The 60,948-nt window shown below is 44.1% G+C and overlaps 1 protein-coding gene across 1 annotated transcript; it reads right to left on the bottom strand.

Annotated features, from left to right (window-relative positions):
• Positions 1 to 240: 240 nt before the first annotated feature.
• On the bottom strand, positions 241 to 32,260 carry F9 (coagulation factor IX). Its single transcript, XM_043569933.1, has 8 exons — positions 32,013 to 32,260; positions 25,497 to 25,660; positions 25,271 to 25,295; positions 20,632 to 20,745; positions 13,528 to 13,656; positions 10,748 to 10,965; positions 1,744 to 1,858; positions 241 to 1,087 (listed from the first exon to the last, which is right to left on the bottom strand). Exons 1-8 carry the CDS (start codon positions 32,098 to 32,100, stop codon positions 540 to 542), a joined length of 1,401 nt encoding a protein of 466 aa, XP_043425868.1. The 5' UTR covers positions 32,101 to 32,260; the 3' UTR covers positions 241 to 539.
• Positions 32,261 to 60,948: the final 28,688 nt, after the last annotated feature.

The raw sequence follows: 60,948 nt of genomic DNA, 5'->3' as shown, positions 1-60,948 counted from the left end.
TAACTTTACAATGTTGTCAAGGGTTGGACCTGTAGAGATGGTCACAATTTCCTATCAAAGTATATTTCTGTAGTGATTACATTTTCTTTTTAAAAAAATTTTTTTAATGTTTATTTTTGAGAGAGAGAGAGAGAGAAACACTTTTTTAATGTTTATTTTTGAGAGAGAGAAAGAGAGAGCATGAGCAGCAGAGGGGCAGAGAAAGAGGGAGACACAGAACTCAAAGCAGGCTCCAGGCTCTGAGCTGTCAGCGTGCAGCCCAACACAGGTCTTGAACTTGTGAACCATGAGATCATGACCTGAGCCGGAGTCAGAGGCTTAACCGACTGAGCCGCCCAGGTCCCCCTAGTGATTACATTTTCTAATTGACTTACTCCAGTAAAATAGGAATTCTAGATAGATTTCTCCCCATAAAGAGAGAGAGCAGTAGTCATAGAATGTATATAGTCAAATCTAAAGAGATAGGAAAGTGATTCGTTAGTAAAGGACCCTGACCATTTTCAACCCCCAATATGTCAACCTTGGAAATACATTTTACTTTAAGTGAGTTTTGTCTTTTCTTTAATCCAGTTGACATACCGGGACACCTTGGTATATATTCCATATTTTCCTTTCATTGCACACTCTTCACCCCAGCTAATAATTCCAGTTAAGAAATTAATGCCTTCCACTTCGGTAACATGGGGTCCCCCGCTATCTCCCTGGCACGAATCTTTACCTCCCTCATGGAAGCCAGCACAGAACATGTTATTATAGATGGTGAACTTGGTGGACCTAAGGCATGTGGCTCGGTCAACAAGGGGGACTTTAAGGTACTGAAGAATTGTAGCCGGTCGCCCTCTGTTGAAGACTTTCCCCCAGCCACTCACGTAGCCATAGCCAAATTTGAGGAAGGTGTTCGTGTATTCCCTGTCAGCAACGCAAATAGGTGTTACGTAGCTGTTTAGCGTTAAGGGCTCGTCCAGTTCCAGAAGGGCAATGTCATGGCTGTACTTATTAACAGATGCATTGTAGCTGTGGTGAAGAATAGTGCGAATCACGTTTCGCTTTTGCTCTGTATGTTCCGTCTCCTCGGTGTTATGTTCACCTAAGGAAAAGAAATTTCTCTTCAGTCACAAATAGTCTCTCCCGTAAAGAAGCAGATTTTCCAAGATTTTCGGCCTCACTGAATTCACTAGTAGCCAAGTGTCAAAGATCCCAATCTTACATCGTTAGGATTTTGGTAACACGTGACGAGGGCCGATGCATACTTTCCAGACCCAGAACCCATTCAGGACCATCGTGGGGCTGGTTAGTTGACCCAGGCTGATACAACTCTTACATCGTTCACGGATGATCAGGAATCTGCGTGTCACGAATGATCCTAGACTCTCCTACTTTCAAGTATTTTGACCCCCTGTTTGAGCACAGATAATACATTCATTTGCTCATTCGTTCAGATGTTAGCCGAAGGCTCGCTACATACAGGCTCAAAGATGAGTGATGTGACGTGACTTTTGGGGAGGCTCAGTGCGCTGGAGAAATGCGCACCTCAATAAATAATTCTACCCCTGTGAGGCGGGCGCTAACATAGGCACACCCAAGGAACAGTGGCGGGGCTTGGTGGATGCAACAAGTTGGGTTCTGGAAATGTGTCTCCTCTAGCACTAGCCCAACTTATTTAGGAAAGCTCTTCTTAGACCTTAGGAAAGTACACACAGCATACAGTGATACCACAGATGCTATCCTGTTTTGTTTATTTACCTGCAACAACAGTAATTTCAACATCCGGATTAATACAGTGGGCTGCCGTTACCACCCATTTTTCATTGATGATGGAGCCTCCACAGAACGCATCAATTTTCCCTTTCAAAAGGACCTGTGGAAACAAAATTGTGAAACTCACTACATCATGTGCTTGATCTAGAACAAAATAAATTCAGGTGCTGTTGATAGGAGTGGGCAAAACGTTGGATTCTAGGTGCTGGCAGAACTGGAGCGTTTCTGGAAAGTGTCAGCTTTGCAGATGAGTTAGTGTTTCCGGAGCACGATCAAAAAAGCCATTTCTGCAACGGTCTCAAAGAGAATGTACAATGAGAGCCAGGCGGAGCTCTAGACGAGGCAAATATGAGGGAACAGCTTCGGTGATTTGTGGCCCTTGGATGCCTTTTCCAGGTGAGTCAGATTCTCTGATGGCACACACATCGTTTCATGGGGATATGGCAGGTAAATTCAGAGATGCGCTGACTTGACTCCTCCAGATCCATTGTTGTTATTGGGTCTTCTGTCCCTGCGTGAGGAACTCTTGCTAGAGGGTGATTTGCAAGAGAAAAACTACTGATTTTTCCATGAGGTCCTTTTTTTTTTTTAATGTTTATTTTTGAGACAGAGAGAGACAGAACAGAGTGTGAGCAGGGGAGGGGCAGAGAGGAGGAGACACAGAATCCGAAGCAGGCTCCAGGCTGCGAGCTGTCTGCACAGAGCCCAACGTGGGGCTCGAACGCACCGACCGCGAGATCATGACCTGAGATGAAGTCGGACGCTTAACCGACTGAGCCACCCGGGCGCCCCTCTGTGAGGTCTCTTTAAGTATGAATTGAGACCACTGGGCTCCCTAAAGGCGGTGCTTACAGCCATCCAGGCAGTGAGACACAGCAGGACACATGCACTCCTTCCCTTGTCCCCCTAGCCATATTCCACACCCCTTGGCTAGATATGCAAGCTGCCTCTGTCCTGAAAAGGTCTACTTAGCTGTGCTTGGGCAAAGTGGACAGTGTTTGGGTGCCTGGTTTGAGCCTGGGTGTTATTAGACAAGAGGCCGATCCATTCTTTCATCTGTAAATTTATTGTATAATCAGAGTGGACAATGAATGTTTTTACCACCTCAATATCTAGATCAACTTGAAAAATTTCACTTCCATTGCACCCTGAGCCACCTGCTCAGGAAAAAAAAAAAAGCTGAGAAGTACAGACACTAGAGGGCGCACTGAACATTTGGAAAACCTTGTGCAAGTTGCTGAGTAACTCCTATGAACTCCTGCCCTTTTCCTAAAGCACACCTTGTCCCAGGCATAAATCTGTTTCTAGACTAGAGAAAGAGAGTGGTCAGTCCCCTTAAGTGGGAGTCAGTCTGAGAAGGTCCTTGGCGCATATTCTAGTGAAGATTCTTTTTGTCCTGAATTCAATTTACTGAACACCTACTAAGTCCTAGACACTGAAGCATTGGCCTCCCCCCCCCACCCCGAGACCTATGGGGCTGACCCACTGTAAGCCTCTGACCCCTTTTACCATATTTTAGCTTTCTCTCTCATTCTAGCTGTTGCTTTTTAAAAATTTATTTTATTTTAAATTTATTCATTTTGAGAGAGAGAAAGCGCATGTAAGAGTGGAAGAGGGGCAGAGAGAGAGGAAATGAGAGAGAATCCCAAGCAGGCTCCACACTGTGGGCCTGGAGCCCAACACAGGGCTTGGCGGGGCTCAACGCAGGACTCAAACTCACGAACCATGAGATCATGACCTGAGCCGAAATCAAGAGTTGGTGGATCAACTGACTGAGCCACCCGGGTGCTCAGTGAGGGGAGACGGACAGAGGGAGAGAGAGAATCTTAAACAGGTTCCACACTCAGCGTGGAGCCTGATGTGGGGCTGGATCCATGACCTGAGCTGAAATCGAGGGTGGGACGCTCAACAGACCGAGCCACCCAGGCAGCCCTAGCTGTTGCTTTTTATTTTGAAAAGTTGTAAAATATAGGAAAACTCACGGAATAATATAATAAACACCAGTGTAGCCACCACTCAGACTTAACCGTCTTCTTAATTTTTTTGAACATTTATCGATCGCTTCCTATGGACTAATCATTGTGCTAAGTGTTTTACGTATGTTTAAAACAACACTTTATGGAGAGATATTAACATATCCATTTACAGATGACCTCACTCCCCTAAGGTTACTTAGGTTAGTTAGTGGTGAAGCTAGGACATAAACCCTAGTCTGCCTGGCTTCGTAATCGATGCTCCTAAGCACACAGTATGTATCCAAGTGGGGTTATTGAGCCAGTTGCAGTAGAATCATCTGGGATGCTTGTAAAATGCAGATTTGGGGGCTCACCCGGACTTAACTAGAATATTTGGTGGGTGTGAGCAGCGAAGATGAAGATCTCCAGAATATCCTTATATGCATAATTAAGTTGGGGAAATTCTGTTTTAGAATTTCCAAGGCTTGGTGACCTTTATTTTAAAAGTGCTCAGGGGCCCCTGGGTGGCTCAGTCGGTTGAGCGTCCGACTTCGGTTCAGGTCATGATCTCGCAGTTTGTGAGTTCGAGCCCCGCGTTGGGCTCTGTGCTGACAGCTCAGAGCCTGGAGCCTGCTTCGGAATCTGCCTCCCTCTCTCTCTGCCCCTCTCCTGCTCACACTCTCTCACTCTCTCTCTCTCTCTCAAAAATAAATAAACATTAAAAACATTTTTTTAAGTGCTCAGTTCACCCCAGAGCTGACTACATAATTTGTGGAGCTCAATGCAAAATGAAAATGTGGGGCCCCTTGTTCAAAGACCAGGAAAAAACATGCCATTGAAAACACTAACATACAAAACTCTTCTCTTTCTTCTGTGGTCTCTTGAGAGCTATCATGGTGTTTTTAGTTTATTACTTAATGTCATGCTTTCTCAGGTGTGGGGGATATTTGTTGGGAGAGTGCAGACACTAATGGGTGCCCAGGAGCCGCACCCTGTGATTTAGCATGCAAGCACAAATGCCCCTGGCCGTCAGGTCCCCTCTCCCACCAGCCCCAAGGGAAGATAAGTCAATCTTCCCTTCTCACTGGCCCACTGCAGCGACCAGCAGCGGAGAGGGGATTCCCAAGGGATTACAGCTTCCATGCCAGGATGTGCTCGGTACCTGGAATGGAGGTGGGCAAGAAGCTTGCTCCCACCATTCACCCTCCAAATGTGCTGTGACAAACATCTGGTCCTCAGATGCGCTGTGGCCCTGACCCGTCCCCAAATGGCATAGAATGCGTGCACCCAGCCTCAAGCCTCCCTGCACCTGTGCAAGAGGAGGGTGACAATGGTAGCTGTTGGAGACGAGGACGGAAGTATGCCAGCGTGCCACGGGTTGAGGGGTGGCAGTGGTCATTGGGCAGGGGGGACAGGGAGTGGGAGGGTCAAGAATCCATCCCCGGGAGGTGGGGAGAGGTTCCAAGTTCTCAGCGCAGGGCTGCTCCACTGTCTCATCAGACTTAAGTTACAAAATACAAAGCATTAAACTCCAAATTCGGGACCTTTCCAAAAGCAAGGCCCCACGCAAGTACACTGGTCACAAGCTCCTGACCCCAAGGGATATTTTATCACTAAGCAAATTTGGGCAACACTGTCCTACACGGATCTGAATGGTCACATCTGAAGACACCTGTTCTAGTAACTGGAGTTCTTTTTCTTTTTCTTTCTTTCTTCTTCTTCTTCTTCTTTTTTTTTTTTTTTTTTTTTGCCAATCTCTGATTGGTATTAGAAATTTTAGCAAATATCTTTGCCAAGAAAAAGCCCTAAAATATATTTGCATTTAAAGATATTACATTGGTTTTGGAATGTTTGCTTGGCTACCTGAGGATCACAGCTATCTAAATACGAGCTATCTGGGGATGAGCTGTCTGCTTGGCCAAGGACAAGTTCTAGTAAGACATCCCTTTGGCAAATGAAGGGGAAAATGGGAGGGCATGTGCTCGGAGCAAAGCATCCAAGTTCTGATCTGTCAAACATTTTCATGTTTGTACAATCCTAAGAGGAGCCTGTTTTCTCTCTTTGTGACACATGCACAGAGGCAGGCCCAACACACCCACCTCCAGCCACAAAATACACATACACAGAATAATAGTCTAAATGTTCTAAAATAGTTTTGTGGGGCCAGGCGAGATTACATATGTCATCGTCTTATTTCTCTTAATTGACACTTGAGCTAGGAAAACTAGAGGGTTACTTTTTCCAGGTGAAGATATGTCTATAGTCTTAGGACCTTCTTCTAAAACCTTTTCCCCAAACCTCCCCTCTTCCAATAAAAAAAAAAAAAAGGAAGAAAGAGAAAGTTCTGATTCATGTATATGGTAACTGCATGCTGTCACGGGCGTGTGTCCTAATCAAATGGAAAGCATTGGGTGCGTGTAGGTAGCTGCACAGGTCAAGAGTTCAGGTATCTTTAAGGACAGCTTCAGGTTAAGCTGAGGAAAGCCAAGACTGGGGAAAATGTGAAGACAGTTTAAAGATCGTTTAGGCCAAGAGCAGAAGAAAGAATAGACAGTGTTTCTAAGACATTTTGCTGGTTGAAATGGTTGAATATTGGCAATTGCATATGAGACAACCTAATACAAAGGTCACTTGGTGCCCACTGTATTCCATTTTTTTTCAGTTTGGTAGAAAGATTTCCCAATTATTAAATGTAGAATAAATATGGCTCGGGTGCCTGGGTGGCTCAGTTGGTTGGGCCACAGACTCTTGGTTTCGGCTCAGGTCATCATCTCAGTTCATGAGTTGGAGCCCTCCGGGGCTCTGAGCACTGACAGCACAGAGCCTGCTCGGGATTCTCTCTCTCCCTGTCTCTCTCTCTTCCCCTCCCTGTCTTGCTCTCTCTCTCAAAATAAATAAATGATCTTTAAAAAAGGGAATAAATATGACTACTACAGAGCTGAGGCCCATGATAAAACAGAAAATAGACCAGGTACTTCACATTCAAGGCCCAAAGCGGAAGAGGTGGGAGGGGCTCTTGGGGCAATTTTGCTCGGGCTCAGACTTGGCTGACAGGGTCAAGGGCGTGGGACCCAAACCAAAGTAAAACTTTAGAAAGCAGAAACGTAGTGTTGCTTTCTCTCAAATCTCTCTTTTAAGCTGTTGATGAAGGTGATCTCGTAGTATTTCCCCTTTTTTCTCTAACATTCAAAGGTTTTCATGGCTTCCCTCTGCAGCTGTAGGAAATTGGAGTCTTGTTTTAGTTCTCCACTCTAAGGATACAGTGACGCTAGGAAACATCCTTTCTGTTCCCATATAGTGCCCTTGGCCCTCTAGCTTCCTCTCCGAGCTCACGGCCTCGCGTCTCCCACCGCAGCGAGTTTAGAGGTCCCGCACTCAGTCTGCGCCATTGGCCTTGGGTGGGGGCGGGGCTGGCTGCGCCTCCGGAGCCGGAGGGGCTTCTGGGAAGCGCCAGGCGCAAAGGGCACGTTCCGTGCAGCTTCGCCTCTCGCTCGGAAGCTGAAGTGAAAGCCCTCGAATAAAGGTAAGAACCCGACGCGGCCCCGCACGAGCTACGGGGAAGGTGAAGCTCACCTCTTAGGGTCTCAAGCCTGGATGGGGTGGCAGCGGTCCCCTGTCCTGCTCTAATCCCCCCACCGGGCGAGCCAAGGCCCCCAACGCTCTCCCCGCCGGTTTAGCAGGCCGGGGGCCGTCCCCAGCGACGGAACAGCTCTTCCAGTTCACAATTCAACAAACATTTGTTCAACCGACGTTTCCTCCCAGAGCTGCTCAGCCCACGGCACCGACACCGGTTGGAAAGGGCTTTCTTAACCCAGCGTCAGAATCCGCCTGCCTGCCTGCCTGGGAGATTCACCCGTAAGCCCTCAAAGAAAAAGCCGTCTTCCCCTTTCCTCTGTGGCCCCTTAGCTCTTGCAGACCGCCAACTTAAACCTTTTCCTTAGCCAACGAAACCTTTCCAGCTTGTTCCCGCCATTCATTACTCCAGATGAAAGTGACCTCCCTACGTTCTTTGCGCGATGCGTTCACCCAAGTGGTCGTTTTTATCTCCCCCAGCCCCCTTTTCTGAAGCATGGGAATGTTGAATCCTGTCTAGGTGAGATCGCGAAACTGTTTCGTATCTCAGAGCCCTAGATCTACTGTTGTGGCCCCTGAAACCCCAGCTGTTGCTTGCTTTCTCCTGAGGCCTCGGCGGCGGCAGGTGTGTTTGCGGTCTTGCGTGCAAGCAAGTCAAGCCTTTCCAGCTTGCAGATTAGCCGCGCCGTGGAGCTGGCGCGTCCACACACGAGAGAGTCCGATTCGTTGCATTTCCTGCTTGGTCTTTGTCTGCAAGTGACTTTTGGACCCTCAGTTTACCTCCTGGTTTTGAAAACCGGTAGCCTTTTGTGAGAAACTGGGTGGAGGTGGGTGTGGCGAGAGTGCTCTCGGGTGAAAAGGAACCAACGCGGGGGGGGGGGGGGGGGGGTTGGGGTCTTGTTCGGCTATGCTGCAGAGTAGCTCAGTTTTTCACCTTTGGAAAAGGCTGAAACTTAGTGCTTTGTGCCTCTCCGGTCTGCAGTCCTACTTCATATGGATGACACAGGGAGTGACCATGTGCATGAGTGATCTTGAACTTTCCAGATGAGCTTAGCTAGGCTTGATAGGAAAGAGTCAACAGGTATACTAACTATGTAAGTGTGCAGTGAGGAGGATATGAAAAGATTTGAGATGATGTGTATCATACCTTGTTCCTCACAGCCATCATCTAATAGTTTGTTCTGCTTAAAAGAAAAAAAAATAGCTAGCGAGAGCAACTAAAATTTCTATTAGGAAAGACTTGCATTGATAAAATCTTGGCAAGCATAAGGGGGGTGGGTGGAGAATGGAGAGATTATGTGACTAAATTGACACTATGTTACACCCCCCCCCCCCCCTTAGCTCTTATTTAAACGTGTTTGGCAATTTCACTTCTGGGTTGACAAGGGGACAATGCTAAGCTCACTCACAATGTGTGCATCCTGAGACATACTTTTTTAACCTTTTTTTTAAAATCTTTTTTTTTTTTTTAAGAATAGTCATCTTGGGGGGCACCTGGGTGGCTCAGCCGGTTAAGTGTCTAACTTCAGCTCAGGTCATGATGTCACAGTTCGTGGGTTTGAGCCCCGTGTTGGGCTCTTTGCTGATAGCTCAGAGCCTGGAGCCTGCTTTGGATTCTGTGTCTCCCTCTCTCTCTCTGCCTCTCCCCCACTCACTCTCTGTCTCTGTCTCTCTCAAAAATAAGCAATCATTAAAAAAATTGGAAAAAAAAAAAAGAATAGTCATCTTGGCGCTAATAAAACACCCCTGGGTTTGTGGATCCTCCAGCCTAGGGACTGCCTTATGTCCCACCACCCCAAGGAAGATCATTATTATAAAGTAGGGTCTTTTGTTCCAACCACCTATCCATGGAAGTTGGATACATATTGAGAAAGAGAATGCACAAGAACACAAATAGTAAAATTAGATAGATTTAGATCCATGGACATTAAATAGAATGAAAGCATGATTAGAGTTGCTGGATCCAATAGGGGTTGTTCAAGGAAAGGTCAATGTAGAAGGTCAGTCTTATGAAGCGTCATGAAGGACGGTAAAGAAGTGGATGAGGGAAGAGATGGTGGTAGGAGGCCTAAATTGGGGGTAGAGGGGGCGTAAAGGAACATGCAGTGTATTTTATTGACTGTAAGATCAAGTCCAACAGATATTCTTAAAAGCAAAGCCAAGGTAAAAGAACAGAAAATATAGTCTTGGTCGTGATGGTCTACCACCCTTCAGTACCATCGTCTGCAATGTCTGTCCAATACCTGCCTCCCAGGTATATGTTCAATATATTACACCCATCATATTGGAAAATGCTGAAGAATCCTGAATAGGTACATAGTCTTAGAAAACTCCAGTGGTGTTAAACCTGGGATGATTACGTGATCGTGGCTTAAACTGTTAACCGGTTTGATGATTGAAAAGTCTTTGAAGCTACTGGTTCCTGATGGCAAAAGTTCCAACCTCAGCAGAGAAAATATTTTGGAGTGAAGCATCCTGGAAATAGCCACAGAAGCATATAATTGTGGCTACTAGGGAGTTTTTAGACTAAACTATTATAAGCCATGTCCGATAGAACTTTCCATAATGATGGAAATGGTCTGTATCTGTGCTGTCCAGTACAGGCCAGCCACGTGTGGCTACAGTGCACTTGAAATGTGGCAGTTGTGACTGAGATGAATTTTTAATTTTACTTAATGGTGTTTAGTATACGTGCTGCCGAAGCGAGCACATTACTTAGTGGTGTTTAGAGTTCAATAGCTACATGTGGTTAGTAGTTATGTTATTGGACAGCACAACTTTATATAAGGGCCAGCCTGGCTCCTTGCTTCTGGGGTGGGGTGGAGGGGGTGGGGGGGGGGGCTACTTCTTCTCTCAGATGGAATCACTTAGGCTTTAGCTGTAGGGTCAATTGCAAGTTTTGCTACAAATCTAGCTGTTGGACGTTGCCCCGGAAATGTGCACAGGTGATTCTGTGCTGACACAGAAAACTGCTAACAAGTTTTCATGTGATTCTGATGCTGGCACACTTTGAGGCTTCGACCAAGCCCCTGTCACATACCCTAGTTCCAGTAACTCAGTTCTTGCCTTACTCCTTCCTACGTGAGTCCTTTTAAAAATGCCTTCGAAATCAGTGTCTCTAGACCTAGAGACTTTCTCTCGCCACTTCTCCCACGAGCGGAAGTAGCACCCTGAACCCCAAGGCGCACGACCTCACTCCCAGACCTTGTTGCACGTCTGGAATGCTGCTAGGCTATTTCCATGATGTCAGACTCTCCTTGACCTTGTGTGGTAGCTGTCCCTGGACTTCGCATTCACTAGCTCCCCACCAGTGAGGGCTTCTTCATATTGCTTAGCGCTGAAACTTGCCCAAACGCTTCCCTCACCCCAGTAGACCTGTCTGGTGTCCTAACGTGAGCCCCCACCTGGCCTGTCCCTTGCCCTCTGGGCTCCAGTTGTGACACACCATTAATATAGAGTACCTGCCAAGGGAATTGACCTGGTTTGGCGGTTTTTCCACCAACAATTCGAGTCAAGTCGTTCAATGGTTGGGTGACGTTATCCACATTTTTTTCAGCTTCAGCGGAGTTTTCATAGTCCGTAGTGGAATTTCCATAGTCCGTATTGAGAAAAAGAGTTTCAGCGCGGGTGTGCGTCGTAGAAATGTGTGGGACAGAAACTCTTCCGCATGGAAATGGCACTAGAAAAATGGAAAAAAAAAAATTAGTGTTCTGATATTCCTCATTGGCAAGCAGAGCGTGTATTACAGAAATCGAGAATGAGGCCCATCCTTGTCACTTCTGAGAAGAAGGCCCATCAATATTAAAAAAAAATCTAATCAATGAATATAGTCTCAAACTAAAAGGTTAATTGCATTATTTTCATGGAAAGTTTTCAAACCCTTCATGAAAAGAACATTTGGCTCAGGAATCCATCATCTTTACGGAAATAGAATAGGTGTTCCAGAATCCAATTTTGTGAGAGTTTTATAAAGTCTCATGACTTTCTGTTGTGTTTCTTTTCTAAAAAGTCTTAGTCCCAAGGCCTGTCCCTAAATCGAATTCTGAGCGGTGCCATGGAACTTTAACTTTAGAATTAGGTACTTGGGACCTCCGCTGCTTTTTGTGAACCAGGATTTCTTTTGTAGACTAGGATGCCTTCTAGACTCCAAGGTGGATTTAAGGATCTGCTGGGAAGAAATCATGATTTAATTATCTGGCTTGGTTAAGCATTAACCAAATAAATTGCTGGGGCACCTGCCTGGCTCAGTCGGAAGGGCATGCGACCCTTGATCTCGGGGTCATGAGCTTGAGCCCACAATGGGTGTAGAGATGACTTAAACTGAAAAAAAAAAAAAAACTTTAACCAAATAAATTGCTAATATGACTATCGCAGCCACATCCACCTGGGACCTAGCCACCCTTTTACCTTGGGTCAGTTTATTTCCTAAAGACAGGAAATCATGTACTGATACATTGGGGACAACCAGAATGGAAATCTGTAGTCAAGCAAAGTGACCTCACATTTGATTTTCACTTCTCACGTTCCTTCTAGCCACATTCCTTATAACAGACATTTCTATAGCAACCAGCTGTAGCAAAGTATCATGAAGACAGCATGTGGTTGGGAAAACAGGAAATTAGTTCAAAATACTTATGTATAAATATAAATCAACAATGGCTGGAGAAAAAGGACCATTACTATTGAAAGGCAGAAAAGCTCATTTTAGGTTTGGCCTACTTTGCTAAAGATAAGGCTATAATCAAATATAACACTGAATAGTAAGAGGTGGTTCTCAATTCTTTTTTTCCTTCTAACGTGGAAGGGCTTATAAGGGTTTAGCTACTATGCCATCTGTCTACACTGGAAGTTAGATTTTGAAGGCTTTTTTTTCCCCCCGAATCTAAATCATTTTATTTTTAAAACGACTTCAGATCTGAAGGTTAAAACATAGAGATACTCTCCTCTGGAGGTGAGCTAGCTGTGAAGCACTGTATGTGAAGAACCAGGCAGAAGACAGGTGGGTAGGTCCCTGAAGCATTAGAGACTGCCCTTCGTTTTAGTTGCAACAGCATGTATACCCTTGGCTTCTGGTCGTTTCTTTAATTTCCTCTGCCGGGTGCTTTGGTGAGATAGGTATCGAACCCAGTTACAGAGGATTGGTGCATGATTTAATGTACCAATTTAATATCAGGCTTTGAAAATGCAAAAGAAATTATATCTAGTTTGCTTCAAAAAGGCCCCTCATTTATCAACTATAATTGATCCTGCGGAGCCTACTTTTTTTTTTTTATTTTTTCTTTAATCAAAGTTCCTCTTGCTTTCATTTTCAGAGGATAGCAATATGAGCGTGGAGTGGAGATGTTCTGAGTACCACCAGTCAGCTGTCAGCGTGGTGGCCCGGTCGACATGACTGGGAAACATTGTTTTGTTCACTGCTGTGGAGATGGACCGTGTGAGTCAGCCTGGCACAACTTGAAACAGATGGTCGTCAGAACCATTCTCATGTCAAGCGCGTAAACTCCGCTCGAGACCCGAGGATGGGAAATGACTTTCTCAGAGTAAGCCAGCCACACCCTGGCAGAGTCCTGCGTTGCATTCCCCATTCCCTGTGCTAGAAGCCTATCGGCCCATCATTTGTGTACCTTTTTGTGGTCTGGGATTACTATATTAATTTGACTTGGTTAATTACAGATCTATAGAAATCATATAAATTGATTGCTTCATGACATAAAAGTCAGGAAAAAAGTGGGCACAGTGAAGAATTCAGACTGAATACAGTCATAGAATTTCTATTTAAAATGACTATGCAATTTGGAAAATTGTCCCAGCTACTAATCTCTTCTGTGATCTCAAAGGAGAGGGGAGCCTGGGTGGCTCAGTCGGTTGAGCGTCGGACCTCGGCTCAGGTCATGATCTCACGGTTTGTGAGTTCAGGCCCCACATCGGGCTCTCTGCTGTCAGCGTGGAGCCAGGTTCAGATCTCTCGGTCCCCACTTCTCTCTGCACCTCCCCCCCCCCCCGCTCATGCGTGTGCGCGTGCTCTCTCTCTCCCTCTCCCACAGATAAAAATGAACATTAAAAAATATATCAGGAAAAGAGTCCACCTATATTAACAAAACACCAGAATTATTTAAAAAAAGAAACAAGTAGAGATTATGAAAGTACATAGGCCAGTTAAAATGCTGAAGGTTTAAATAGAGATTTGGAGAATGCATCCCCCTAGCTTGCAGACAACAACAACGCTTATTTAGATTTTGACCTGCTGGTTCACAGGACTTTTGGTCCTCCGCAAGTTGATATCCGGTAGTACAGGAACAAACCACCTTGTTATCAGCATCCAATTTACAAAACTGCTTGCACCTGCCATTCTTAATGTTGCACGTTACATCTGAAAGAAAGCCACATCAAAAGTAATAGCGTCAGTTCACATGCATTTCTAAAAAGTACATGAAACTACTCACTCCTGTGAAGGTCAGATCTAAGCAGGGGGCGTTCATGGAGAGAAGCTTGGGAGCCTCGAGCTAAGCGTAGAAAGCAAGATACAATTCTTAATAAGGCATCAAAAGGGCAGCAGTATATTTGATTTGGCATAAAACTGAAGGTTTGGATATTCTGCTTTCACTAAATCTTGGACTGCAATTAAAGAAAAAACCTGTTTATTAGAGTATAGTCTACATTCAGAGAAATCCCCAAAACCTCGCGGTGAATTTTCACAAAGCGTGTCCACCGGTTTAAACACCCAACGGACCGATGCGTAGGACGCGATCCACGTCTCAGAAGCTCTCCTAATGCCGCCTTCTGCTGCACCATTCCTCCTTTCCAAAGGCGCCATCCCCCCCAAATTCTAACAGTGAATTTTGCCTGTTCATGAACTTCATATCAGTAGAAGCTCGCAGTGTGCCCTCCTCTGTGTCTTTTCATTTAATACTTTGTCAGATTCATCCGTGTTCTTTGTACAGCAGTTCGTCGACATGCTGTGTCGTATTCCATCGCGCGAATATTACTATCTTCATCTGTTTTACTGTTGATGAATATTCGAGTCGAGTTTCCAGTTTTTGCCTCTTATGTATAACACTGTAATGAATGTGCTTATACATATCTTTTGGTAATATGCGCACGAACACTGGATGTATACCTATGAGCGCAGTTATTGGATCATCTGTTCAGGTTTAGTAGACACTGCCAAGTGCGTTTTCTAAAATGTGCAAATTTAAATTCCCACCGTCGGTGTGTGAGAGTTCCAGTTCTTAGACGTACGTAATGCAGGTTTCTTCTCCCACTCTGACTTGCGTTTTTGTCTCAGTGTGTTTTGCTGAATAGAAGTTCATGGTTTTAATAGAATCCAATTTATCTGAGCACACTTGAAGCTGGCCAAGGTGGGCATATATTAACACAGGAGAATGAAATTGGGTCCCTTAAGGTGGCTCCATGCCAAAGACATTATGTGTTGGCAAGCCTGAGCGTTCTGGTGGCCCGCATTCTCTTGACTTTCCTATACAGTCTCCCTTATTCATAGGAAGTGTTGTTCTCTGTTTCTTACAATGCTTTTTGTCTTGGATTCTATTTTGTGTGAGATTAAGATTGCTTCACCAGCTTCTTTTTGTTAGCGTTTACCTAAAAATCTTTTTATATCCCTGTATTTTAGCCTCCTGGTGTAATTTTATTTTAGGTACCTCTCTTGTCAACAGCATACAATTCTATTTTTCACTCCAGCCTGAAAGTCTGCCATTAACCCCACTTCACATTCACGCTGATTTCGGGTATCTTTGGCTTATTCCTGCCATCTTAGTCGGTATTTTTTAACTGCTGCGCTTTCCCTTGGTTTCTTTTATGCGATCTCGACCACCGGAAGTAGCATGGTTCAGGGCTGGCTAGCCGAGACCCGCTGAGTTCAGAGATGCGGGCTCTGCCCTTGGGCCTATTTCTGTCTCTAGAGCAGCCCAGGAACATGCTGACTAGGAGATCCCTTCCCCCTTCCCTACCTGCTCAGCCACGTACAACAGAAACGCTCACTTGTGGGTACAGTTAGACCCTGGAAAGTTTGAAGGCGAGGGACTATACTAGACGCCTCCTGTGTGCCACCTTCCTTCCTCTCAGCCTCATGGGTTCCCTTCCCAGCACTGAGGCCGTCAGCTCTGCCTTGACTTCCCCTGACCTCACACGGGTGCAGCCTTGAATTGCCTGGGCTCATATCTGCACCAGGGGCCTCTCCCTCTTACCTCGGCTCTTCCCTGTTGAGGCCGAGGCACAGGATGCTGTACGACCTCTCCAGGTGCCCCAGCACGTACAGCCTGGAGATGTGGGGGGAGTTAACACCCCCTCGACTAAACTTTTGACCACTGGGAGACAGGTGCTGATGGGCAAACTCCCATCTTCTCCCCTCTCAGATGGACTAGGCTGAGGCCAGTTCTGTGGCTCCTTGGAAAACAGTCCCAAGAGATCCAGTAATCAGTTGAAGATGAGGAGGGATGACCCTTTCTATTATTGGTTCTCCTTTCCTCTGTGCCTCACCCCCCACCCCCCATCCCTTACTCTTGTTCTCTAGGATTGCACACCCTAATAAGTAAGCTTGAGTCACAGACTCTTTTTTTTTTTTTTTTCTGGAAGAATCCAGTCTAATAGAGTGACTATATGGTTTTGGAGAATATTATGGATTCTTGAGTGACAGATCTAAATTTTTAAATTTATTTTACATGGCTAGCATAGGTTCACGTAATAATTTGCTTGTGTTCCTTCCTGACACTTAAGGAATTAAGGGGAGGCAGGGGCGCCTGGGTGGCTCAGTCGGTTGAGTGTCTGACTCTCGATCTCAGCTCGGGTCTTGATTTCAGGGTCATGAGTTCAAGCCCTGTGTTGGGCTCCACATTGGGTGTGGAGCCTAAACAGGAATTAAGGGGAGGCAAATCAGCTGTTGCCAGGGAGGCAAAGGAACCAGCTTGAGCTTTAACCTTTGCTGCCAATAATCCACTAAGTGCATGATCCAAAAAGATGGCACTTGGTCCTTTGTATTTAGTTTTCAAAGACCTTTCTCCTCACTCGTGGTGATTACATCCCTGGCCCTTTTCATGTTATTGGCTATCATTTTGTTGCTACAAAGCAATGCTAAAGTGTTCGGCCAAGTCAAATACCACCTGTAGAAAGTGTTCAGTCAATATGACATTGGGGTAAGTCAACAGAGGTAGGTGGTAGGTGCTGTGGCCTAGTTTGGTTTGGGCCCTGCACAACGGGAATGAATGAACTCTGTGTGGTTTTCCCAATTCTGCTTCTGTGTCCTTGGCTAAGTGATTAGACCTGTCTACCGTTTTCCTCATCTGCCATTTTTCTCCATGGCTTGGGTTGTATGTGCAGTGGGAAATAGTGCTGTCCAATTGGCAGTCTTTTGCTCTCAGCTAAAGGACTCAAGATTCTGGAAGTAGAATAATAGCTCAAGGAATTCCAGTGGAGACGCCCCTAGTCCAGGATCTAAGGAACCGTTACTATGGGGCTCACTCATCAGTGCTTCATTGAGCATTTAGATGTCAGGCACTGTGTTGGGTATGGGTTCTCCCTGGTCCCGAGGCTGCTCTCTGTGCCTCTAGACTATCTGTTGAGCCCCTCAACGCATCTGTTCTTTTCACTTCGTGGTAGCACGAAGGCCTCTTTCTAATTTTCCTCACGCCTACTGCCAAAGTTATCCTGTCCGGCTTTCTTTTACTCTGCCGCCATCCCCCCTCATATATTCACTCCTGTGAAACCAAAGCTTGGACAGAAGATGTTCTATTTCGCAAGGTTACCATAGCATGTGCTCTTATTCAGCTAAACTCAAGGTGTTTTCTCCATCCCACAGAAATACTCAGTAAATGAGAGTGTGGTGTCTATGATGTGTTCCCAGAGTGAAAAAAGTGTTTATGTTGCTTGTGATTTTGTTTTCCTCTCCATCCTTGCTTACTGTAGGCGGATGCCTCTTACACTCTTTAGAGGGGACAGGAGTGACCCACGTTCTTACCTTGATCTGTCTGGAAAGGCCTCAGATATAACGTGTAAATGGGGACATACGGTGGTCATTATTCTAACCAAAGGGACACAACAGCCAATTAATTGTTATTCTTTTAACTAGAAAGCGTGCCCTAAATGTTTGTACTTCTTTCTCTGGAGAGGAGCCTGATGAACAAGGGACAAAGCAAGTAACATGATCTTGACAATGGAAATCTCCCTTTTCCCCCCTCTGGAGACAAGGGTGAGGCAAGAAACTCGGGGCCTCGGTTCTCTTATAAACCGTGCCACTTAGCAGCCTTTGAGGTCAGTCTGTGGATCAGTTTGAAGTGACAGCTTAAATGGGAGTTTGTAAATGCTTTTGCTTGCCTCCGGTGTCTGAGATAAAGAGATTTTTGAGAGGATCCCCACTTTGTTTCTGAACCGACTGCGCCGAGAGGATTTTTCTAGACCTTGATCAGGCAGGCTGGGGGAGATCGAGGCTCCCTAGGGGCCAGAGGTGGTGCAGCTGCAGAGCTGTGACCAAAGCAGAATGGGGGGGACCTGAGGCCTGAGACGGTGGCAGCTGTGGACTTAGCACTTCTGCTGTGTGGCCCGTTAGCTTCACGCAGGCGATGGAACGTGTGACAGAAGTTTTGTGCTTACGTTTACATTCCTCGGGGTGATTCTCCTCCACTAAACTGTCTTTGTTTTGTTTTATTTTATTTTTAAGTTTATTATTTATTTTGAGTGAGAGAGAGAGAGTGAGCGAGTGAGCTTGGGAAAGGGGGAGAGAGAATCCCAAGCAGGCTTTGCACCATCAGCGCAGAGTCCGATATGGGGCTCGGACTCACGAACTGTGAGATCATGACCGGAGCCGAAACCAAGAGTCGGATGCTCAACCGACTAAGCCACCCAGGCGCCCCTAAAGTGTCTTTATTTTAAACTAAAGACATTTAGGAACACTTACCGCTAGATGCTGTTTTTTTCAAATTGCTCCTTATTTAATTTAATTTAATTTAATTTAATTTAATTTTACTTTCTAAAGTAAGTTCTTGGCCCAACTTGGGGTTGGAACTCAGGACTGCGAGATCAAAAGTTGCACGCTCTACTGACGGGGCCAGCCAGGCACCTCACCAACCACTATTTTCAATTATACTTTACTACAGTGTGCCCTTCATTTTTAACAGAGACTAATTGAGTCATTCATTCCCTCAGCTCCAATGGTTATATTATTTAAGCTGATAATGAGTAACTACTGCAAAGATTTCCGTATGTTTCCATAATAGCAGGATCAGATTTATCTAGGTAAGTCTGAATTTGAAATTAGAACCTTCCCAATGAAAGCGCTGCGGAGATCGTGAACCACACCCACAGGGATCGGGAGGCTTTGCCCCCACGCTGGGAAATCCGAGGGGTGGGGGTCCAAGCCAGGGCTATCCGCCTGCATCCACTCTTTTCTTGTCACATGTTTTTGCCCAGCCACCTTTTCCTTTTCTTATCTTCTATTCTTTTTTATCTTCTAGCTCTCAAAGGAAGATGATCACTGGAGTTCTCTGTAGTGCTGAAAAGATTCCTAAACGACATTACAGGCGACTTTTTTTTTCTTTCCTTTCTCTGCAGGACAATTGCAGCTGGTGACTTTCATTTTGTTTTATACCTTTTTCATCTGTCTGGCAGGTGGATGGCTAGAAAGTCTTAATAGACTCCTGCTAATTTTCTGCTCTTTGCCCCTAGTCACGTAGGCTGTGCTGTGAAATTCTTTCCCTAGGATTGCATCTCCATTCTTCCAGAGTTTCAGAGTAGAAAGAGGCTCTGTCATTAGCGTGGTCTGTCTTTCACAACCATAATACCAGTAATCTTGCACCCAGAGATAATAAGCAAGTAGGAGAGGACTTTGGGATTTAATGCTCCAATTGCCAAAACCTCAGCAAAAAAAAAAAAAAAAAAAAAAAAAAAAAATTCTAGACTACAAGGAGGAAAGATGCGCAGTGCTCATAGGTTTGCCATGTAACTCTTTCAGTGTGATCCATGTGGTCAGATTCGGGAGCGAGCTCTGATTTTTGTCAACAAATGTAACATGCGAAGCGGTTCGTATGTGCCAAAAAGCGCCTGTTTTAGGGAGAATTGGCCTCCCCGTATCTCAGTTCTGTACTTAATCGACTGCCGCGGCCTATGTTGATAACAGTTTAGTCACGAGCACAAACAATTTTATGGGTTCGGTTTTCTTTGCCTTTTGTGGCCAGTAGTTAGAAGCATGGGTTTTGGTCAAACTGAAGTTCAAGTTCTGGCTCAACAACCATTTATTGCCTCTATGATTTTGAGCCGTTTGAGCCGTAGTTTCCTCATCTTCATAGAATGGGGATAATAATGGGACTGACCACATACAGTTGCATCGAGGGATAATACCAAGTGGGGAGCATCATGACCACATAAGATTAGCTACCAAGGGGCGCCTGGGTGGCGCAGTCGGTTAAGCGTCCGACTTCAGCCAGGTCACGATCTCGCGGCCCGTGAGTTCGAGCCCCGCGTCAGGCTCTGGGCTGATGGCTCGGAGCCTGGAGCCTGTTTCCGATTCTGTGTCTCCCTCTCTCTCTGCCCCTCCCCCGTTCATGCTCTGTCTCTCTCTGTCCCCAAAATAAATAAAAACGTTGAAAAAAAATTAAAAAAAAAAAGATTAGCTACCAAATAGTATTGCTCTTGCCGTAGTTTCTTGAGCTCGTCCAAGAAACTGTGACTACAGACAAACTGAATGTTTATAAGGTTTGGAAGTATATGACTCATACCCTGGAATATTATTCGGCCTTTTTAAAAAAGGAAACCCTGTCCTATGCGACAGCATGGATGAACCCGGAGGACGTTATGTCACAAAAGGACAAATACTGCCTGATTCTACTTATCTGAGGTGTCTAAAAACAGTCAAACACAGAAACAGAGACTACAGTTGTGCCTTCCAGGGGCTGAGGGAAGGGGAAAATGGGGAGCTGCTGTCCAGTGGGTATAAAGTTTGAGTTCCGCAAGCTGAGTGAGTTCTAGAGATGTGCTTGCAGTACAGCACGGTGTCTAGTTCTTTACTGCAATAAGAGCACGTTTTTCAGAGAAACTTCTACATAAATATTACATTTTCCAGTTTCATCTGGTTCCACAGGCAAACATGGAACCATGAGTAATCAAAAAAGAGTTACTTACCGGGGCGCCTGGGTGGCTCAGTCAGTTAAGCGTGTGACTTCGGCTCGGGTCGTGATCTCCTAGCTCGTGCGTGGGTTCGAGCCCCGCGCCGGGCTCCGTGCTGCCAGCTCAGAGCCCGGATCCCGCTTCGGATTCTGTGTCTCCCTCTCTCTCTGCCCCTCCCTGCTCGCGTTCTGTCTGTCTCTCTCAAAAATAAATAAACGTTAAGAAAAAAGTTACTTACCTAACTCACAGTTCTTCCCTTCAAATCCAGTCTGACACCAGCATTCATAGGAATTAATGTCATCCTTGCATATGCCGCCATTCAAACAGGGATTGGACTCACATTGATCTCCATCTTTGAGATAGGTTAAGATAAAGTTGAGTTAGCACATAAACCGCTTAGAATGCCTCCTTGCACCGACTCGTGGGGAGGGGAGCCTGATTTTAGGGTCAGGACTGCTGATCCTGCTCCTTGTGGGATGACCCTGTCTTCCTGAGTTCCTAAAAACAACCCAAACAGAGGTTCCCCGGCTAATACCGTCCTAGGAAATGGCTCTGGGGCAGCCATGCTCGTAGTTGATGCAACCCAAGGGACGAGGAAGAGGGGGAAGGTCTGAGGTTAGAAGTGGACTGTGCGAGCATAGAGAGAGAAGGGTTTTCATTCCTTTCTTGTAGAACGATGGCAAGTGAATTCTAAATCAAGTGACATCACTTCAACCATTATTATCTCTGTGTCATTCAGGGCCCACTATCAAAGGTCTTGCCGAACACACCGAGCATGGTAGCATATGGTATTTGCAACTCAAGGAACCGGCAGCCTAAGCTTGGAGCAAATGCATCTACTTCCTTGTGTTATCCTTTCACTTTTTGTAAAACATTGTAGCAGGCAGTAGTGGTTCAAAACCTTGGAAGAGATGCCGGGAGCATCTCTTGCTGCTTAAAGATATTCTGCTGTCTGTGAAGTGGTCCCAAACGGTCTAGCTCAAGTGAGAAGCAGCTTTTATTTGTTTATCTATTTTTAAGTTTTTTAAAGTGGTAATTCTTTACATTTAAAAACAAATTAAAAAAAATTTTATTATGTTTATTTATTTTTGATAGAGACAGAGCACAAGTTAGGGGAGGGGCAGAGAGGGAGACACAGAACCCGAAGCAGGCTCCAGGCTCCGAGCTGTCAGCACAGAGCCCGACACGGGGCTCGAACCCACGAGCTGCGAGATCATGACCTGAGCCGAAGTCGGACGCTCAACCGAATGAGCCACCCAGGCGCCCCTAAAACCAAATTTTTAAGTTTCTATTTTAATTTCAGTCAGTCGACATAGAGCGTCCTATCGGTTTCAGGTGAGAAACAACTTTTAATACAAAGAATTAAAAACGAAAAGGTCGGAAAGAGCTGAAGATCTGCTTTATTAATGTAGCGATGGGCTGTGTGTCCTGTCCGCCCTTCCTGAAGTTTGTACCTTCCCAGAGTCCTCGAGAGCCTTTGAAGACACCGGTGGAAAGAAAACAGGAGGAAAGAATCGGCAAGAGGGGAAGGGTCAGGATGAGAAGGGAGCCTTTCAGTCTGGTTTCTGAATGCTCCGGCTCCATCCACACTTCTAAGGAAGCTTCGGGAGAAAGGGATGAATAGAACCAGAGGGGAGACGGGTACACGCTTTGAGCTAAGAGAAACAGCCCGGAAGAAAACAATAGGAGCTAGATCTGCAAGAGGAAGAGGTAAAAGCTGACATCAGAATGAAAGAAAGAAGAAGAGGGCAGCAAAAGAGGCATTTCTCGTTGTCAGTCATACTCAAGAGCCAAACTCCCTGCCACCTAGCCTGTCCGTGTGCCTGCCCTAGGGAGGACGGCGGCGCATCTGTCCTGCTCCCAGTCACTGTGTATCCGGGTCCCGTCGACCCGGGGTTCCTCTCCCTTTCTCAGAAATAGTCCCTTCTCTGGGAAGGCTGCTTGCCGTAAAGATTAGACCTTGTCCCCTCTGCCCCTTGATCCAATGTGCTTTTGCACAGCTAGTTCAGTTTGTTCCAATGCTCTGAAAACAAAATACGTTATCTCTGGTTTATTATTATTGATGTTCGAACTGGTCTAAAAAACGAGCTACATTTGCGCTTTATATTATAGACCAACGGGTCTGAATTATTTAGGATGTTTCACTGAAAGGGTCTGGGCTTGCAGCCAGCGACGCAGCAACTCATTTGCTGAGACATATCTTTAAACCGAGTGTCATTTTATCCTGCATTTAGTCCTCCTTCGGGTGCTTGCCTGCGTGTACCCGGGGCTCGGGCAAAGCCACGGACGGCAGGGGTCAAAGACAACAAGGCACAAGATCTTGCCAAGCGAGAGATTCCCGTTTAAGGCTACTAGGTGGTGGTTTAATGAATAACTGCATTCAGATTTCAAGGCCGGGAGGGGTGATTGTGAAAGAGAAAGGCTTGCACGTTAGGGAATTTGGGTTCTTTTCCGGGCTCTGTGCCCACCCCCACCCCAGCTGGGTGACCTTTAGGCAAGTCTCTTAGCCTCCCTAAGCCTCAGCATCCTCCATAAAATGAGGCGAATAATGCTTTGCTCACAGAGTCGGTGTGAGGATTAAATAGGACAGGCACGCTGTAGACTGTAAGGTGCTTGACCCATGCTAGCTAATGTGCTCAGACATCTCTCTGCTCCAACTGGGCCCTGTCCGGGGTGAGTTGATAGCAGAGAATAAAGCAGGCGAGTGAGGGCCCTGCGCCCCGCAGTCTGTAAAAGCCCGCCCGGTGAGAAATAGCATCGGCTGTTTCCTGCTGCAAGCGAAAGACGGCATGGCGTTTTGGTTTTCTCTTTGCTTTTTTGTTCTTGTTTTTGGCGGACGAAGCGGTAGGGACAGAGTCGCGCCTCTGATGTTTCCGAGATAATCTTGGCCCCAGATACAGTAAACAGTGCGGCCTGTGACCTAGAAGGCAGGGGCCCGGCTTCAAAATGCAGTGCGGTGCTTGCGAGGTTTGGGCCAACCCTGCTGGGGGGTGGGGTGAGCGAAGAAGCGGTCGTGGGGGTTTAAGTACAGCCAGGGGTTTGGGGGGGGGGGGGAAGGGAAGTAGAAATTGATTTGCTTTAAAAATTTCTCACAGGGCACCTGGGTGGCTAAGTCGGTGAAGTGTCTGACTCTTGGTTTCGACTCAGATCTCATGGCGTGTGCGTCCAAGCCCCACGTCAGGCTCTGTGCTGACAGTGCAGAGCCTGCTCGGGATTCCCTCTTTCTCCCCCTCTCTCTCTGCCCCTTCAGCGCTCACTCTGTCTCTCTCAAAATAAATAAATAAACTTAAAAAACTACATGTCCCAAGGGGCACTTGGCTGGCTCAAGTCAGTGGAGCATGCGACTCTTGATCTCCGGGTTGTGGGTTCGAGCCTCACGTTGGGTTGTAGAGATTACTTAAGAATAGAATCTTGAAAAAAATAAAAATGTATCACAAGATTTAAAGTTGTAAATATAATAGAAACGGAGAATAAAAAGACTTCTTTGCGCTAACTGCAGGGGAATTACCTGAGGAGAGAATTGCCACGGTCGCATTCATTACTAACAAGGAAAGGCAAAGTGAACGTAATAGAGTGCACCTCGTCCTTCCTCACGATTTAAAAAAAAAGTGGACGGGGCACCTGGCTGGCTCAGCCGGTTAGATCACATGTCTCTTGATCTCAGGGTTGTGGGTTCAAGCCCCATGTCGGGTGTAGAGACTACTTAGAAAATCATCTTAAAAAAATAAAAACAAAAGCGGAGACATTATGAGTTACGAGCCTATGAATAAGTCTAATAGTGTCCCCAGAATAGCAACTGGAAAATAGAACTAGATCTCAAAGTGTTGGAAACTCCGTGAATTTGCTCTCTAGGTTTTATCCGTGCAGACAGATACGTCAACCTGTGGGGCTCACGCTGCCTCAGAATCCTGCTGCTGGATTCTACGTGAGTTTGCGAAGCTCAGTTGTCATGAAAGTTTGGCTTTTCCTCTTTTTGGTCGACCCATTCAACAAATATTTACTCAGCGCTTCTGTACCGGGAGTACGTCAGTAAACAAAACACTTGGACGCCCCCGCCAACGGGAAGCTTACATTCTCACGAGGTGGGGAAAATAGATAATAAGTGGCACAAATAAGAACATTATATGTTACCTCAGATGGTGAAAAGTGCTACGAAAAATAATACAGCAGGATGCGGTTGCTAGGTGGTGGGGTTATGGGGAGGCGGCTGAAGTACTAATAGATGATCAAGGTGGGCTTCATGGAGATGGTGACGCTCGGGTGAAGAGCTGAAAGAGGGGAGGGAGCGCGCCTAGGGGAACCTGGCGGAAGAGAAGCTGGCACCGCAAAGGAACAGCTGGATCAAAGGCCAAAGCCAAAGCATTCCCGCGGCATTTCCGGGGTGTGCAGGGAGCCGCAGGGAGGCCAGGATGGCTGGGGAACACCCCCCTCTCCCCCCTACTTCCCACTGTGTGTGAGGAGGTGAGCAGGAGGAGAGGGTCCCAGGGCCAGTGGAAAGGGAGGGCCGGGACCATCACGGGGAGCCTTGGGGGCCATCACAAGGAGGAGGACTTGTACTAGACAATACACATCTCAGTCCGTCAGCATTCTCACGTTCTCTGCTGAAGACTGCGAACTCTGATTCAGTCCCCAGACACAGGAACCTGAGTTTCCTCCTTCCGGCCGCCATGTTTTGAAAGCCCTGGGGAGGAGTGAGCTTATCTGCCCGCTGATCCCTCCCATGCTGGCATAAACCTGTCACGTATCACCGTTGGGTCTTGAGCAAAAGAGTTGAACCCTTTGGACGGAGTCTAATATACTGTCTGTTTACACAGAGAAAAGAAACGTAATTCTCAAATGTTTCGTGTCCCAGCCAGAGGAAAAAAGTAATTGCTTACCAACATACTGCTTCCAAAATTCAGTCTATAAAGAAAAAGAGGACAAGTTAATGGCAGTACTTAAAATGTTTTGGATTTGATTGCTTCCCTTCTGTAACATTTGTCATACATCTATGTGTGTAGCTATTTAAAAATTTCCGAGAGAGGGTTCTTTTTTTTCTTCTTCTTTTTCTTTTTAGGTTTTCTGTTCTTAGCATCTGAAGTATGTTACGTGGAAAATACTCACGGTTTTTTCAGTGTTTTCAAAAACTTCTCGTGCTTCTTCAAAGCTACACTTTTCTTCCATACATTCTCTCTCAAGGTTCCCTTGAACAAACTCTTCCAGTTTGCCTGAATTATACCTCTTGGGCCGGCTCAGAACTTTCGTGGCATCTTCATGATCAAGAAAAACTGCAATTTAAAAGAACTGTCCTTTAGCTTTAGGAAAAAGAAAGCATCGTGAAAATTAAATACATCTCTTAAGAAGGGCTTTGTTTTTAATCCAAGGAATCCCAAAGCCAATTTATCTTTGGGGCCTAGAGCCAAAAATCTATGATGTCCTCACAGCACTGTATACACACGGAGCTTTAGGAATTAAAATTCAATTTGGCTTTTAGTCAAGAGAGCTCCAGTAATGAACGGTCAGATTTTCAATTGTATTTGGATTTACTTTGGATGAAAAAAGAAAGTTCTCAAATAAGCAGTTAACTTCACACTTTGTCATCATTTGAAAATAGCTAATTGCAGATCCGTGCAAGGTGATCCATCACCCTGGCCGGGCTGTGTTTTCAGGATGCGGTTGCCCAAATGACTTTGCAGCAAATTTCTCTGGGAAAAACAGAAGCCTGATTGTGGGCCCGCTGCACATGCAACCCCAGTGTCTCTCACTAGATGTTAAAGAAAAACCATCGCGCTAATTTGTTTATTTCCAGACTCACAACACCATCGATTGGCACGTGTTACGGGAATTACAGTGACAAGTCTGTCTCTGGGATTCAGGATGTGCCTGAACTGTGGAGGATTGAGGTCTCTAACCTATTTGTCTCCTTCCGTCCCTCCCCACACTCACTCACTCACTCACTCACTCACTCTCTCTGTCTCTCTGTCTCTTTGTCTCTGTCTCTCTAGATATAGAAAACATATCCATCTCTATCATTTTTTTTAAAGTTTATTTATTTATTTTGAGAGTGAGATAAAGTGCGAGCAGGGGAGGGGCAGGGAGGGAAGGAGAGACAGCATCCCAAGCAGGCTCTGTGCTGTGAGCACGGATCCCGATGCCGGGCTCCGACTCCCAATCTGTGCCATCACGACTGGAGCCGGAATCGGATGCTTAACCGACTGAGCCACCCAGGTGCCCCTCCACGTCTATTATTAATAACAGGAACTCGAGAAGTTGCCGGAGTTGTTCCTTTCTTCGAGGGACTGATCCCATGTCAACAGGACCAAGTGCTTACAAGATGAACTTTCCAGGCATTTTGGGACTGCTTGCTCATGAATTCAAAGAAAAGAAAGAAAGAAAGAAAGAAAGAAAGAAAGAAAGAGCGAGAGAGAGTGAGAGAGAGAGAGAGAGAGAGAAAGAAAGAAAGAAAGAAAGAAAGAAAGAAAGAAAGAAAAAGAAAGAGAAAGAAAGACCAACTAAACCATATTCCCTTAGTTTCCCTGCAGCTGGTCACTTTACGGACACTTCTAGTCCCTCGGCAACCTCGCTTTTTCTGTGGCTCTGCGAGTCCTCTGGGGCGTCGCTTGTTTCCCTGGATGCAGCAGACTCTTCCTCTCCAACCCTTGCCAACTTTCTCGGTTCCCTTCGCTCCCTCTTCCGTGCCGCGGGATCCTGTGGTTCCCCGCCGCCAGATCAGTGCGGCCACCTGCCCGTCTTGCCTTCCGAGGCAGCCCGGGCGCCGTGGGAGAAAGCCACCCACTGCTGCCACCCAGCCTTGCCCAGCGGGCCCTCCTCTCTGCCTGGCGATCCGTTTGCTTGGCCCCGGGCGCCCCTACCATGGCCTCTGGGTCTGCGTCCGATTTCAGCGTGGGCCGGGCGGAGAAACGGGTTTGCAGCCAGGTCCGACCCACCCGGATGTGAGTCCCGTGTCGACCACCCGTCGGCCGGGGGGACGCCAGGCGAGTGACGTGAGCGCCGAAGCTTTACCTCGGCCAAGTGCAAAACGGGTACGGCAGTCGTACGATAGGAACATTGAGCTCATGGTGTTGCGGGACGGGGATCGGTGAGCGGATACGTGTGCGCAGCACGTGGCGGACGCGGGCTCTGCCCTCTTTCTCCCCGCTCCTCTCGTGCTGGCCTGCCTTCCTGTTGCTCAATTCCCTCTGTAGCTCCTTGGTGCCCTTTTCTGGGGCTCTTTCCCTTCTTTGCTCCCATGCGTATCCTGAAATGACTTCTGTCGGGATCGGCAGTGACCTCCTGAAGGGTAACTTTGAGTCCATGCATTTCTTGACCGCCCCATAACATTTCTAATGCTTCGCGGGTCTCTTTCCACGAGGCCACCCCATTCTGGTTCTTCTCTTTGCTGTAACTCCTGTTACTCATCCACCACTCGAATCAATTCACTCCCCTTTGCCTGCCTGCCCCTTAAATGTCCAGAGTTCTCCCAGGTTCCTGCCTCAGGCTTTTCATGCCATTCGACTCTACCAGGGCTGGGACTCGGGCAAGGTACCCGAGGCATCTGGGGCACAGAACTTAAGGAGACACTCTCTCTCGGTGTGTGCAAGTACGTTTATGCTCTGTGTGCCTTGATTGCCTCACCCTAGTCCAGCCCTGACTCTTTCAACACTATTTTCTTTTTCTTTTTTTAAAGTTTATTTATTTTGAGAGAGAGAGAGAGAGAGAGAGAGAGAGAGAGACTCCCAAGTAGGTCCCGTGCTTTTAGCATGGAGCCTGACGTGGGGCTCGAACCTATGGACTATGAGATCATGACCTGAGCTGAAACCGAGAGCCGGCTACTTAACCGACTGAGCCCCCCAGGCGACCCTCAACACCATTTTCTTTTTTAATTTTTTTTTAACGTTTATTTATTTTTGAGACAGAGAGAGACAGAGCATGAGCAGGGGAGGGGCAGAGAGAGGAGACACAGAATCTGAAACAGGCTCCAGGCTCCGAGCCGTCAGCACAGAGCCTGACACGGGGCTTGAACTCACGAACTGTGAGATCATGACCTGAGCCGAAGTCAGACGCTTAACAGACGGAGCCACCCAGGCGCCCCGCTCAACACCATTTTCTGAGCGCTCACTGCAGTCAGGCGCTGTGCTCGATACCACATTATCCGTGCTCCCTCCCTGGATCCTCACACACGGTTGTAAGTGCGGTTTCTACAACAGTGGGCTCCGGTTTTTTTTTTTTTTTTTTTTGCATTTTAATTCTTTTTGATGTTTATTTATTATTGAGAAACAGAGCATGAGGCAGAGAGAAGGGGAGACAGAGAATCCGAAGCAGGTTCCAGGCCCTGAGCTGTCAGCACAGAGCCCAATGCGGGGGCTCGAACTCACGAACCGCAAGATCATGACCTGAGCTGAAGTTGGATGCTTAACCCCGTGAGCCACCCGGGCGCCCCGACAACGGCGGGCTCCAAATAGCCATCTCTAGTCAGATATATCTTCTGAATTCCGGATCATCTTCCCAGCTCCCTAACTGTACATTGTCATGCGACGAATCAGAGCTGATGATTATCTAATGCTTCTGCAGTGCTGGACGTGATGCTCTGTGCTTTGCAGCCATCATTTCATTCCATCCTCACAGCAGCCCCATGAGATTGATCCCGACATCTCATTTTTGTAAAGGAGGAAAATGGAGGTTCACAGAGGTTTAAGTAATTGGCCCTGGGTAACACACTGAAGTGTCAGAACCAGGGTTTAGACTTTGGCAGTCAGACTGCCCAGTCCACGCTTGGAGGTACCACTCCGTGTCCTGGAATCGCATCAGACGCCCCAGACGTGTACTCCACACTTGTCTGAACCTGTTCCCCTTCCACAGCCAGAGGGGTAAAAGCCCCGTCCTTTCTACGTCCTGGATGTCACCTGATTTCCTTTCCTTCTTCTCTGCACAACTAATGTCCAGGCTCCGGCCCCTCATGCCTTCCCAGGATGATTGCAGTGGCCTCAAGACGGTCACCCCATGTCTCGCCACCCCTTCCTCCAACAGTTCACTGGAATGTTGCCAGACTCATGATAGGTGATGGCGCCTAAGGAGTGCACTTGTCGCGGTGAGCACCAAGTAATGTAGAGAATTGCTGAATCACTATATTGTACACCTGAAACTAATGTAACACTCTATGTTAACTACACCGGAATGAAAATGAAAAATGCCATAAGAAAAAAAATGATAAAAATGTTGCCAGACCGAGCATTCTAGATCAGCCATCATCAGCGCCATTCACGTTTCCACGTCCGTTGACCCGACAGTTGGGCTCTGTTGTCCAAACTCCTTAGTTTCAGGCCTTTGTTATCTGGTGACCTGACCCTGTCTAGCTATCCTACCTCGCTTGTCATATTTAATATTCAAAACACCCTGAGTTCCTGAAAGACCTCACATTCTTTGTGGATCTGGATCTTTGCACGGGAGTGAGTCTCTTTGCGTAGGATGCCCTAGATCAGACATTAAAGGACAGTGAACCTACTCCTCTTTTAAGACCCAGCCCCAAATACTGTCTCTGTGCCGAGTGTTTCCCCAGTTAATGTACCCTTTGTGCTCCTGGTACACATGTTGTCCCGTTACATTGAAATCTCTCACCTGACCTCACGATACTTTAGGTCAAAGAGGGAGTCCAGATGATCCCTGCGCCCCTAATACCTCACCCCAGTACCTGGCACCGTGGTCACTGAGTCTTGTGAAGTTCTGCAAAGCATACGGACCGAGGCTGTCTTTCTTTCATTCATTCATTTCATGCATTCGTTCTCAATGAAAGACCCCTTCAGTCCATACATGTTACAAAATCGAATTAGTTCTGCAGAACGGGTTTGATTTCAAAATTCTAAACTGATGCAAATAATGCCTGATGGCAGCAGTCATGAAAATGTAACATCTCCGTAAGTCATTCATAGAAACAGCTCTTAGAAGCCAGTGACCGCTTAACAGCAGAAGAGAGCGCTGCATTAGAACTGTCCATCCTTTGGGAAATTCCCTCGGCTCTCTCCTCCAGGGCCTGTTATCTCTGACTGCAGTGACTCCAGAATCACACTGCCTTTCTACACAATTGTTTGACGGTCATATATTTAGCCTCTCTTCAGGTTTATCTCTTCTAGCCATTATTTCCCCAGCTCTGAAATCCTATTCCCCGTCCCCGCTCCATACCTATCCTTTTTTCTCCCCCAACATCTGAGGTCTTCAAGGGAGCAGTAGGCTTCCAGAAACCTCCGTTATCTCACCACTTATCTTGAAGGAAGGGCTTGGATCTTTTGTGGCCCTAGATCTCACACTGATGAGCTACGTGTAAAGACTTAGCCTTAGGTCCCACTTGGTGAATTTTCCAGCTAAATTTCTTCACCGTACCCACTTGGCTAGTTTGATTTAACCTTTGCCTTCTCGTACCATCATTTCTGCATTTCAGTGTGCCATCATGTCTGGAGTGGGAAGCACGGGGCCAGTCTGCTTTCCGGGGACCCTTGGGGTTGGCACCCTGATCCCGGCACTGTCAGCTGCTAGATTTGATTATAGTGGGTTGACAAGTAAGGGCGACAAATGCTTCCCGTGAGAACACGCCGTTTGCCTAAATGGGGTAATTCCTCCCCTGCGTGCCTGCCTTTGGGAAGTGCATAAAGTCACTGAAGTTGAGGGGCGCCTGGGTGGCTCAGTCTGGGTGACTTCAGCTCAGGTCATGATCTCACGGTCCATGAGTTCGGGTCCCACGTCAGGTTCTGTGCTGACAGCTCAGAGCCTGGAGCCTGCTTCCGATTCTGGGCTCCCTCTCTCTCTGTCCCTCCCCTGCTTGCGCGCAATCTCTGTCTGTCTCTCTCTCAAAAGTAAATAGACATTTAAAAAAATTTAAAAAGTCACTGAAGTTGTGGAAAAACCAAGCGATATGCATCGCATTCACTCTGTTCCCACTCCTTATGTCAGCCTCGGACTCGTTTTGCTCAAGTGAGTATTGGGTTTCCCCTGTATTAACTCCGAGATGTTTAGAAGCAGAGACAAAAGAATTTCTCCTAATCCATGAAAAAGTTTAGGGATAAATAACAACTTAGTAACGAAGACTTCGTTTTGAGTAACACTTCAAATTGAAAGCGTATGCGTTTATGGATATTTAAAGCCACAAGCCTGCTGCATTTTATAGTTCTAACATTTTGAAGTGTACCAGATATCTTAAAAATCAAGCTCTTTCTGTAAATAAAACCATTGTGGCTTTCATGTGTCCCGTTTTGATCTCAAAGTGGTGAGTAAAAAAAAAAAAAAAAACAAACCCACATGACAGAGTTAATGTGTTTCATATTCTGCTGTTTCCTGGTTAAAACGTTTTCCCACTTGTATTTTTCTTTAACCCAGGAGATGACTGTTTTCAAAGCAAGTTTACCTGGTCAGATCATAAGGCTAACAGTGTCCGTTAAAAGAAAAAAGTACCATAGGCATTGTAAATCTAGTTTTCGCAATTAAGAAGACACAGATACTAGAGAACCGGTACTGACCAACTCACATGCTGATGACTGGGATCTTAAACGTTGCTGTCAGATCCTGTAATCACCGTTTAGTGGAAAAGATAGCACCAGACATTTCTATATCTAAAAGACAAGCATACAGTGTATCTTGAAAAAGGAAACCAACCTGTACAGTCAGCACCGAGTAGATATCCTAAAAGGCAGATGGTGATGAGGCCCGGTGGTTCTGCCATGATCATGTTCAGGCACCGCATAACCTTTGCCGACAGATTGTGCAAGTGGCAAGGTTGACCAATTGTTCCAAAGTACAAGCTGAGCTGTATTTACTTCTGGGAAACAGTGTCCATCTCCCCCAGTGGGTCTTTGGGCGATTTCCAGTGGCTTCTTGGGTTAAGTGAAGAGTATAGGCAGTGTCAATCTTTAAACTTCACCTCTGATTCTGTGGACTTCTACCGCAGTGGCTGATGGGAGACTGAAGCAGGAAATGACACATCATTAGAATGGGGTTGGGGGGGGGTGGTGGTGCAGCGGGTACAATGGCTGGAGTGGCCGTGGCAGCAAACTTCATCAGTGGGATCCATGTTTATCCTCGTCAGGGAGCACTAATGGCATATGGTTTAAAAGTAAAGAGAGACAACGAAGTCATTTGGTTACCTACCTTAAAACTCACTGCTCACATACGTTGGGCCGCTTGGTAGATTCTTGGTATGTTCCTTCTCACGACGACTCAACTTTCTTGTGCCATGTACCCAAATGGTGAAACGTAAGGACCCTACTCAGAACACATGTATGTATGTGTGTGTGTGTGTGTGCGTATATATTTACATATTTCTATGATACGATGGACGAGTAGTAGTATATAATAGTTTGTGTTAATATGTCCTACCACTTCACATACAATACAAAACATCGATGTATACCAACGTTTACCTATCATTCTTTGTGCTGTTGTTGTGATACATTTTATTTGTACATGTTATAAACTCTACGTGGTATGATTCTGCTTTAAGCAGTCAGCCTTTCAAAGAAATTTAAAAATGAGAAGAAGTAGTTTCTATTTAGCCACATATTTACCATTATGAAATTCATTTCTTTGTTTAGATCCAAGTTATAATTTTTCATCACTTTGAATACTCCAACAATTTTGATAGTGTAGGGCTTCTTATGATGAATTTTCCCCGCTTTTGTTTGAAAATGTCTCCATTTTACCTTCATTAAAAAAAAAATGTTTTTTGAAGTTTATTTATTTTTGAGAGAGACAGAGAATGCGAGTGGGTCAGGGGCAGAGAGAGAGGGAGACACAGAATCCGAAGCAGGCTCCAGGCTCCGAGCTATCAGTATCAGCACAGAGCCTGACGCGGGGCTCGAACCCACCAGCTGTGAGATCACGACCTGAGCCGAAGTCAGACGCTCAACTGACTGAGCCACCCAGGTACCCTTAGGGTCACAGGAAATTGTAACAACAGTTCAGCGAGGTCTCGTATACCTTTCACCCAGTTACTCCCAATGTTTATATCTCACATAAATGTAGTATAACATCAAAATCAGGTAATGGATGTTGGCATAATGTGTGTGTGTAATTCTACGTAATTTTATCACGCGTAGATTTATGTAACCACCGCTGCGGTCCAGGTGCAGAACAGTTCTATCACCACAAAGATCTCTCTTGTGCTACTATTTTATAATCACACCCACCTCCTTCCTCCCAATTATTCCTAACCCCTGGCACTACTAATCAGTTTTCAGTCTCTGTGATGAGAATGTTGTATAAATAGGCACAGAGTATGTGAGCTTTTGAGACTGGCGGTTTTCATTGAGCACAGTGCGTTTGAGATCCATCTAGGTTGCTACATGTTTCAATAGTCGGTTCCTTTTTGTTGCTGCGAAGTATTCCATGATGTGGATGTACCACAAATTGTTTATTCACCTACTGAGGAACATTTCGATGGTTTCCAGGTTTTGCTATCGTAATAATGTGCTATAAACTTAAATGTACAGGTTTCTGTGTGGATGTAACTTTTTAATTTCCCTGGGATAAATGCCCAGCAATGCAGTTTCTGGGTCATATGGTATGTTTAAGCTAAAGTTGAATGTTAAGCTTTTAAATACACTGCCACCCTGGGGCGCCTGGGTGGCCCAGTCAGTTAAGCGGCTGACTTCGGCCTAGGTCATGATCTCGCGATTCGTTGAGTTCGAGCCCTGTGTTGGGCTCTGTACCGACAGCTGGGATCCTGGAGCCTGCTTCGGATTCTGTGTCTCCCTCCCTCTCAGCCCCTCCCCTGCTCATGCTCTGTCTCTCTCTGTCTCTCAAAAATATATAAATGTTAAATAAACTGCTATACTGTTTTCCAAAACAGATTGCCACGTCTACATTCCCACCAACAATGGGTGAATGATCCAGTTTCTGGGCATCCTTGCCAGCATTTGGTATTGTCACTGTTTTTTGTTTTTTGTTTTTTGTTTTTTTACTTTAGACACTTTCATAGGCGTGTTGTGATAGCTCACTGTGTTTTAATTTGCATTTCCCTAATGGTTCGTGATGTTGAACACCTTATAACTTACTATCTGTATATCCTCTTCAGTGAAATGTATGTTCATTGTTTGATTTCTTGTTCAATTTTAGAGTTTTTAAAAAAATGTAGACGTGAGTCCTTTCTCAGATACATGGTTTGCAAATACTGTGTCTAAGACCGTTGCTTATCTTTCCATCCTCGTAACTGAGTCGCACAGCCAAAGTTTTAAATTTTGATGTAGCTCAATTTAACATTTTTTAACGATCATACCTTTAGTGTTGCATTTAGAACTCTTCCACTAACATGAATCTTGAAGGTTTTTTTTCCCATTAAAAATATTGTGTAGTTTTACGCTTTAGATTTATTCTGGTGTTCCATTTTGAGTTAATGTTCTGGTGTTCCATTTTGAGTTAATGTTTCTAATGTATGACGTTTAGGTTGATTTTTTTTTTTTTTTTGCCTGTGGGTGTCTGATTCCTCTAGCACCATTTCTTAAAAAGAGAATCCTTGCTTGTTGAATTGCTTGTGCGTTTTTTTTTTTTTTTTCCACAAATCAGTTGAATATCTTGTTTTGGGTCGATTTCTAGGTTTCCTCTTCCGTTTGATTGGCGTATGTGTGCGTTCCTCTGCCAATGCCACCTGTCTTCATTACTAAAGCTGTCTAGTAAGCTTTTATATCAGGGAGAGTGATTTCTCCCACGTTTGGATTGTGTGGCAAGATTATTTTGTTGCGGGGGGGGGGGGTTACCAAATTACTTTATTTCAAGGAGTGGTACAAATGAAAGAAGTAGATGTTTTGGTACAACTTGGAGAAAAGGTAAACGTAACCCCAACACGCACGCACTGCCTCGCTGACCGGGGGGGGGGGGGGGGGTCACCCTTGAGGCAATGGGAAGACAGCCTAAGGCGTAGCTCTCCTTATCACTGTTTCCCAAGGTGTGCTTGTCATAGACACTTGGCCCTGCCAGATTCCAGAGCCCCCCCGTCTCACCCAGGTTGATTATGTGGTCGCCGACTTCTTCGGTGAATTTCACCTGCTCGTTCACGTAATGCGTCTCCGTGAAGTCCCTCGGACAGGGTCGTTTTTATGAGTGGCCAGTTCGTGCAGTTCCAGGGGTGAGTGATTCACGCTCTTCTCCAAGTGTAATGCACACTCTATTCGCAGTCATATCAGGGTCTGGTTCCTTGATACCCTGAAGGAAGATTCGGGCACCTGGTTGGTTTTGCAGCTTCATCAGTTTCTCGGCATGTTCCCTCTCCTCGTGCGACTGGCGAAGAAAACGTTTGGCAGAGTTCTTCATGGCCACGCCTTTGCGGTCAAAGTAGTAAGGCGTGGCAGGTAGACGGGGGAGGCGTAGAGCTCCAGGTTGCTGTGGTGGTTGAGGGTGGCCTCTGAGTCCTGGTGGTAGTTCTGGCACACCCGTGACGGGGAGGCGGCCGTCAGGGCGGTGGCCGAGGACGGCCAAGGACAGGGTGCGTGGCTGCATGGTGCTGGAGTGGCTTCGGGGGCCGTGGGGAGGTTCACGGGCACCGTGAGGAGATGGCAGAGGGCTGGCTCTGAGCGGAGAGCTGGGGTGGGGGACGAGCGCCGGGTTCTGCCAACAAAGTATTGAAACAGGAAACTGCAGGGGCGCTTGGGTGGCTCAGTCGGTTAAGCGGCCGACTTCGGCTCAGGTCATGATCTCATAATCCGTGAGTTCGAGCCCCGCCTCGGGCTCTGTGCTGACAGCTCAGAGCTTGGAGCCTGCTTCGGATTCTGTGTCTCCCTCTCTCTCTGCCCCTCCCCTGTTCATGCTCTGTCTCTCTCTGTCTCAAAAATAAATAAACGTTAAAAAAAAAAAAAAGAAATACGAAACTGCAGTGACTCACAGTGGAGACTCAGTATTTTGAGGCAAGAGTATTTGAATTATTCTAGGGCCCATAACTTTCTCTATACATTTAAAAATAACCTGTAGCTACAAAAAAACTCTTGCTGGGATTTTGATGGGGGATTCCATTAAACCTGTGTGTGTATTTGGAGGAATTTACATCTTCACTCTGTTGAGTTTTCCAGTCCCTGGACATGGTATGGACACATATGTCCATTTCTTTAGATCTTTGATTTCTTTCATCAGCATTTTGTAATTGTTAGCATACAGGTCTTCTGTATCAACTTATCCTTGAACAAGACACTTTGAACTGCATAGGTCTGCTTATGGACAGTTTTTTTTTTTTTAGTAGACCCACAATATTACATTAGTTTCAGGTGTACACCATAGTGATTTGACGAGTTTATACATTATGCTGTGTTCAATTCAAGTGAAGCTACCATATTTCCTGATATGTTGCCGTCACGGTACCATTGACTATATTCCGTACGTTGTGCCTTTTATTCCCATGACTTATTCATTCCATAACTAGAAGTCTGTATCTCCTACTCTCCTTTACCCATTTTGCTCAACCCCAAACCTCTTCCTCTCTGGCAACCATCAGTTTGTTCTCTGTATTTATAGGTCTGATGTTGCTTTCTGTCTATTCATTTTTTTTTTTAGGTTCCACTTATGAGTGAAATTATATGGTATTTGTCTTTCTCTGTCTCACTTATTTCACTTAGCATAATAGCCTCTAGGTCCATCCATGTAGTCTCGAACGGCACAATCTCATCCTTTTTTATGGTTGTATCATATTCCATCATACATATGGCCACATCTTCCTTATCCATTTGTCTTTTGAAGGACACTTAGATTGCTTCCATATCTTGGCTATTGTAAATAATGCTTCAGTAAACATAGGGGCACATCTATCTTTTCAAATTAGTGTTTTCGTCTTCTTTAGGTAAATACCCAATAGGGGAATTATTGGGTCATATCATATTTCTGTTTTTAATTTTTTGAGGGTCCTCCACACTGTTATCCATATTGAGTCTATCAATCTACATTCTCACCAACAGTTCCTTTTCCTTTAAATCCTCGCCAAAACTTGTTGTTTCTTGTCTTTTTGAGTTTTGGCCATTCTAAGACAGGTAAAGTGATATCTCATTTTTTTTTTTTTTTTTTTAAATTTTTTTTTTCAACATTTATTTATTTTTGGGACAGAGAGAGACAGAGCATGAACGGGGGAGGGTCAGAGAGAGAGGGAGACACAGAATCAGAAACAGGCTCCAGGCTCTGAGCCATCAGCCCAGAGCCCGACGCGGGGCTCGAACTCACAGACCGCGAGATCGTGACCTGGCTGAAGTCGGATGCTTAACCGACTGCGCCACCCAGGCGCCCCCTCATTTTTTTTTTTAAGTAGATTCTAAGTAGACTCCCAGCATGACCTGACTTGAACTCATGACCCTGAGATCAAGACCTGAGCTAAGATCAAGAGTTGGATGCTTAACTGACTGAGCCACCCAGGCGCCCCTCATTGTGGTTTTGATTTGCATTTCTCTGATGATTAGTGATGTCGAGCATCTCTCCATGTGTACATTGGCCATCTGTGTGTCTTCCTTGAAAAAATATCTGTTCCAGTCCTCTGCCCATTTTTTAATCAGATTTTTCTCATGTTGACTATAAGTTCTTCATATATTATAGATATTAACACCTTGTCAGATACATCATTTGCAATATCCTCTCCCGTTCAGTAGGTTGTCAGTAGTTTTTGTTTTCTTGATGGTTTCCTTTGATGTGCAAAAGCTTTTTATTTTGAAGTAGTCTCTGTAATTCCATTTTGCTTTTGTTTTCGTTGCCTCAGGAGACGCATCTAGAAAAATGTTGCTGTGGCCAGTGTCAGAGAAATTACTGACTGTTCTCTTGTAGCATTCTTATGGTTTCAGGCCTCACATTTAAGTCTTTAATCCACTTTTTTATAAGCTTATTTATTTTTGAGAGAGAAGGGAGGAAGGGGCAGAGAGAGAGGGCGAGAGAGAGAATCCCAAGTAGGCTCTGCCCTGGCAGAGCCTGACGTGGGGCCTGAACTCATGAACCAGGAAATCATGACCTGAGCCAAAATCTAGAGTCAGATACTTAACCAACTGAGCCATTCAGGTGCCTGTAGGTGTTTAATCCATTTTGAGTTTATTTTTGTGTAGGGCGTTAAAAGGTGGTCTCGTTTCATTCGTTTACATGTAGCTGTCCAGTTTTCCCAGCACAGTTTATTGCAGACACTGTCTTTTCTCCATTGTATATTCTTGCCTGTCATAGAGTTTTTAAATAATTTCATTTATTTATTTTGAGAGAGAGAAAGAGAATGAGTGGGGGAGGGCTAGAGAGAGAGGAAGACAGAGGATCTGAAGTGGTGCTTGAACTCATGAACCATGAGATCAGGACCTGAGCCCCAAGTCAGGCGCTTAACCGACTGAGCCACCAGGCGCCCCTCCTCTGTCATAGACTAATTGACCATATAATTGTGGGTTTATTTTGAAGCTCTTTATTCTTTTCCATTGATCTGTGTCTGTTTTTTTTGCCAGGACCAGACTGTTTTGATTACTACAGCTTTGTAGTATATCTTGAAATCTGAGAGTGTGATCCCTCCAACCTTGTTCTTCTTTCTCCAGATTGCTTTGACTCTTTGGGATCTTTTGTGGTTCCATACAAATTTTGGTATTATTTGTTCTAGGTAGGTGAAAAATGCTATTGGTATTTTCATAGAGATTGCATTGAATCTGCAGACTGGTTTGGGTAATATGGACATTTTAACAATTGCCAATATTCTTCCAATCCATGGTGGGCTATCTTTCCATTTGTTTGCATCATCTTCAGTTTCTTTCCTCAGTGTTTTATAGTTTTCTGAGTTACAGGTCTTTCGCCTCGTTGGTTAAGTTTATTTCTAAGTATTTTCTTCTTTTTAGTGCAGTTGTAAATGGTGGTGTTTTCTTAATGTCTCTTTCTGCTACTTTGTTATACGTGGATTTTTTATAGTACTTTAAATATATTTTCTTTTTTATGACTTGCTTATTTAAAAAAAATTTTTTTTAACGTTTATTCGTTTTTTCGATAGAGACAGAGTGTGAGTGGGGGTGGGACAGAGAGAGAGGGAGACACAGAATCTGAAGCAGGCTCCATCCAGGCTCTGACCTGACAGCACAGAGCCTGACGCGGGGCTCAGACTCACTGTCTGTGAGATCATGACCGGAGCTGAAGTCGAACGCTTAACCGACTGAGCCACCCAGGCGCCCCTTTTATGATTTGCTTATTAATATTTTCTTTCCTTTAGCTTATTTTGTTGTAAGAATACAATATGTAAGATAACATACACAATATGTGTTATCCCAGTGCTTATGTTGTTGGTAAGGCTTCCAGTCAACAGGTTATTGGTAGTTAAGTTTTGGGGGACTCAAAAGTTATACAAGGATTTTGATTACTACAGCTTTGTAGTATATCTTGAAATCTGGGATTGTGATACCTCCAGCCTTGTTGTTCTTTCTCAAGATTGTTTTGGCTATTTAGGGTTGGCGCCCCTAAGCCCCGTGTTGTCAGGGATCAACTGTACACGTTTTGGTAGGTGTAAATCTATGTATTTCATTTTATTTAGAGCAATTTTAAATATTGCATTTTTAATATCTGGCTTTGCATATTCTTAGAAAACAGGAATGCAGTTTATTTTTGCACATTAATTTTGTATCTTCTGACCTTGATGAAATCACTCCTGGTCCTAGGAGTTTATTTTTCTTTTTGTAGATTGCTTGACGTGTTCTATGATAAAATCTGCAATTTCATAATTGAAATGGATGGATGAATGGATAAAGACGATGTGGTATATATATATACAATGGAGTATTACTCGGCAATCAAAAAGAAGGAAATCTTGCTATCTGCATCTACGTGGATGGAACTGGAGGGTATTATGCTAAGCGAGATTAGTCAGAGAAAGACAAACATCATATGACTTCACTCATATGAGGACTTTAAGAGACAAAACAGATGGACGTAAGGGAAGGGGAACAAAAATAATATAAAAACAGGGAGGGGGACAAAACAGAAGAGACTCATAAATATGGAGAATAAACAGAGCGTTACTGGAGGGGTGGTGGGAGGGGGGATGGGCTAAATGGGGAAGGGGCATTAAGGAATCTACTCCTGAAATCATTGCTGCACTAGATGCTAACTAACTTGGATATAAATGAAAAAAATAAATGAAAATGAAAAAAAAATCAAGTTCACCTAAAGAGTATGTATAAATAAGTAAATACATACATACATACATACATACTTGCTGTAGCCATTTTTTTAAAGGTAGGTCTCCTGATAGTAAAGTCTTTCCATCTTCCTTTGTCTGACAATGACGTTACTTCTTCTTTCCTGAAGGATAATTTCACTATATGGAATATAGACATAGATATAGAATTTGTGGTTGACATTTCTTTTCCAGGACTTGAAAAAATGTTGGGCCATTTCCTTCCGGCCTCCGTGTCTCCGTGTTTCAGAGGAGAAGTCTACTGTCATTCAAATTGCCCCCGTTTTGTGGATAATGTGCCAAAAAAAACCTGGCAGCCATCAAGATTTTTTCTTTGTCTTTAGCTCTCAGAAGTTTAGTTGTGATGTATTTTGGCGTGAGTTCCTTTGGCTTTGTACTGTTTGGGGTTCATTCAACATCTTGAATCTGTAACTTTGCTTCTTTTGCCAAAATTGGGAGAATTTCAGCCGTTGTATCTTTGGCCCCACTTTCTTTTTCCTCTGCATCTGGGATTCTGATGACATGAATGTTGCGTCTATTTTAGTGTCCTAGAGGTCTCTGAGTCTCTCTTCGTTAGTCTGTATTTTCTCTCTTATCAAGTAAATTCTGTTCAGTGTTTGGTGAGTTCTACTGCATTCTCTTTGAATTTGCTGAGTCTGTCCTCTGTCATCTCCACTGTGCTGTTGAACCCATCTGGAGATGTGTTTTTTTGTTTTTAGTTTATTGTGTTTTTCTTTAGCTTTATAATTTCCATTTTCTTCTTTTTTTTATAACCTCTACTTTTTTGCTGAGGTTTTCTAATTAGAAAATTTAAAATTAAAAAATATTTTTTTTAATGTTTATTTTTTGAGAGAGAGAGAGAGAGCGAGCGAGCGAGCATGAACAGGGAAGGGGCAGAGAGAGAGGGAGGCACAGAATCTGAAGCAGACTCCAGACTCCGAGCTGTCAGCACAGAGCCTGATCATGACCTGAGCCAAAGTTGGACCCTTAACTGACTGAGCCACCCAGGCGCCCCTTGATTGTCTTTTCTTATTCAAGTTGTGATTTTCCTGGTTCTTTGTGTAATGATTGGTTTTCATTTGTTTTCTGGACCTTTTATCCAGTATGTTAGTAGACTCTGGGTCCTGTTTGGTAGGCGGTCAGCTGTTAGACCTAGCCCACATGTTCTGGTTAATTTTTCTGGGCTGTGATTCCAATGCCAATTTAACATTCAGATCCTTTGTAATATTATTTTGGTAATTAAAGTTCCAAGTCAGTTGGTGTTATAATATAGAGATTATCTGGGTGGGCCTGACTCAATCAGGTATGTCCTTTAAAAGCAGAGAGTTTTCTCTAGTTGCTAGCAAAAGGAGAAGTCATATTCAAAGTACATGACAGATTCAATGAAGTATTCGTAGCTTTGAAGATTGGTGGGGGTGGGGGTGCATGTGGAAGGACCAAAGAGTGTTCTCTAGGTAGGAGCTGGGAGCCATTTCTGGCTGAGACCCAGCAAGAAATCAGGGATTTCTGGGGCACCTGGGTGGCTTAGTTGGTTAAGCATCTGACTCTTGATTTTGGCTCAGGTCATGATCTCTTGGTTTGTGAGACTGAGCCCTGTGTCAGACTCCACGCTGACAGCATGGAGCCTGCTTGGGGCTCACTCGTGCTCTCTCTCTCTCTCCCCCTCTCTCCCCCTCTCTCCCCCTCTCTCCCCCTCTGCCCCTCCCCTGCTCGTGCTCTGTCTCTCTCAAAATAAATAAATAAATTTGAAAAAGAAATCAGGGATTTCAGTCCTATAGCCAAATGAAATTTAATTCTGTCAACAACCTTAATGCGTCTGAAAGTGGATTATGCCCTAGAGCCTTCAGATAGGAGCCTAGTTGGCTGACACCTTGACTTTGGCCTTGTGAGACTTGAGATTGCTTGTACTTACTTCTGTTTACTGAACTGTGATATAATAAAGGGATATTGTTTTAAGCCACTAAGTTTATGGCAGTTTGTTTTGTGACAATAGAAAACTAACACTCCATTAGTATTTCATTTGTGATAAACATTGCTTTTTCATGAAGTTCTTTTTGAACTATTGGTACCTCTGGGAGGGTAAACATTCCATTTTGAGAACATTAATTTGAGTTTATAAAAACTTTATCATTTTAGCTTTTATTTTTTAGCGTATGATATATCTTTTTTTTTTAATTTTTTTTTAACGTTTCTTTATTTTTGAGAGAGACAGAGACAGAATGCGAGTGGGTTAGGAGCAGAGAGAGAGGGAGACACAGAATCCGAAGCAGGCTTCAGGCTCCGAGCTGTCAGCACAGAGCCCGACGTGGGGCTCGAACTCACCAGCTGTGAGATCATGACCTGAGCTTAAGTCGGATGCTCAACCGACTGAGCCACCCAGGCGCCCCGTGATACATCTTTTTAAAAAAAAGATTTTATTTTTAATCTCTACACCCAGCGTGAGGCTTGAGCTCACAACCCTGAGATCAAGAATCGCATGCTCTGCTGACTAATCCAGCCAGGTGCCTCTATGATATATCTTGAAAAGATTTTGTGTATGAAGTGAGGTTAATATTTCAGGTTAAGTTTTTGTTCTTTACAAATAGGGATTTTGGGGGCACCTGGCTGGCTCAGATAGTTAAGCGTCCAACTTTGGCCCAGGTCATGATCTCACAGTTTGTGAGTTCAAGCCCCACGTTGGGCTCTGTGCTGACAGCTCAGAGCCTGGAGCCTGCTTCCGATTCTGTGTCTCCCTCTCTCTCTGCCCCTCCCCTGCTTGCATTCTCTCTCTCTCTCAAAAATAAATGTTAAAATTAAAAAAATATATATGTATTTTTTTCCAGTACTATTGATTGATAAGACTATCTTTTCCCCCTTCTTATTATCTTGTTACCTTTGTCAGAAATCATTTGACTCTGTACATATGAGTTTGTTATTGAGCTGTCAATTCTGTTTGCATATATTTGAATGTATACAAATGCGTGTGTATTACATATCTCATTGTTTTTCTTAAATTTTTTAATTCAGTGCCTTCATATTAAGATTCATTTTTATTTCTATGCTCTTATCTGGTCTGATGCTTCCAACTGTTGCCTGATGTGCATATACCATATTTTTTCCCTAACATCTCTCCGAGGTATTGACATGTAGATGGCTACTTCCAGATACTGCCACAACCCCTCTGGAATAATGGGATAATTTCCTTGGGATATATATTCAGGAGCAGAATGTCTGGGTCTTAGGATATACATATTCCTGATCTAATTGCTGCCAGATTTTTCTTCAGATTGGCTCCACCAATCTACACTCCCACCAGCAGTGCGTGTAGATGTCTATACTGCATATTGATGCCAATTCTTGGCATTATTCTCCTTTATAATTTTTGATAGTTTAATAGAGAAAGTGCTATCTTATTGTTTTAATTGGTGTTTTCCTTATTACTATGAATTAGAACATATCTCTTTGTGCTTTTCAGACTGTTGGGTTTCCTCTTTTGTAAATTGCCTGCTTATAATCATTGCCCACTTTTGTACTAGAATTATAAAATTGAAGGCTTTTCCGATTGTTCTAGATATTAATCCGTTATCAGCTTTAGACATTGCAAATAATGTTTTCCATTCCGTCACATGTCAACTGACTTTGTGATTCTCTTATGCTTTGTTGAATTGAAGTCCTCAATTTGAATTTATTAATTTCATCAGTTTTTGTTTTATAATCTCTGGGTTTTTTTTAAGGTTTGTTTGAGACATACTTCCTTGCCCCCGGGTCATAAAACTATTCTTTTACATTTTTATACTAACTTTATAGCTTTGTCTTTCGCATCTAAACTTCTAATCTTTAAGTCGACAATTTGATAACAGGATTGATGAACGTATAGGGAGAGTATACTCACATATACTATTGGTAGGAATAGAGTTCTGGAGGTCATTTAGGCCTTTTCAGAAGCCTCAAAAATGCATATTTTTGACATAGAAATTAAGGAGATAATTATAATATACAAAAAAAACTGGTCTCAAAGGATATATTTTGCAGTTATTGTGATAGCGAACTATTGAAAACAATCCAAATATCAAATATCCAACAATGAGAATTTTGGTACCAATTAAACAATTGACTGTTGAGCTATTAACATCATGTACTTTGCCAGAATAGCCAAAACGGTAGGGAGTTGCTGTTTAACGGGTATGAAGTTTTAGTTATGCATGATGAATAAGTCCTAGAGTTCTGCTCTATATTGTTATGCCTATAATTAAAATAAATAAATAAATAAATAAAAGGAACAAAGTTGGAGAACTTGTGCTTCCTCTTTTAAAAATTTACTACAAGGCTATAGTAATCAAGACAATATAGTACTGGCATAAGGATAGACAGACTGTATTAGTTTCCTATTACTGCTGTAACAAATTGCCACAATTTCAGTGGCTCTAAAAAAAATTTATTATCTTATGCTTTTGGAGGTCACGAATTCAAAATCAGTCTCACGAGGCTAAAGTCAAAGTGTTTTTGGGGCTGGTTGTGTCTGTAAGCTCAGAGAGGCCAATTTATTTCCTTGGCATTTTCAGCTTCTAGAGCCTGCCTACATTACTGGCTCATAGCTCCTTCCTTGCGTTAATTTCGGTCTCTTGTTTCCATAGTCATTGCCTCCTACTGACTATGATCCTGTTGTCTGTCTCTTACAGAGATCCTTGTAATTACATTATGCCCACTAGATGGTCCTATGAAATCTTCCCATCTCAAGATCTTAATTACATCTACAAAGTCCCTTTGGCTCTATAAGGCAACATATTCATAGTTTCTGGGGATTAGGATGTGGGCATATTTTGGGGGCCATTATTCAGCCTCCCATACAGAACAGTGGATTAGAACTGAGAGTCCATAAATTCTCAAATTTATGGTTATTGATTTTGACAGGGGTATCAAGACAATTCAGTGGGTCAAAGAACGGTCTTTTTAACAAATGGTGCTAGGGCAATTGGATATGCACATGCAAAAGAATGAATCCCTGCCTTGTGTTATATAAAAAAAAATAACTCAAAAATGGATCATAGAACTAAATGTAAGAATGAAAATTACAAAGCTCTTAGAAGAAAACTTCGGCATAAATTTTCATGAAACTGTATTAGGCAATAGTTTCTTAGGACACCTGAAGCATACATGCACAAAAACAAAGGAAACAATTGATAAATTGAATCTCATCAAAATTTTTGCATCAGAAAGCACTAGCAGAGAATGAAAGTACAACCTACAGGGGCACCTGGGTGACTCAGTGGCTGAGCATCTGATGCTTGATTTCAGCCCAGGTCACAATCCCAGGGTAGTGGGATCAAGCCCGTGTTGGGGCCCATGCTGAGTGTGGAGCTTGCTTGAAGTTCTCTCTCTCTCTCTCTCTCTCTCTCTCTCTCTCTCTCTCCCTCTCTCTCCCTCTCTCTCCCTCCCTCCCTCCCCCCCTCCCCCCCCCCCCACCCCTCCACTTCATGTTCTCTGTCTCCAAAAAAACTACAACACACAGGAGAAAAATTTTGCAAATTATATTTGATAAGGGACTTTTTATTTTATTTATTTTTTTTAATGTTTGTTTATTCTTGAGAGAGAGAAAGAACATGAGCAGGGGAGGGGTAGAGAGAGAGGGAAACACAGAATCTGAAGCAGGTTCTAGGCTCCGAGCTGTCAGCACAGAGCCTGATGCAAGGCTCAAATTTACGGACCACGAGATTATGACCTGAGCTGAAGTCGGACACTTAACTGACTGAGCCACCCAGGCACCCTGATAAGGGACTTTTTAAGCAGAATATATAAATAATTTTTACAATTCAGCAATAAAAATACAACCCAATTTAACATTGGCAAAATATCTGATCAGATATTTCTGCAAAGAAGATATTACAAGTGACCAAAAAACACATGAAAAGACGTTCACATTAGTCATTAGGGAAATGCAAATCAAAACTGCAATTAAAAATTTTTTTTTTCAAAACCACAATTAGAGACTACTTAAAACCCACTAGGATGGCTATAATCAACAAAATGGAAAATAAATTCAGGGAAGATGTGGAGAAATTGGAATCCTCATACATCGCTCTTGGTGATGTAATATGGTGCAGCTGCTGTGGAAAATAATTTGTTGATTTCTGAAGAAGTTAGAGTTCTACTTCTAGGTACGTACTGAAGAGAAATTAAAACTTATGCCCACACAAAAGCGTGTGCGTAAATGTTAATGGCAGTGTTATTCATAATAGCAAAAAAGTGGAAACAACTCAAGTGCCCATCAGCATGTGAATGGATAAGCCTAATATGGTATAGCCCTGTGAGAGAATATTATTCAGCCATAAATGGGAGTTAGGGACTGATCCATGCAACGACTTGGGTGAATCTTGAAAACATTGTGCCAACTGACAGAAGCCTGTCACAAAAGGCCACGTTTTGCATGATTCCATTTATATGAAATGTCCAGAATGGGTAAATCCATAGAGACAGAAAGTAGATTAGTTGGTTACTGAGGGCTTTGGAACGGGGTTGAGGGGAAACGGGATGGGTACAGAGTTTCTTTTGGTGGTGATTAAAATGTTTTAAAATTAATTTTACATGGTTCCACAACTCTGTGAATGTAATAAAAACCATTAAATTGTATACTTTCTTTAGTCGTATACTTGGATTCCTTTCTCTGTTTTTCTCTGTTCTTTGTGTATCTGTAACCAGTTTCTGGTTTTTGTTTTCCATTAGATTTATGTATAACGTCTTATACATATATCGGTCAATATTAAGTTGATGGTTGTTTATGTTTGATTTTACTCTCATCCTTTCCCCACATTTTAGGTATATGGTGTCATACTTTATACTTTTTGTGTGTGTGAATCCCTTGACTGATTTTTATAGGTACTAATTTTAACTGCTTTTGTGCTTCCTACTTTTCTTGCTCCTATTTGTGATCTTTCCTTTCCACTCAAAGAATCCCCTTTAGCATTTCTTGTAGGGCTGCTTTAGTGGTGATGAATTCCTTGAATTTTTGTTTGCATGGGAAACTCATTATCTCTCCTATTCTGAATGATAGCCTTGCTGGATAGACTATTCTTGGTTGCAAGTTTTTTTTTCTTTCAGCATTTTGTATGTATCATGCCACTCCCATCAGACCTACAGAGTTTCTGCTGAAAAATCAGCTGATAGCCTTATGGGGTTTCCCTTGTATGCACCTGTTTTCTCTTGTTGCTTTTAAATTTCTCTTATCACTACCTTTTACTGTTTCAATTACTATGTCTTGGTGTGGACCTCCTTGAGTTGATTTTGTTGGGCCCTTTCTGTGCCTCCCAGATCTGGATTTTTCTTTCATTCCCCACATTCGGGAAGTTTTCAGCTATTATTTCTTCAAGTTATTCAAATTATTTCTTCAAATTCTTCAAATTATTTTTCTGCCACCTTTTCGCTCTCTTCTCCTCGATCCCTATAATGCATATTTTATTATGTTCGATGTTTTTCATTTATTTGATGTTTTTTCATTTATTATCTTTTTTTCTATTATTCAGCTTAATTGCTTTCCATTCCTCCGTCCTCCAGTTTGCCGATCCATTCTTTTGCTTCCTCTAGTCTACTGTTTTTTCTCTCTAGTGTATTTTTCATTTCAGTTTTTGAGTTCTTCATCTCTGATTGTTTTTTTTTTTTTTTAATCTTTTCTGGCTCTTTTTTGAAGGTCTCCCCGAAGTCTTCTACTCTTTTCTCAACTCCAGTGCGTGTCTTTAACAGCATTAGTTTAAATTCCCTATCAGGCATATGCCTTATCTCCATTTTGTTTAACTATCTTGCTGTGATTTTTGTCCCGTTCTTTCATTTGGGACCTGTTTGTTGTGCTGTCTCTTTAAGGGTGGGGACTCAGTTTCCTCTCACCCTCTTGGCTCTCCCAGAGCTAAGCCAGCTGATTTTCAAAGTTCCAGGTGTTAAGCTCTGCTGATTATAAGAACTCATGAAATTGTGCCCCTCTGGTATTCAAAGCCAAATGTTACAGGGATTCATCTTCCTCGTGTGGGTTCCCCGTGCCTAGGTTGCCTGGTGTGCGGGTCTGTTTCTTTCTCCTGCGGCTGCCATGTCCCTCCCTCCTGTGGATAGTCCCATGGATCCGTTTAGCCTCTGACTGCGTCTCCACCCTTGCTACCCTCTTCGATGTGGCCTCTTCTCTACATTTAGCTGTGGAGGGTCTGTTCTGCCAGTCTTCAGGTTTTGTGGGTTATTTACACTGATGTGGGTGTTATCTAAGTGTATTCTTGGGACAAGGGTGAGCTTAGGATCCCCCTACTCAACCATCTTCTCTGGAAGTCGATTACCCCAAAGTTTTCAAACTGTATTTTGCTTGGGCTAGGTTGTAGGTTTTTATTTTTCCTTTTTCCTTATTTATGATTTAATTTTTTTTTGTAATGAGCATGTATTTTTTTAAGAATAAAACTCCTGAAGCTTATGTCCTCAGTCACAGGGATGCTCAGGAAGTAGAAGAGTCCATAAAATCTCAGCTTTTCCCCTCTCACCTCTGCTCTGGAGCCATTGTGAGGGGAGATAAACTTTGCATCACTGATATGACAGAATGAACCAGCTTCTTTCCTACAGAGCATTGGAAGAATTGAGGGGATAAGAGGCACATTGTGGTGTTCCTGTTTCTTTTGAGGTAAACCCTCAGAACAGCAGGCATAGCCACAATCAAATGTAAGCACCCAAAACACCTAAAGCTGAATGGAAATTAATTTTAAAACGCCTGTTATTTTCCGATGAAATTCCCCACATCTTTGTTAATTTGCATTAGTACAATTATTTGGCATTTGTTTATTTGGCATTTGTTTGCGTTTTTTTTTTTTTTTTTTTTTTTTTTTGGGACAGAGAGAGACAGAGCATGAACGGGGGAGGGGCAGAGAGAGAGGGAGACGCAGAATCGGAAACAGGCTCCAGGCTCCGAGCCATCAGCCCAGAGCCTGACGCGGGGCTCGAACTCACAGACTGCGAGATCGTGACCTGGCTGAAGTCGGACGCTTAACCGACTGCGCCACCCAGGCGCCCCATGTTTATTTGGCATTTGTTTGTAAGTTGTTTCATTTTGTATATTTGGTGTCTCTGAGCAGCTTGTGAGTTTTTCAAGGGCATGGGATCTTGGCTTTTATTCCAATTCTTCTCTCCTAGAGCCCAGTAATGGTGCTTTGCACCCAGCAAGGACACAGCCCATGGAAAATGAAATGGTTACGTTGGCAGAAACCGGGAGACTTTAATCAACTATCCCTACTATCTATTTGTAGCCAGAAAGAGTTTTTGTTTTTTATTCTAAACTTTGGGGTGGGGGGGGTTTGCAGAGGAAGAGGGAGAGAAAGAATCTTAAGCAGGCTCCATACCCAGCATGGAACCTGACTCAGGGCTCGATCTCACAACTGTGAGATCGTGACCTTGGCTGAAATCAAGAGTTGGACGCTTAACTGCCCGAGCCACCCAGGCGCCCCTCTGTATTTTATTCTAAAACTAAAGTTTTTATTTTTGTCAAGGGGTCCTCACCATCTAACTGTCTTTTAATTAACAAATGAAATGCTCTTTTGGCATATGTTTTAGAGAGAGTCTATCTTGTAATATTAGAAATTTATTTTTGGGGCGCCTGGGTGGCGCAGTTGGTTAAGCGTCTGACTTCAGCCAGGTCACGATCTCGCGGTCCGTGAGTTCGAGCCCCGCGTCGGGCTCTGGGCTGATGGCTCAGAGCCTGGAGCCTGTTTCCGATTCTGTGTCTCCCTCTCTCTCTGCCCCTCCCCTGTTCATGCTCTGTCTCTCTCTGTCCCAAAAATAAATAAACGTTGAAAAAAAAATTTTTTTTAATAAAAAAAAAAATAAAAAAAATAAAAAGAAATTTATTTTTGTGCAACAGGTTACCACAAACTTAATGGCTTAAAACAACACGCAATTATTATTTCAAAGTTTTTGTGGGTCGGAAGTCTAGGCCTACCTTAGCTGGGTCCTCTTTTTGGGGTCTCACGAGGTGATTGTCAAGGTCCCAAGCGTGCCGTGTAGTCATTTGGAGACTTAACTGGGGAAGAATCTGCTTTCTTGTTCACTCAGGTGATTGCGGTTCAGTCTCCTGGGGTTTTGAAGACCGAGGGCCCCCTGGCCTTAGGTTGACTGGCAGCTGCCGTCAGGTCATAGAGGCCACCCCCGGTTCCTTCCTATGTAGGTTTCCCCAATATGGCCACTTATTTTAGCCAGCAAGGAGTCTCTGAAGCCAGGCCGCTAACAAAATGAAGTTTGTACAGCATAACCTGATCACAGGAGTAACGTCTCATCACTTTGGCCATTTGTATTATTTAGAAACAAGTCACGTGTCCCAGCCATGGTCTGGATGAAGGTGTTAGACAAGAAGGTGGACACTAAGAGGAGGGCATCATGGAGATCCTTATGATTTATTTATCAGCCATACTTTGTGAATTATTTTAATTTTTTAAATGTTCATTTATTTTTGAGAGACTGTGTGTGTGCCTGCTCACACGTGAGTGGGGTAGGGGCAGGGGACAGAGGATCCCAAGCAGGCTGACAGCAGAGAGCCTAACGTGGGGCTCGAACTCATGAATTGTGAGATCATGACCTGAGCCAAAGTTGGACACTTAACCAACTGAGCCACCCAGATGCCCCTGTGATTTTTTATATTTATATTTATATTTATATTTATATTTATATTTATATTCATATTTATTTATATTTTAGAGACAGAGCATGAGCAGAGGAGGGGCAGAGAGAGAGAGGGAGACACAGAATCCAAAGCAGGCTCCAGGCTTTGGGCTGTCAGCACAGAGCCCGATGCGGGGCTCCAACTCAGGCACCGTGAGGTCATGACCTGAGCTGACGTCGGCTGCTTAACCGACTGAGCCACCCAGGCGCCGCCCTACCCCCCGTGATTTATTTTAAAGTACATACCAGAAATGTACGCTGTGCTAGGTTAGACATTTTATGATCATTTTATGTATTTTTAAATAACTGACATGAGTATTTGATTTCCTGTAACCACACTCACTGCTGAAGTACACGAGTCTGTGCTTAGTTGGTAGTCCAGAAAGCTCCATTTCAGTGACTTGTCAGGCAACATTTCCTAGGACTTGCCGATGCTAAAGACCAAAGCTCAGTTGTGGGGACCATATTTATGGAGAACTGCGTACAAATTATGTCATCTACCCATTCCTACGGAAAGGCTACAGCTTTTCTCTAAGCCAGACCTTTGCGGATCTGCCTCCCTGGGTCCGATCACTCTGCCTCCCTCTAGAAGTGCTTTGGCGGGACTGTGCTTTGGCCTGAAATCAGCAGCCTGTAGCGAGCGATCCAATAGGAAACAGCCCTGTGAAAGGTGTTACTACAGATGGTGTAATGTCACATCTGGTCTTGACACCAGGAATACTTGCGCTTCTCTTGTCTGCCATATTTCCTGGAGGCATTGTAGATCACGTAACTACTTTTCTTCCTTCACACTCGCCAATTTTGTAGCTTGCTGTTAGCGAGTCTTCCAGACTTTCAGTAGACATTTTGCGTACTAACTTTACTCCTGGCTTTGTTTTTACCTTTCTGCCTTTTTTTTTTTTCCCTTAAACCTGGCCCTGATTTCTTTACCTTTTATCTTAGTTACAGTTTTTACTTTATCACGAAATAGAAAATAAAGTATATCATATTATATATCTAGTAAGCTACCTAAACTTCTACATATAGTAAGCTACCTGTTGGTAACGAGGAGTATAGACGATTCATTTGAATGTCACAGAAGTCTCAAGGTGAACATTGTAGCTGTGCCCATAGAAGCCAAAGCATTTTTCTTTTTTAAGTTAAAAAAAATTATTTGTTAACATTTTTTAAAAATTTATTTTGAGAGGGAGCGAGTGAGCACGTGCCAGGGGAGGGGCAGGGAGAGAGAGAATCCCAGGCAGATTCCGTGCTGTCCACAAAGAGCCTGAGTTGGGGCTCAGTCTCAAGAGTCGGACGTGTAACTGACTGAGCCACCCAGGTGCCCCCATAGTATTTTTCTTAAATGGAAGGGCAGATGTCATGCTGAGCCTTTTGAACCTACACAAGCTACTGGTATGTTCAGTAGTGAGTCAGAAAGATTGTTCTTTTGTGGCAGTCACTTGCCTTGGCTAATGGGGGTGCCAGTCGAAACGGCTAGGTGCAGAAGAGTTAGCAGGCATTAAGTTGTGGTACTGGGGGCTGATCTTAAAAGAAACTAGAACTGGTACAATGCAAGGAGAAGGGGTGAAAACAGCGACGTGGAGGGACCCTAATGGGAATGTTTATTCCTCAGCAATCTTACTTCTTATAGGGCCGCCTAGGTGGCTCAGTCGGTTAAGCCTTTGACTTCGGCTCAGATCATGATCCCATAGTTCGTGAGTTTGAGCCCCGCATCAGGCTCTGTGCCGACAGCTCAGAGCCTGAGCCTGCTTCAGATTCTGTGTCTTCTTCTCTCTCTCTGCCCCTCCCCTCCTTACATTCTGCCTCTCTCTCTCTCAAAATTAAAATGCTTAAAAAATTAAAAAAAAAAGAATCTTATTTGCCCTCGAGTTCAGGCTTTTTGTAGGGACGATTCTTATAGTGTTGGTCCCCCTCTCTCAGTCATCCCTGTCAGTCCAGGCCTGTACACAAGCCACGGTCAAACAGGTTTGGGAAGCTGTACACAGAGGCAGTGTATGGGCAGGATTTTCTATGGGGCCAGATTGATCGAAAAGGGTGCTATCGTGCAAGTTATCGGCCTATGCGAGAGGGAGAGAGGATAGAAACATTCGGTCAGAAGGGAAGCCAAGTTTGTACGGATGAGATTATCTGTCCATCCGAGAGGGTGATTTAAAGTTGGAATGGCCAGGGGGCCCCGGTTCAGTCAGTTAAGCATCCGACCCTTGATTTCGGGTCAGGTCGTGATCTCACTATTTGTGAGATCAAGCTCTGTATCGGGCTGTGCGCTGATCGCGGGGAGCCTGCCTGGGAATCTGTCTCGCTCTCTCTCTCGCTGCCCCTCCCCCTCTTGTGCTCTCCCTTTCTCTCTCTCAAAATAAATAACCCTAAAAAAAAGTTGGGGTGGTGAGGGGCCAGTGGAAAAGAAGTGAGAGTGAGGAAAAAGGTATGGATTGAGCACAGGGGGGCAGTTGAGGAAATGAGTTTGTGCACACTGGGAATGTGTCAGATTGTGGCAGGGCCAGCTTGTTAAAGCACTGTAAAGGGCTGTGCCCTGTTTCTTCCTGGGAAAAGGCCAATTAAAAACTTTCTAGGAGCCGACAGTTGTGGCACGTTACCGTTAAGATGGAGTTAGCCATTAAATTAATTTCTGACTCTGCTTGCCTGCCATCTGCATGGTCTCTCTGTGGCCAAAATGGAGCCTCAAAAAATGGTTTGTTCAAATGTCACCATATGCTTTCTTCCAGTAATCCTGACCCTAGAGAAGAACTGTTGAAGCAGTTATCATTGTCAAGTGAATAAAACTGAGAAATAATACCACATTCAAATAAAAATAGCACTTTTTTCAGGACTAACATTGGAAAAAGCAAAGCTAAAAAAAAAAAAAATCTTTCCAATTTCTTTCCATTCCCTGACTTCTTTCAAGATGCCTGACATCATTCCTATTGCATGGAACTGTCACTAGGATTTAAGGGGTTAGTGTATACGATTTGTTTGGTTTAGTTTTTAAATTTAAGGAGTGATAAGGTAATATAAAAATTCTTTTGCCCATTCCTTATTAAAATATAAAGCAAGAAGGAAGCCTATCACTGAACACCTATTAGGTGCCAGGATCTTTTATACACTAACCCCTTAAATCCTAGGGACAGTTCCAGGCAATAGGAATGATGTTTGTTACTGATGGGGGAAATTGACACTCTGTAGTCACACAGGTTCTGTAGCTTGTCCAAGGTCACAGAGATGTGAATTGGGGGAGCCACAATTCAAATCCAGAACTTCCTCATTTCAGAACCCTGTGGCTAGCTACTATGTTGGCACCTACCTCTTAGAGTTGTCAGGATTAAATAAGACAATCAGTGTAAGGTACTCAGCAGAGTAATATACATAAATAGCTCAATAAAGGGAAACTGCCGAGTAATATACATAAGTAGCTCAATAAAGGGAAACTGCCATAACCACCACCACCAGCAGCAGCACTGTTCTGCTTTCCAAGTAGACGAGATTTGCTAGAATACGGGATGTGTGAACAACTCGCTACGGAGTCTGAATCATTAAGATGTATTTAACCATGTCAGTGATACTCCCTGAACGTGAACCATATACCAGAGCTTTTTCTCACGTTCTTATTCTCTTTTCATCCCAACGACATTGTAATGCTGGTAGCTCGGCTCTCCGTACTTTACATAAGGCAGACTGAGCCTGAGAGTGATGAGGCAACTTGCTGAAAGTCACATCTAGAAAATGGTAGAATCAGAACTTGGCTCCAGGTTTGTCTAATTCCCAAGCCTAAGCTTTTTGTGCTGCACCTGCGTGCCTCTCTGTAATTATAAGTCCAAATCACTGTGGTCATTTCTGTACCTCACCCGCAGTTGTACTGTACAAATAGTACCCTCCATGTATTAGGCCATAATTTATGTGAATCCACTCACAGATCCCACTAAAGAGGGTTGGGTTGTGATCACAAATTTCCAAGGACCATAATAACTTTTGTTGCGACTGACTGATTTGTTCAGTTTTTCTGAAATGTGACATCATCAGTTGAAAGAAATCTGGGAGCGTTAAATGCTCTGATTAAGCCTTCGTCATTCACGAGTTTTGATCTCTGTGGCTTCAAAATGGGCTCGGAGGACGGTTCAGAATTTAATGCAGACCCAGCTCTGAGAGCATGCCTCGGGTTCAAAGGGATCCATCAAAGGGTGGCCCTGAGAAACGCCCCCATTACACTTTCACGGTCGAGATACCTCCGAGTTTTGAATAGTGCGGCCTGTGAAAGGGAAACCGTTACAATCGACTCATAAAGAAGAACTTTTGAGTAAAACCAGTTGGTGACTATCCTTTTCTTCACCAAAGCCTATGGAATGAGAATGATGATTAAATATGCAAAGAATACTAAAAGTAATTAACAGACTGCTCTGTATTGTAGAGGTTGAAAAAAACAAGGACTGAACATAGTGTTGGAACAACTGAGTTACTCGGTGTGAGCCTTCTCCTCCCAGGTTTGTTTAAGCCATCCACAAAATAAATAACCCTCATGCTGCAGTGTATCTGGGAAATAATTACTGCTGTCAGATGAGCTCTTGGTCAGCAAGACAAGCCAGCATGCTCAGAAGATGAGGGCCCAAAGAGCCAGCCTGCGCAGAGCTGGGCCAGAGAATCTCACGCCAAAGATGATGATCTCTAGGGGCGTTGCCGGTACAATTTCATCTTCTCCTTTTCACTTCGCTCTGCGCTTTGCCTAGCTCAGGGAGCGAAAGCCTCCAGAATTATTCCTCCGTCGGTTTCCCCTGAAACACTGTCTTGCATTTCTGCAAGAGAAACAGACACAAGAAGTCATGGGGGGGATGTGTTAGGGATCATTGTGCCGATTTTTAGAGATGAATTTGTGTTGCAGGGTATAACGGTGGGGCAGAGAATTCTTCCATTTCCATATATCACATTCTGCAGGGAAACCGTATTGTTTCCCTCAGTTCAATAAACTACTGAGTATTCTCGCTGCCCAGAGACAACTCTGGTTGTCAGTCTCTGCCTTCTCCATACTGGAGCCTATGGACTCAGCCCCAACCAGCCCTGAGGGAGAAGGGATGTTAAGAAGTCCCATCCTCACCGTTAGATGAGGTCTGGACCTACTTCTGTTAACACGTTTATATCCATTATGCCTGAGGTGAACACCTCCTCCCCCAACCAGGCCGTGTGGCTGGGCTGGTGCCTCATTTTCCCCCACCTAGCCCACCGGTTCTCCACTCTCCCATAACCACCTACTGAGCTATATTCTCCGGTACCCATTCTCTCCCTGGAACCTGGAGCTGGTGGCCCTTATAATCGCAGCAGCTCATCACTTCTCAGCCTTTTGGCTAAGATCAAGTGTAAGCTTAGCTGCTCACTTTCCAATTCTGAAATACTGACCAGTGCTGCCAGCTGCCTGGGCCTATGGACACTGGCCCCTCTGGAGAGTCCTAGTTCCCCGTGAGCCCTTGGGTTATGTATAGTGGACCGTTGACTACTTTGTTCAGAGACCGGACCTTTCCCTGTTTACAGCTTTCTTCCCCACTGGCTCACCGGGTCTTGTATGGCCCCTGTCTGAACTTGCACTGCTTTTACATCACTGTGCATCGATGGATACTTGACCATCTCCATGATGTGATGGAAGCATTTTAGTATCATGGAAAGGACAGGAAAAGAGCGATTAAAAAAAATGTGTTTTAATGTTTATTTTTGAGAGAGAAAGAGAGAGACAGAGCATGAGCAGGGGAGGGGCAGAGAGAGAAGGAGACACAGAATCTGAAGCAGGCTCCAGGCTCCAAGCTATCAGCACGGAGCCCCACACGGGGCTCGAACTCACAAACCACGAGATCATGACCTGAGCTGAAGTCGGCCGCTTAACCGACTGAGCCACCCAGGCGCCCCAAGAGTGATTTTTCTAATTATGCTTAGCAACCGTCTTTAAGGACCTTTTGTGTGAGTGGAAACAGCTTCTCTTACGTATCATCTACTGAGAGGTCTCATAACTTTGGGTGCGTCTGTGAATTCAAGGCAGACTGTTGGGGCAGCAGACAGAGGTGCAAGCTGCAGCTCCGTTACTGTGTAGGACCTTGGGAAAGACGCATCACTCTACTGGATCTTAGCTTCCTCATCCATAAAAACGGTGGTGATAATGGATACATAGATCTCACGATACTGGCGAGATTAACGAAAGATGGGATGTGAAAATGTTTTGGGAACTCCACTGTGTCCTGTGGAAGTGAACCTTCCACTAGAACTTCATAAACTGTTCCTCACATGCGAAGAAACGTGCCAGGGTATCAGCACATCTAGTGACTGAAAAGCCTGACCACCAACTGGTGCTCGTAAGGGGTAGAGTTTCGTAGCTTCAGGTGTAGGTTTGTGACTTAGTGCTTAGAAGATCCAAGATGATGGATTTGATTGCAGTCCCAGTTTGAGGAGGCAGCATGTGGTCGCGGAAAGAGCATGGGCTTTAGAGTTAGAAAACCTGGCTTCAAATCTCCGCTTAGCTATTTAAGGACTAGGGGAACTTGGGCAATTTAAGCCATCTCTTTGAATCTCAGTTTCATCACGATAACACTACCCCCACGCTGTTGGTTTTTTTAAAAAGCCAATTGGACAGTCTGTCCTGTCGACTGGAACATTTAGCCCACTAAGAGTTAATGTATTTGGGATTATATTTGGGATTAAATCTTTCATTTTATTGTCTAGGATTCTTGGGTCTTTTCCTTCTTTGTCTTTCAGTTAAGCATTTTTAACTTTTCTATTATTTTTCCTTTAGCAGTCAGAAAGGTGTGCATTCTTTCTATTCATTTAGATGTTACCCTATAAATTATGACATAAATAAATAACATATCAAAGTCTAAAGTGAGTCAAAGCCTTGATCCTACTCCTAGATATTAGAAGAATTTTGGAACATATTTGTATTTTGTTTTCCCCTCTGTACCTTAAGCTTAAATGTTTTATTGCCTGGAATTTAAAGTCTATGTTCACTTCTCTTTTTAATTCCAACAGATGCTATTATTGTTGCTTTTATAGTCAATATTCATTTATATTTGCCCACATTTTTAAACAAAGTGTATTTATCTATTTTGAGAGAGAGAGAGTGTGTGCCAGGAAGGGGCAGAGAGAAGGCAAGACAGAATCCCAAGCTTGATGTGGGGCTTGAACTCGTGAACTGTGAGATCATGACCTGAGCCGAGATCAAGAGTCTGATGCTCAGCCGACTGAGCCACCCAGGCAGCCCTGACCACATTTTTAATACTTTCCTTATGCTTCATTTTTTTTCCCCACAACTCAGATATTCCATCTGGTATATTTTCTTTTGGCTTTAAATAAATCTTTTACACTTTATTAGAAAAAAATATAGGCTAATGATGCATATTATGATTATTACCATTATTACATTGCCTATAATTGTCTCTATTTTGCATGAATTCTTGAAAAGTATGTTTGTGGAGTATAGAATTCTAGGCTAACGGTTGAAATAGTAGACTATTCTGGGCACATTGAAATAGTAGACTGTCTTCTGGCTTCTGTCGTTGGTATTGAGAGGTCAGCTGTTTATTGGTTATTCCTTTGAAGTTAATCTTTATTTCTTGGGTACTTTTTCTTTTTTTAAGTAGGCTCTATGCCCAACATGTGACTTGAACTCATGACCCTGAGATCAGGAGTTGCGTGCTCTACCAACTGAGCCAACCAGGCACCCCTCTGGGCTACTTCTTTTTTTTTTTTTTTAACGTTTATTTCTTATTGAGAGACAGAGAGACACAGTGCATGAGCAGGGGAGGGGTAGAGAGAGGGGGAGACACAGAATCTGAAGTAGGCTCCGGGCTCCGAGCTGTCAGCACAGAGCCCGACGTAGGGCTTGAACTCACAAACTGCGAGATCATGACCTGAGCCGAAGTCGGTCGCCCAACCAGCTGAGCCATCCAGGCGCCCCCACTCTGGGCTACTTTTAAGGTTGATTGAGTCTCTCTTTCATACACACATAACCTCTTCTGTTCCCCCCACTCAACTCTGCTCGGTTTCATTATGACGTATCTAGGCATGGATTTCTTTTCCTTTATCCTGCTTGGAATTCACTGGACCTTTTGAATCAGAATTTGTGTCATTCTTTTGCCTGTGGTGACTATATAATTTATTCGCCCAAGCAGGACTCTGCTGAGAATGGAAGGAGGTGACATTAAGTATTAAGCTGGGGTTAACAAGCCTACGTTAGGGCTGTCACAAGGAAACAGGTATATCTGGTCACCATACCTCTGTCCCTCTAGTCATCTTATGCTTACTGTTGACAGGGCATGTCTTTTCCTTGTCATTTACTTTTGACCTTTCAGTGTGTTCATAGTTTGTCTCCTGTTGGCAGCATATGGTTCAATTTTGCTTTTTTATCCATTCTAACAATCTGTTCCTTAAAAAAAATTTTTTTAATGTTTATTTTTGAGAGAGAGAGAGGGAGGAAGAGAGAGAGAGAGAGGGAGGAAGAGAGAGAGAGAAAGAGAACAAGCAGGGGAGGGGCAGAGAGAGCGGGAGACACAGAATCTGAAGCAGGCTCCAGGCTCTGAGCTGTCGCCACAGAGCCCAGCACGGGGCTTGAACTCACAAACCGTGAAATCGTGACCTGAGCTGAAGTCAGATACTTAACTGACTGAGCCACCAGGTGCCCCAATAATCTGTTCCTTTTAATTCAAGTACTTATACTATTAGTGTTTAATGTAATTCTTGATATGGTTGGATTTAAGTTTACCATCTTATTGTTTTCTGCTTGTCTCTTCTGTTTTGCTGTTGTTGTTGTTCCTGTCCTGTTTTCTCCCTCGTTTTGATTATTTGAATATATTTTTGTATTCTCTTTAATCTATTGGCTTTTAAAAATAAAGTTTATTTATTTTGAGAGAAAGCACACACATGTGTACATGCATGAGCAGGGGAGTGGCAGAGAGAAAGGAGAGAGGGAATCCCAAGCAGACTCCGCACAGTGGAGAGCCAGATGCAGGGCTTGAACCCACGAACTGCGAGGTCATGACCTGAGCTAAATTCAGGAGTTGCGCGCTTAGCCGACTGAGCCACCCAGGTGCCCCAATCTGTTGGCTTTTTAGCTGTAATAGTTTGTATTAGTTTTATTGGTTGCACCAGCAATTAAAATATACATTTCAAAACTTCACTAGTCTATTTAGAATTAATTTTGTGCCATTTCATGTAAAATGTAGAAATTTTTTAACTATATAGTTTCCCTTTAATTCCCACTCTCGTCCTTTATAATTGTCCTACGTGTTAACTCCACCTACGTTGAAAATCAAACAAGAAAATGTGACTCTTTTTCTTCAAATAGGCATATATGCACCTTAAAGAGCTTGAGAAGCACCTCATTTCTAATGCTTTTCATTTGTTGTTGAGGATTCGTTCAAGCCTCTCTCTAGTACTGTTCCCCTGCAGTCTAAAAAACCCCGCAATGTATTTTCTTAGTTTTCCTTTTGCAGAAAATGTACGTCTTTCCCCTTTATTCCCGGTGGATGTTTTCACTGGACATAGAATTCTGGGTGGCTTTTTTTTTCTTTCTTCATTTTCAATATGCTATTCCACTATCTTCTCTTCTTCATATTTTCTGATGACTAAATCTATAGTCAGCCCATATTTACTGTCATCAGATAAATGCAAGTTAAAATCACTATAGGACCTGTAGCTTCTTTTTTAAACGGCTTTTTTTTTTGTTTATTTATTTTTTGAGATAGGGAGAGTGAGCAGGAGAGGGTCAGAGACAGAGGGAGAAGGAGAATCCCAAGCAGGCTTTGCACTGTCAGTGCAGGGCCCGACGTGCAGCTTGAACTCACAAAC

The sequence above is a fragment of the Prionailurus bengalensis genome, chromosome X (assembly GCF_016509475.1).
Source record: "Prionailurus bengalensis isolate Pbe53 chromosome X, Fcat_Pben_1.1_paternal_pri, whole genome shotgun sequence".
Classification (NCBI taxonomy): domain Eukaryota; kingdom Metazoa; phylum Chordata; class Mammalia; order Carnivora; family Felidae; genus Prionailurus; species Prionailurus bengalensis.
Note: the sequence above shows the minus strand (reverse complement) of the source record. Positions and strands in the feature narration are given on the sequence as shown.

Coding starts and splice junctions, on each gene's coding strand:
- F9 (XM_043569933.1), bottom strand. CDS start 32,100: ATGCGGTGCCTGAACATGATCATGGCAGAACCACCGGGCCTCATCACC. Junction 1,859..10,747: donor CAGGTCAATTCCCTTGGCAG/GTACTCTATATT, acceptor TTGTTTCCACAG/GTCCTTTTGAAAGGGAAAAT. Junction 1,088..1,743: donor TGAAATTACTGTTGTTGCAG/GTAAATAAACAA, acceptor TCTTTTCCTTAG/GTGAACATAACACCGAGGAG.